Consider the following 71,910-nt stretch of genomic DNA (forward strand, 5'->3'; position numbering starts at 1 on the left):
TATTGTTTGATCGTTTCTTTTTATAGCAGTTTTGTATAAGGAAAAATGAATTTGTGATCAGTTCGATTTATAATCATCAAGCTATTTTTATTGACCTTCAATTTTCATGTTATTATATTGGAGATTTATAAATTTATAAATTATATCTACAACTTTTCATTTTTCATTCTTACGTGTATTATGAAATGAAATATTGGATATTAATAATTCCAACAATTTGTCGTTGGCCCCGCCAACAATCTTAACTTCAAAATAACCACTCGCAGTCCCAATTATTAATATATTGGCCTCCAATGGACCCTGACTAACAGAACCTAACGTCGTTAGTCTCCGGTCGTCGAAAAACTCTTTTTTGGCTGGAAACTCAACCTTTTTGTCCCAAACATCTTTCTAACCTTTTTACGGAATTTAGGAACATTTTTCTAGTAAAAGCCCCAATTATTGAGGTCGTCGGAAAACTTATTTTTTGCCGGAAAACTCAACTTTTTGTTCGGAAAACTCAACATTTTCGTCCCATACCTCTTTGTAACTTTAGATCGGACCTTTAGGAACTTTTTTTCTGGCCAAAAACGTTTTTCCGGCGACCAGAAACTAACGGTGTTAGGGTTCTGTTAGTCAGGGTCTATTGGAGGCCAATATGTTAATAGTTGGGTCTACTAGTGGGTTCTTTTTGAAGTTGAGACTGTTGGCGGCCAACGACGAATAGTTGAGATTATTAAAATCCAATATTTCTTATGAAATTCAATCATAAGAAGTACAACATTACATCCTTTTGACTTACATTGAACATGGACGACCATGATTTGACCCAAAGCGATTCCATCCTGACCTAAACCGTCAATTTGTATATCAGTTCCTACTTTTGTTACTAAAACAGGTTTGGACCCGAACCGAATTGGAAAACCCGTTTTAACCCGGCCCAAACCTATTTGTATAGGGCTCAAATATTTTCCTCCATAACCAGTTTATGACCCGAACCGATTTCGACTCAAACCGGTTTTGGCAAAAGTTGACAAAACCGATTCATTTAACAACCCGAACTGGTTTTATATAAAAAACTGCTCAAAATTCAATCGAAATTAGCTTGTATAGTTTCTTATCTGATCCAAGATGAATCGTATAAAACTATAAATTTCAAGTCGAGTTCAATCCAAAACACTCGTTCATTTAGAAGTGCACAAACCGGGTATTTTTAATAACCGGTTCTGGTTATGGAACCGGTTTCGGTTTTTCATTTTAAGGGTTGGAACCTGTTATTGCTATAACCGGTTCAGTTCCAGATTCGGTTATTTGACCAAAAAACCATACCCTATGTGTTCGGTTCTGGGTAGGGTTCGATTCTGGTTTTTAAAAAACCGTTTATTAAAATACCCTATTTTTTGGTTTCTCTATACCCTATTTACAAGTTTTTTAGTACCCTATTTTCAGGTTTTTTAATACCCAATTGCATTTTTTACCGCATTTTCTCGTCTTTTATTTATTATTATTAAACATGCATTGTATAATGTAAAAATAAACTAACATAAAGGCACTAACATAAATTTAAATAGAAAGATATTAGAATCTTGTATTAGTTATAATGAGTTCCGGTTCCGGTTCTTGTCCGGTTTCGGGCATTAATCGAGTATGATCGATTCTGGTTCCGGATATTGAGATAAAAATGCATAACCTATCTATATCCTACAGATAGGGTCGGTTCCGGTTTCAGTATAGAATACTCGGGTATTAAAAAAACCGGTTCCAGATTTTTTACCAGGTCCGGTTGTGAGTACGGTTTTTTGTGCACCTCTCACTCGAATAATTTGAATTTATGGGCCTCCTATAAGTCATCCAACACCATATTCTAAGCCCATCAGTTTTCTTCATCTCTCTGCTCGTGGTTCATCTGCGCCGCCGTCTTCGCGGGTAAGAAATCCAGTTTTTTGCTTCTTAACGCCTCAGCCAGTTCTTTCTCCTTTCTCATTTTATGGAAATTATGTTGGGATTTAGGGTTTTAGAGCACGCACATAAACTGTTCGACGAAATGCTTCAAAGAAACAACTCCTGTTTTCAACTTTTTATACCCAAATTGGCTACTGGGTTGTCTTAATAACGTGTTTTCTTTAGTCCAATAGATTATGTTGTGCTCTTTGTTGTTCTTTTGTTGCCTAAATACTAATATATATTTTGTTATCTATAGTTCTTATACACAGGATATATTGTGTGATTATAGTTTGATAACTCAAATCTTTTTTTTTTTTGTTCGTTTTTGTTAGTGATAGTGTTGGTTAAGGATGGATGTTGTGACTTCTGCCGTTGAAACAAATGCCCCTGAAAAGAATGTATCTCAGTGGGAGTTCAGCTGGTCAGCCTTTCTCTATGAATCTATTAAATATATCAAATAACTAAAATGTGTATAAATAAAATACCAAATGTATAGATGACAAATATGTTATATGCCAATAATTGATAAATCATATTTATAAAAAAGAAAAGAAACTATATCAAGTATACAATCGGGTAAACGAGTACACTTTGTCAGGTAATCGGGTCTGGTAAACGGCATAGTTATTAAAGGCGTTAGGCACACCCAAGGCGCATAGGCCTCGCCTGGGGCCTAGGTGCAAGGCGCAAAAATAGCGTGGGCCTGAGAAAAAAAAGCGCACAACAAAAAAAAAATATATTTTTTGTATAATAGAAAATTAATACTATTCTTCAAATAAAATAAACTAAAGCTATTATATAACATTTAATATTGTCTATTTACTACCAAAAGTTATTAAATGCTAGTTTATTAGTGTAGAAAAGTAGTTTCATTAGATAAAAGTAGAAATCTAGCTGTAATCTTGCCGGAATTTAGAGAATTTGGCCGGAATATGCGCATGAACCATCACATGGAAAATTAAAGCGCAATTGCCTTGACTTAAGGCGCAATTGCCTCGCCTCGCTAGGAAATTGGGCCTAGGCGCTAGAGGCGATGGCTTTTAACAACTATGGTAAACGGGTATTTCACCAAATCCCAAACCCGCAAAAAAAAATATATAGGGGGTGTTTGGGTTAGCTTATTTTGAAGCAACTTATGACTTATTAACTTATAAAAGTTAATAAGTTGTTTTTTGAGTGTTTGGGTTAGCTTAATTTAAAGGATTTTGTGTGTGTGAGAAGTCATTTTTGAGAAGTCAGAATTTCTGACTTCTCACTTATGACTTATATAAGTTAATAAGTCATTTTGAGTAGGAATGCCAAACACCCACATAAACTAACCCCAAACCTGGTCCCATACCCGATTACCCGTCCCAAATTTGTCGAGTTTCGGGTTTACCCATCGGGTTCAATTGCCACAATGTATATAAGGCCCAAAAGTTTAGCCTTGGTTCAACCTTTTTTTTATAATGTCTTTAATGCTAGTGTATGGTGAAGAATGACTTAAGTGTTGTGGAGAGTGAGAATCTATTAACTGAAGAACCGGCAATTTCTTGTCCATTTTCTTATAAATTTGGTTATTTGGGTTGTGTTTTAACGTTTATCTCAGACGGGTCAAATCAAAAAGTTTAGGTAACCTTAAAATGGGTCGAAACAGGTTGAAAGTTACTTTAATGCACATAACCTTGTAAATAATTATATTCAAAGATTTAATTAATGGGATACACTACCAAATTACTTTCGAGTGTTTTACTCGTCACCGATTGAACTCTCTTGTATTTTTTGAAGATCATCAAATTTGGTGGTGTATGGCTAAAAGATGTGGTGTACAAATCACCTCGCTTAATTTATTATTGTTCTTGTATTGATAAGTTGTTAATGAACAACAACAACAACAACAACCATACCCAGTAAATCCCACAAATAGCAGAGCTACTTATAGGGTCTGGGGAGGATGGGATGTAGACAGGCCTTGCCTCTATCCCTAGGGATAGAGAGGCTGCTTCCAGAGAGACCCTCGGCTCGAAAACGAACAGCAAACCAACACAACAAGTCAAAGAATATAATAGCTCGTTTGTGTTTGTGTTTGTGTTTCAACTATCAACCATACTAATAAGTGGCCCGTTTCTTGCCACGTGTTGACATAAGACTACTTATAGATAATTTTTGAATTTGTCATCCTCCTAATTATTTGATTCAAGATAAGCATAGCCTATTATTTGGTTTTGGTGTGCAGTGATTTGGAAGTAGACTACAAATCTGAGGAAAATGCTTCCATCATATATTCCGCACTGGCTATTGACAAGGAGGTACTGCTTTATGATTATTTCCACTTTATAACGTCAGCATCGTTCACTTTGGGTTATGTTTTTTTATGTGAAAATTCAAATTCAAATCTAAATATTAATAGTTGAAAAGGCAGCAGGTTAAAGTGTAATTATAAGACATGAAACCAACCTCCTAAGTTGTTTAATTCAAAAAGTTGGATTAATGTAGTTTTTATAATTATATTAAAAAGGAATAATGGATGTTAACAATCCTCGCTATTAGCCATTGACCAGCAACGATCCCAACTTCAAAAATAACCAACCTTTTCATATATTGTAAACCAATGGACCTTTACTAAACCGAAAAGGATAAGGGGACAAAAAGAAATTAAATTTCTGTTAGTAAAGAAAGGTCCATTAGTTTACAATATGTGAAAAGGTAGGACCACCACTGGTTATTTTTGAAGTTGGGACCATTACCGGCCAACAACTAATAGTTTGGATTATTAAAATCCATTATTCCTAAATGACAAAAAGCATCCATGGTCAGAAGCAAGGGCGAACTTTTCACTCAATAGTACCCGTTTTCGTATAGAATTTTTTATAGGTATAATATGTTTTCGACCCCCCGATTTTATAATTTCTAAGGTATAATTTTAGGTCCGGTGACTTCCGACCCCCCGGTCGGAAATCTCAAGCTTCGCCACTGGTCAGAAGCATATAATGGTACCAGATTTTGACTTGTCAATTTCTTACTTGTTTCATCTTCCGAATTGCAGCTGCAACCAGATAAAGTTAGGCGATTGATGTCTGTCTCAAACGGGAAACTTTCAGTGTGAGTAGTTTATCTGTGTTTGTGATAGAGAACTAGAGGTGGCAGTTCTACTTGTCTATTTATTAATGGGTCGAAACAGGTTATGTTTTGTTTTTATAAGGGGTCAGAATGTCAGATCGCTTAAAGGTAAACGGGCCAGGTTATAAAACTTAGCTTAAAGGAAACATGTCACTCACAAATGGGTCTAAACTCTTAAAAAGTAAGTATACTTTTAGTTATTGTTGTACCTACTAGCGATTAATCGGATTGGGATTTTATATGTAATTTTAAGTATTATATGTATATAGACACATTTTTATAAGTAATTTTATTAAGTAGACATGTTTTAACACCTTTTTCGACCCATATTTTGAAGCAGGTAGGATTATTTGACGGAATTTACAGGTTTTGGCAGGAATCACTAGGCTGCCACCGATTTTTGGCTGATTAGGACCGGATTTGACCACTGTTGACCGCCTGACAATTAATTGGCTGATTAGATGAAAATTAATTGGAGGCTAGGCGCAACCATGCTTTTAATACATATAACCTGTATCATCTTAGTCAAATAATTAGATGATTATTGAATAACATAAGTCTTTTAATAATATATGAGTCATAATTATTTAGAAAAATAGTACATTAGGACCAAAAGTATCCCCATGTTGCCATCTCTAGACAGTATTGTGAGATTTTCTTCTGAATTTCAAGAAAAACATTTACAAGTGAGGTGTTTAAGGTTTTTAAGTTTCTCAAGAATGTTATTGCAGGCGGTTTGAAGCAACTGAAGCTAGATTTCTTCGCGCATCTTACAGCGCCTTTGTGGATGCTCTTACACTGGCTACTAAAACAATTGAGCAATTTGGTAAAGGCATGGAAGTATAACATGATCTTCAAACTCAAAACCATTTCATGTGTGTTCTTAGTGTTATGAACAACAATAGATATTATTTTTTGTATTCGGTAGATGCATATTTATTTCTATACACTATGAAACCTATAATGAGAAGGATCTTCGTATCAAATGTCTCAATACCAACTCATCTTAACAATTAAACAAACACTAATAATGTAAGTTATCTGAGCCATGATCATTTCCCTCTGTGTTTAAATTTCAAGTTTGGCTTGTTAGTAATTTTAAAGCTTGAGCTTAAGATCTTATGTTATATGTTAATCTTTTTAATGGGTAAATTTATTTTACAAAGGCTCCTAAAAATAACAAGTGTACAAAGACATAATTGATCGCAAAATATAACACAATGTCGAAAAATATAACACAATGTTAAAGAAAAAAGAAACAATAAGCCACAAAAAGATAATAATGCAAATACATAAAAGACACAATGATAAATAAAAAGACACAATGATGTAAACAAAAAAGTGTAAAATCTATAAGCTAAACATCTAAAAACAAAAACCTAAAATCTCACATCGTAGTGTTCGATGAGACAATTCCAATGCCGCTTGAATGAGGTCAATCGGAGTCCGTTTGATACCCTTTGTACGACTTGAAGATTTTGTATTTGATCCTAACCCTGTTTTTAATTATACACAATTATTTTTAGGCAAATTTTCCCTATATTAATTCACAAACTCATTATAGCTTTGGTACAATTAACTAAAGCACACTTCATTTTTTTTCTTTTTATCTATTGATCTGCTCCTATTGGTTTATTTGTTTGTAAGAGTTGCAACTTTTGAACACTTTATCACCTCTTTAGTTTTTTTCATTCACAACTCTCTTTTTATATTTCGTTATGTTTCGGTCTAGCATATTTTTCATTTATTACCCTAATATTTTTTCAATATTAACTTTGATTCTATATACTTTTCATCTTTTACAAATTTATCGTTTTACGTTTCAATCTAAATTTTACGAGTTAACACTTTGCAACGCATGTATGTGATTCGAAGTTTGAACGTTTGGTCCTAAGTTGACTTAATTATTCTTTTGTATGTTTTTCGTTTCAGTCTAATTTTTGTAAGTTAACACGCTGCAACGCGCGTGGGTGGTTTAATGTTTTTGCGCCCACTTTTGGTTCAGTTTAACGAACCCGCCGCAAAGCGCGGGTCTTAAATACTAGTTATATACTAATAATTTAAATCATGATTTGATTGATAATAACATATACCGACAATTTGGTCATGACTCATGACAATTTGGCCCATCATCCATGTGAGTGAAATCGAGTGTAAATCTATGATGATTATGCGAGTGAGATTGCTCTTGGTAACGAAAGTGAAAGTTAGGAGTGTCATTGTTTGGATAATTAATCCAACTTTCCTTGATTTTATATATATTTGCGATAAGAAATTCCTCGTTGCAGCCCCCAAGGATGGTAGGTTTCTCGTTAGAACCAAACAACGTAAAATCCTCATGTTCGTTTGTTTTTTTTTCGTTTCATCGTGGATTGTGCGTTGTTCCGCGTGCATATACCCTAACAAGCTTATTGTTCCATTTGTTGTAAAAAATATTTTCACAGTTACCTCATAATCTAGGTTAAACTTGAAAAAGAATAATCACAGTTACCTAAAATAGTCATTAGATTTGGTTGTTGTTTAGTGACTTTTTTTTCACATTTACCTCATAATTTAGGTTAAACTCTATTCACATAGCAACCAAGTTTCAACTCTATTCCATTTAGTCACTAAATTTTAACATGTATAAAAAATCACATCAATGAAACAATACCAAAAACTGAATGGTGTTATTGTTAAGAGAAAAAGTTTTAAGTAACTTTAGTAAAACATTATAGATGAAATAGTCCTAAATAGTATACACAATAATATTTATTTATATTAAATAAAAGTTATAGTTATATAAATAATAGAGTAAACGTCAAAATGGTCCCTGAGGTTTGGTTATTTTTGTCATTTTAGTCCAAAACTAAAACCTTTTGAATCTGGGTCCATATGGTTTCAATTTTGTTGTCATTTTCATCCAAACTCAAAATCTGGTCAGATTTTTCAGTTAACATCCATCTTTTTTTGTCTTTATCCTCCCTTTTTTAATGAAGGGCAAAATGGTCATATTTTTTAAATTTGTTATAACAAAACGTTAAAATACCATTTTGCCCTTTATTAAAATGGAGGAAAAAGACAAAAAAAATGGATGCTAACTGAAAAATCTGACCAGATTTTGAGTTTGGATGAAAATGACAACAAATTTGAAACCACGGGGACCCAGATTCAAAAGGTTTGAGCTTTGAACCAAAGTGTCAAAAGTGACCAAACCTTAGGGACCATTTTGGCAGTTTACTCTAAATAATAATCATGAGGATTGGAATCAAGTTTGTTAATTAAATGAGCTCTAAGTTGAGCTTAAACTCGATTCGAAACGAGCCAATCTTTGATTAAAACTGAACTCGGCTTGTTATAAATCATCAAATTATCAAGTTTAAAATAAACATTTTGAGATTTTCTTCAAGAAAGCAAAATCATGTGATGATAAAATGGTTGAAATTTTGATGATATAATTGAAGTCATGGAATACACCAGCCTTAATTAATCCAAACTAAATCTACAATTATTCCTTCTAAAATAATCACAAGGTGCAAAATGCGGGTGTTAATAATCATACATTTTTGACCTCAATATTCATCCAAATAAGTGTAAAGCGTTTCATCTTTCTTCGACTTTCGTCTACTAAGCAGCGCTTTGAGAAGGCGTTTCGTTTTGCTCGGGATCTGATCCGCTTCTCTATACGTGTCGGGATGATCATTTCTGTGCATCGATACTGATTTCCGAGGTGCTAGATGCTGCATGTAAATTATTATATCTAGAAATTAACAAAAACACTAAAAAGTGTAGTTTGAGGATTTTTGTAGTGGTAACAGATTTTATCTAATGACCATAAACAGATTTTATATATAGGGAAAGGATCGTGTGAGATGCAAAATGGCGCAGCTTTGAAGGGGCCCGGGTCGCTCAGTAGTGTTATATATGTAGTTATCGTATAGAAATTTTTTGGTATATAAATTTTTTGGTATAGGTCGAAAACATCAAGCTTCGCCACTGGTGAGATGCACTAGGCTAATTGAGAAACGCGAGAAACACTCTAGACCACACATTTTTCCTAAGCCAAAATGCAAAAAATGTAAAAAAATGCATTTTTTTTAAATCGGAGCTTTTTCTGTTAGGTTTTTTTTATATACACACGTGTATATTGTGAATCGTTTAACCTATACATATATGTATATACGTGTTTAAAATTGAAACATAAGTACTATACATCTATGTTTGAGGGGAAGGATGTAGCTTTAGCTTTAGGGTTTAGCACTAATATTTAGGGTTTAGCACTAGTATTTAGGGCTTAGTTTTAGTGTTTAGCATTAATATTTAGGGTTTCGCATTAGTATATATATATAAATGATGTAATTTACCACTTGTTGTGAGATTGAGGTTGGGGTTGTTGACCGGCTGCGATTTGGGGTGGTTGACCTTGAGTTTGCTCTCGAGTTTGGAGTGGTTGACCTCGAAAACGATCCACCATTCAATAGCGGGAATCGACGTGGTGAAACGGATCTCTTCTCTGAATTGTCAAAATAAGAAAATAATACAAATTAGAAATAAACAAAAAAGAAACAAATTTACGTACACAAAAAATTCGATCAAGGGGCCGTTATCCTATACGTTTATAATCGAATCAAGGGACCCTTTTACATGCAATTTGGTTGATTAACATATACTAACCAATATCTTTTCTCGTCACTGGGCCCGTAAAGGAAAACGAATCGGGTTGTCGTGAAGCGCGTAGAGGAGATGGCGATCGTGCTCTTCTGCATTTTCGAATGATTTATTACGATATGATTCTTGTAAAACGTGTGTGATCTTATGATTGAAATTTTACCTGACTAAAGTTGTCGGCTTTTCACTGATGGTAGGTTCATCAGTTCCTGAATATGCGCCAAACATCAAAAAAAAAAAAAAATACTTAAATAGTTTCAATCTGCTTGATATCATTTTTGTAATAATATTTCTTTAGCAATCATAGTTAAAAATTCTTAATTTGACGAAAAAGTAAATATGAAAAATAAAAATAATAATAAATGTGAATGCTTACCATTCTTATGTCCATGCCAATCGTGTTCATCATTCACAACACATTCTTGGTGCTTTAATTTAGTTCCAGTCCAGGATTGCATCGTCTCCTCAACTAAATATTAACCAGAATACATCAAACTCTATGAAATATTATATAAAAAAAAGTACACAGTTCTTTGATATTCATGGAAGTTCTTAAGTTAAAGTTACTTATTTGGATCCCCAAGATTCTTTGATATTCTCTTTCTCGAAGGATATTTTAGACATTTAACAAATACTCAAAAGCATATAAATACCTGGCAAGACGTATCGCTTATGGTACTTGGGAGTATTTATCCGCAAAGATTGTTGAGACACGCCTTCATGATCAAAATACCCGTGGCATATTCTTAATCGCTGCGATGTCAAAGATATAAAGTCAATATTCTACACAAAAATACTAATTATTTTGACCAGAAAGAACAGAACGATCTTCAAGTTCATAAGAAAGAAAGATCTATCAGTATCATCTATATTCCTTGTAAAAATGGCATGATGGTGTAATATCGACCCTAGAAAACGAGAAAATCGGAGACTACCTGTTCAATGCATGATACGCGGAGCTCTGTGCTGGAAACTTCTTCAACCTTTTCATCTATTAAACTGTCGACTTTGTAAGAAACTGCACCCAAATGGTCAACCGTGTTGACTAGAGCTTTGATGGCATAATCTTTTAACGTGTCAACCACCCTGTCAACCAATTCATAACAAAATTGTATAAATCAAATCATCAATGTTGAACCTGAAGTTTACATCTTTATACAAGTGCCGATTTCAGTTTATTTACTTAATTCAGGTTCTGCTTTATCTCTGATGGTAAAAAAATTTGAAAAATAAATTACCTCGACACGAAACAGACCAAATATCTTCCAAAATAAATGATTTTCTATTCAAACATATATATTACTATTAAATCAAACTTGACGCACTAACTCTTGAAAATAAAAGAGTTAATTACGCTTTTCGTCCCTGTGGTTTGTTGAAAATAACCATCACAATCCATTAGTTTAAAAATTGCCAAAACAGTACCAGTCCTTTCACTTTTGTAAGAATTACAGTCCACCTTTGTTTACCCCATCCAATTTACCGTTAAGTTTTTGGTGAAAAGACTAAAATACCCTATGTTAAAAAAGAGTTAATTACGTTTTTTGTCCCTGTGGTTTGCTGATGGAATGTAATAGTTATTTTCAGCAAACCACAGGGACGAAAAACGTAATTAACTCTTTTTTTAACATAGGGGTATTTTAGTCTTTTCACCAATAACTTAACGGTAAATTGGATGGGGTTAACGAAGGTGGACTGTAATTCTTACAAAAGTGAAAGGACTAGTACTGTTGATGGTTATTTTCGACAGGGACGAAAAACGTAATTAACTCAAAATAAAACTATAAAGTTTTTAGATATAAATTGTTTCGGGCCAATCCGGACACATTTTCAACCTCTACTTATCATATTCAAAATGATACGGATGTTACAAAGAGTTAATTAACTTTAAAAAATTACTCACAGTTGCTTTTGGTCATCGTTGGTGTATGATAATTCAAAGTATTCAGCAGCAGAGTACAATTGTTTTCTTAGATTCTTTAAATCCTGAAAATAAATGCACAAAATACGGTTAAATCGGGTTTATTAATTCACGAACAATAAGAAAAAAGGGTGAAAAAAAACATACCTTAAGACTGTCGGAAAATAGCAAACTTTGATGCATAGCAGTCTCATCATAGTTAGCTGGTTCTCTTGGAAAAGGCATTGAAGCAGATGAAGATAATGTCTCCATTAAAGGAGTTTCACAACGAAAAAACCTATAATAAATTAACCTTAGCCATGAAAAAAAGAAACCTTTTAAATCACATGATGATGTTTTATGTAGGCCTGTAAACGAGCCGAACGTTCATGAACTGTTCATTATCTTGTTCGGCGGGAAGTTCGCTTATGTTCGTTTATTTAATAAATGAACAAACACGAACAAAACAATTTGTTCGTTTAATTAAATGAACGAACATGAACACACCTTGTGTTCGTTCATTTATGTTCATGAACGTTCATTTAAATTTTAGTAAATACATAAATAGTTAGATTTATATAAATATTAGATTTTCTAACTACTTATATTAATATGACTAATTAGTATACTTATGAACTCTAATTTAGATGTGTTTTCGGATGAATTTTAATATATTAGACTTGTTTGTTCAATCATGTTAATTTATGTTTGTTTATGTTTATTCAAATATGTTCAATTTTTTTTGTTTATGTTCGTTTGTGTTCGTTAATGTTCGTGAACTGTTTGTTCAGGTTTTAAACGAACGAACACGAACATGCCCGATTTCGTAATGAACGAACACGAACAAAAAAATGTGTTCGGTTATATGTTCGTGTTCGTGTTCGTGTTCGGTTAAAGTTAAATGAACAAACACGAACATGCCTGTGTTCGTGTTCGTTCGGTTGGTTTACAGGCCTAGTTTTATGCCTCCTTATGCTAATTATTGTTATCAACCTTTACATTTGTGGGCTTGTCAAAACGGAGTACGATTATTATTTTCTGAATATTTTATAAAAATGGTTATTGGGCTTGTTAAATTTGGAGAAACAGACGAGTTGTAACAAATCTAACCCCTTTACTTATGAATAGATCGTTTAGTATAATCGCTCAAAAATGTATATTTCATATGTATGAAAATTGACATCTCCTAAATCATTTATTCAAAAAATAGATTATTAATGAACAACATAATCTATTTAATCATATTTGGTGTGATAACTATTTACAAAAACATAACTTTTTGGACAAAAAAACCGACCTATTTCAACCTCTACCTAAACATTACCATATTATTCAACCCGCTCATTTTGCCACCTCTATAGAAAACCGGTAACTGGATGGATATGTAAAATGACCAAAATAGCCCTAACTTTAAAACAACTTAATTATCCGTCGCACTATATATAAAAGATTCTTAAGTTGGAGATAGAGATTAGAATCAAGGAGACAACGAGAATCAAATCATGTCAATAGTTTACCAAATTAGCTCAAAGAGAAAATTAAAGAGCAGCCTAGAATAATTCTTTTTGATTACTTGAGCTACAAATTCAGATAAAGAGTTCAAAAAAGTTTCTAAAATGTCTCAAAAACTTGACAATGACACTCTCATAGTCTCATGCAGCCCTAATTGTAAAAGAAAAAAAAAGTAGATTCCTGCACTTTTTTCAGGTATTGGCATACAATCCTTAAACCATAAAAGGACCAAATCGTGTTAAAAAAAAAAAAAAACTCTAACTTGGCTATAGGAGAAAGTACCACTCAAAAGAACATAACTTAAAGAAAATCCTACAGTTGGATACAGTCAAATAAATCACTATACGCTCTTCAAATGCAAGCATTCGACCATGAACAACTTTTAAAATAGCTTAAAATTGCCTTTCAAATTCTCAAAAACAGAACCAAATGAATCAAAAATGCATATTAGTTTCTAACATCTGGCATCTGGGCTCTGCAATATGAACAAATCAACTACATGTCTGTCACATCAAATATGAAATATCCACAGTTCGTCAAGGGTTGTGCTAAATGCACCCCACGCTACCCCATTATATCTACTAAATGTACCCCTCTAGTATAGCTGTCAATAGCGAGCGTAGCGATTGCTATAGCGCACTATGTAGCTTATAGGTCTAGGCTCGCTATTAGGGTTGTAGCGATAATAGTGACAGTTTATTTTATTTTTTTTTTCAATATAAATAGCGATTACATATAGCTATAAAATAGCTGGATTTTAGGTTTTTGTTAAATATACATGTAATTTCAATATAAATAGCGATTAAATATAGCTATAAAATAGCTGGATTTCAGTTTTTTGTTAAATATACATGTAAAATAGCATATATACCAAGGTATTTTGATATAATATACATATAAATATTAAAAAAATTAGTCTACCGCTATTTATAAAATAGGCGCCCGCTATTTATTGCTATTCGCTAAGTAGCACAGGTACCTTATCGTTATTTGTCGCTATTTGCCACTAACAACTATGCCCTCTACCCTACTATATCAGTCATTTCATCTCTCTACTTTTGCTCAACATGAGTGTTCGTTTAGCATACTGGTGCATTTAGTCAACCCGTTTGTCAACGGGTTGCGCTAAAAGTACCCATCCTATGATTTTTACTAAATTACCCATCCTTTGCTAAATCATTCATTTCATCTCTCTACTTCTACTCAATTTCATCTCTCTACTTCTACTCAACCCGGGTGTGCGTTTGGCATACTGCACACCCGAGTACATTTACCCAACCCCTTTCTCAATTACCCAACGCAAAAAAAAAAAAAAAAAAAAAAAAAAAAAAAAAAAAAAAAACCACACACACACACACACAAAATGGCAACACATTCAGTACAAAAACATTCATGAAACGGTGTCGTACAACCATATGACGACACCCACTATCAATTCCCCAAATTTCTTACAGTATTCAACAAATTAACAAAAACCCACAAGCAAAAACCAGTAAACAAAGTAAAAAAATTTAAGCTTTAAGCTCACCTGATAGTAGTCAAGATTCAGAAAAATGAAACCCAAAAAGGCGCAACCTCTTCAACTTCACTTAACTTCAGTTACTCAAAGACAAATGAAGAGATTTAAAGATAATAATCATAATAATAATGTGGTCTGTTTTGATGGAGATTTTGGGAAACCCATTATAGAAAAAGAGCAGATATTGAGGGACAAAAATTGCATGAATATTGGGAAGAGAGAAAAAGGGGGAAGAAAAGAAGATGAAGCAGAAAAACGGGAGTGATGGAGGATATATGAATTGATGATATATCTATAGTTGCTATTTATTTTTAGTTAGTTTTTTATGTAAAAGGCAAATTTGGGGATTTTTATATAAGACAAACAAATACACGCAAACAAAAACCTTTATTTTTTTCTTTTGTTTAGATTATTATCAAGTTTATTAAGTTTTAATGTTAGTGTTTGATGCACTATAGGTTATTATCAAGTTTATTAAATTTTAGTGTTACGTGTTTGATGCACTATGTTGCTATATTGTGTAGGGTTGTTGGATTGAGCTGGTTTTCATTGTAACATTTCAAAAAATTAGGCAATAAAATTAAAAAAACGTCAATTTTTTTTTTTAAAAGCTACTGTCGGAGCGTCAAGGAGTATCGGGGGCTACCCCTTGTTATAAGGTATATACGCCCCTGCTTGGATGTTGTTTGACGATTGATGAATGCTGAAAAAGTACCTTTTTTATGATGATTAAGTTATGGCAAATTCTATCGTCATTGAGACTTGAACCCAATACCCTCCTCATCAAACTCACGTGTTTAAAGGTTTTGTCTTTATCAATAGATCATCACCTCATTGGTAAACAAATAACGTACCCTATGGTTTAATATATGTAATATGCTCTATTATTTAGATTATTATATGTTAGATAATGTAATTATATTTTTTCCAAATTATATTTTTACGAGCCAACTTACCAACACCACCACAGAGAACCCTCACAACCGCTACTGGATTCATACTCAAGAGCGGAGGATATAGAGAGCCAGGGGGTGCCCCGACCCCCACAGTTTTTTTTTTTTCAGAAAAGTAAATTATTGTATTTTTACGCGTGTTTCGTCCAAAAATTAGTGAAAGTATTGAGTCCGACACCCACCGAATTGAAAATTTATAGTCCCGTGACTTTGGGCCCCCACCATTAGAAATTTCAAGCTCCGCCATTGTTCATACTTCCGATAAGTGTTTTGGTTGCTTACACCGTCTAGTAATCTTTTAGTTGTAGAAAACAGGTAAAAGTTGACTCACAAGTAAATTAGTTTGACTAATTCATAATTATTTATTTTCTTAAACATAAATCATAAATCATAAGTCATGTATCATATGGATAAATGCATACAAAAAATTCATATAATACTAACAATGCGGTTTTTGATTTTGATCCATGTTGGGTGCTGTATTTATGCTAGTTTTAGGTGAATAACATCATCCTCTCAATTTGCAATCAATTATAACTAATGCATTAAAAAAACTATGACATAAAATAGATATTTATTTAAGTAAAACATCAACGGAGGAAGCAAATAACAAGTTCACGGCAAAGATTCTATCAAACTTGTAGCTGTGGTTTTAACAGACCTAAATCCGACCCGTGACTTTTGCTTAAATTGGAATGTACATTCCAAAATAGATAATTTACTACTTGTAAAAAAATACTTATATTTAAATATATAATTATATTTTAGGGTTATTTTCATAAAATACTTTTTATTAAATTTATATTTTGTTAATAAAAATAATAATAACTAGTATTTGAGACCCCCACGTTGCTTGGGGAAGTAAAACAGTGAAAAGAATAACGTCAAACGTTTCAGCGAATTCATATGATGAAAAGATTGTTGATAACATACGTAACTTTATTCGAAGCTTCATATAAAAAATGAAATCGCCACAAATCCGTACGTTGTGCAAGACCGTTGATAATATTTGAAACCTTATAAAAAAACAAAACCTTTAGAAAATTCATATATTAATAAAAATAAACATTTTGAAATGAAAAAAAAAGATGGATAGAATTATACATATCAAAACAAAGTGGGCATGAACAGTAAAAGAATTTTTTTTAAGATTTTTTTTTAATATTACACATATTTTATTCAGTGTTCATTATATTTTTTTATTAATAATATTTATATATTAAAATAAAGGGATTATGAAAAATAAGTAACTTTTTTAAAGTATTTGTTTTAGGTATTTGATATTTTTTTAAATAATTTGTGTACATTAATTATTTAAAAATTTTCTAAACGCGCATCTATGTATTTTTTCCAACATTCTGATATAAATCTTATTGAAGGTTGATATCGTGTTGCCACCATACCGAAAAGAAAACCGACTAAACAACATAAGTGTTGGTATTCATATTTATGGGTTTCAGTAAATCTTATTGAAAATAGACACTGTGTCGCTACTGTACCGAACGTAAAACTGAACGAACAACATCGATATTTGATACCGGTATTTATATTTTTTCCTTTAGTTTCAATAAATTGATAGTATCACTATTAACTGTGACCCAACAACATCGGTATTGGCATCGTGTTTGTTTTATGTTTTATGGTTTTTGGTCGATGTAGATCAGATGTTGATTGCTATACCGAATGCATGTATTGTGTCAGTGCGAAATAAACCGAATCGATACCCGATCAAGATCCCGCCGCGAAGCGCGGGGGAAATCAACCAGTTAGTTTATTAAATGAAGTTTGTGTATATTCATGAGTAAAGTTTGTAAATATTCATGAGTTCTACGACTTTGGGGTGTGTGGCTTGGGTTGGGGCGTGGGTTGGGAGAAAACGCCCAAGTCACCACCCCTTGGGGCTTGGGTTTGAAGCCGGGCGTGGGGCGGGCTTGGGTTTGATGTGGCGGCCTCCTATTCGCCTTGGGTTTTAAATTATATATATATATATAGGGGAAAGATAAATCGAAAACCCATGTGAGTTGAGAAAACCCAAATAAACCCTATGTAACATTTTTATTTTTTTCTAAAAAAAAAATAGGAAATGTAATATAAATGTACACGGACCTATTTATGAAAAAAATGAAAAAAACGCTTACTATTTTTTTTAAAAAAAATGTTGAAAATTTATATGTTATATTTTTTTTGGACATACATATTATGTAACCTGAAATTTTGTAACATTTTTTAAAAAAAAAACTACTTGGTGTTTTTTTGTGTTTCTTTTTTTAAAATGTTCAAATATATGTATATTACATTTCCTATTTTTTTTAGAAATGTATCTTGAGTTTACATGGTTTTTTTACAAAGGTTTTCTGAGTTTTCTCAACTCAAGTGGGTTTTCGATTTATCCTTCCCATATATATATATATATATATATATATATATATATATATAGGTAGAGGATCCTGTAAAAAGTGGGACTTTTGTGAGAAGTGTGAGAAATAATTTGAGAATGACAAGTGTCCTTTATCCTAATTAATTCAAAAGGGTATATTAGTAATTTGACATTTTTATCATTTAATTGATTTTCAAGAATAACTGCCAAAAAAAAAAACTGCCGATGAGTTTTTTAAGGTTTGAATCGAATTTTGAATTAGGAGAAATTTTAGGAAACATTATACATCTGATTGTTTTATATTCTTCATCATCTTTTAATCGCAACATCTTTTAATCATACATTGTTCATGGCGTGGTGTTTTAAAAAACTGGAGACATTGACTATGATTCAAGTCATGGTGTTTTATCTGGAGACATTGTTCATGGCGTGGTGTTTTATCTATGAATTGAATCATACATTGTTCATGGCGTGGTGTTTTAAAAAACTGGAGACATTGACTATGATTCAAGTCATGGTGTTTTATCTGGAGACATTGTTCATGGCGTGGTGTTTTATCTATGAATTGAATCATACATTGTTCATGGCGTGGTGTTTTAAAAAACTGGAGACATTGACTATGATTCAAGTCATGGTGTTTTATCTGGAGACATTGTTCATGGCGTGGTGTTTTATCTATGACTTGAATCATAGATGTTTAAAACACCACGCCATCAACAATGTCTCCAGATAAAACACCATGACTTGAATCATAGTCATGGTGTTTTAAAATCTGGGAATCTTTTGTTTTGATAAAACACCACGCCATGAACAATGTCTCCAGATAAAACACCATGACTTGAATCATAGTCAATTTTATTCAGTTGTTTTAAAACACCACGCCATGAATCTGATTACAGTTCTCTTTATGATAATGTATAACGAATATGTAACCAAAGACCTCCTACAATTAAGGTGAATCATTAATTCCTATATTTAAGGAAAAAGGAGTGAATGTAGGAGGTTTTGGTCGTGTATGATATGGTTACCATATTTCTAACATTGAAAAAGACACTCTTGCCCTTCAATTTTACACAAGGTCCCTCTAACTAAAACACAATTTACATTTTTATACCCTATTGATCTCAACCATTAGATCAAATATCCAATGGTCTAAAACACTTCTTACCCTTCTTACATTTTAGACACTTTTTACCATATCTCTACCCTATATATATATATATTTTAATAACCTGCCAACCCACGCGGTGCACCCACGCCCCGCCATACCCCACGGACACGTCACTAGGCGGTGGGAGGGTCGAACTCCACGTGCCAACTCATGCCTCCAACCCAAGCCCCACCATACCCCACGGTCTAAACTAGAGTATCCTAAGAAAACGTGTAAAGAAAGATAAGAGAAAGAATGAGAGAAATAGAGGCAAAAAAGTAGAGAATGTAAAAGGTATACCAATAAAATGAAAGAAAACTGAATAGTGTTTTAGTGAAAGAGAGAAAATGTGTAAATTCATATAGAGGAAATACTTGTGTAATATCATAATTATGATTTTGTTTTACTATCTTTCGTTAAATTGATGTTTTGGTAAAAACACATTGCATTTGTATGAGTTTTGTATACGTTTTTGTCGTTTTAATGCGTCGTTTTGTATCGATATGTTGTACTTATTGTGCGTCGGGTTTTATAGATTTGATGGGTGCTAAATGATGGAAAAGGAGCGTAAACACAGAAAATTGGGTTGCACGAGTCAAGCGAGTGGTTGACAATCAACTTCTGGAAAACTAGCTCCCCCGCGCCACGCGGGGTAGGAAACTAGGAGGTTCAACATCCCATGACGCGCGGGGATGAAAGAACTGGTGGGCCCGCGACTTGTTATTTGTCGCGCCACGCGGAAGGGAAAGAAGACTCCCCGTGACGTGCGGGGGAGTGTGAAGCGAGATTGTATGCTTTTAACTTAATTTGCGTTTTAGGAAGTCTCATTCAATTTTCAAGTCTGCCCCGCTTGCGGTGTGCACATATAATGTATATATGTGTGGGCGCTCGGGGCAAAAGTGAAATGGTACTAACTTTAACGTTATTTTACTAATCTCGTGAAAATAACGTTAAAAGCGGCGGATGGTTAATCATGCATCATGTGGTGACATTGATAGCTGAAAGACACTGGGGTACATGCACCAATCAGTCTCTGTCCCGATTGTTTGAGTGTTATGTGTCTTAGGTCCAAGGCTTGATACAAAACTACAATCGAGTCGGGGGTCTCACTGAAAGCAGCCTCTCTATTCCTACGGGTAGAGGTAAGGCCGTCTACATCTACCCTCCTCAGACCCTACCTTAGCTTTGCTATTGGTGAGATTTACTGAGTATGATGATGATGATGATTCAATTTTCAAGCCGTGGTTACGAATCTAAAGCAAAGGAGAAGCGATTTCTGACATCTTTTCAGCCAAATGTTCCCGTTTCTTTATGATTAATCATTCTGAATCAAGATCTGAAGTTATGATGATGGACATGCGCGGCTAAAACCATTGTGATTTCTACTAGATGAACGATTTCTAGGTTTTGCACAATTATTTTGATTTTCTTATTCTTGTAACTGATACTTCTTGATCACTTGTGTTGCTTTTGGTAAACGTTAATTATATTTGAATTATTTATTATGAAGCGTATTGGTAATTTTCTTGCATCGTTAGCGGGTTAGTAATTCAGTGGGTAGTGGTTTGGGTGGTTATTGTCATTTGGGAGGAAATGAGATCACAGTGGTGGTTGGTAAGTGGTGGCGATGTGGCAGTTGGTGGTGGTGATGGTGATGGTGATGGTGTGCCAGTGTTGGATGGTAAAGAGAAGTTCCTGAGAGGGAGTAGAGAGAGAAGCTAGAGATAGAGAGGTGTAAATAATGAATATATATTTATACATTTTATTAATTATAATTAATTAAATACTTATCTATAAAGTTACCAAAATACCCTTCTAATTAACAGTGGAAATGGATGGCGTTTGGTACGGGGAGTGAAATAGAGATAGGTTATATATACATATGAGAGTAAAATACTATTTTTAAAGGATTAGGACAAAACCATTAAAACGACCAAACCAGAAGAAACAAAACAGAAGTATGTAATTTTCAAAAATCGGGGCAAAACCATTAACTCTAGCTTGTAATTTTCAAACTTGAAAGTATGTTGGCAGACTTCTCATATATGATTGTTTTCAAAAGTTTTGTTTTGGCTCATTCTATACACACCCCCCCTCCTTCCTGATTACACCCCCCCTTGTGAGAGGAAAACTGTCGGTCCCACGCAGGCCCCACCTGTAAGTTTGTGAGAGAAGAGGAGTGAAAAAAGTAAATAGGGGGTGTAGAAAGTAGCACCCTTTGTTTTATACTTCTACTTTATAAAAGATGGCACACATATCAACATTTTAATACGAAGACTTGTGAAAAGTAGCCAGTTGGTCAAATCTTGCATATGTGTTGTGTTTTCAAGACTTGAAAATAAGACTCATTATAGAGGACTTAACATTTTGTTTTATACTTTTCCTATATAAAAGATGTCATCTTTTATTAACTCTAGGTCATCTTTTATTAAAATATTAACTCTAGTAAGTTTAAAAAAAAATCCCCAATCTATTTAATTCTTTTTGATAACAAACATTATAGACTATTTTGATCTTTTTGAAACTTGCATTGAAGATTATGTTTGACTTTGGGGTTTAAAGCCAGTTGTTTACTTTATAAATATACTTAGCATATGAAAAGCTTAGGACGAAAAGCTTGTATGTCATGTAGGATGTGAAATTATCGAATGTGCAACTTAGGACGAAGTTGTGTAGGTACAAGAGAGAAAAATGACAAATCACAAGTGTTGTTGCGATGAAGCAGAGTCGTCTTAGTATCCTTCACACAAAGACGAACTGTTGCAAAATTTAGAAAAACAAAAAGAATAAATTTTAACCATTTGATTTGAGACAAGATCGTTTATAATTGCTAAAAAATGTTCAACAACGATAGATTTTGATTCAAGACAACACGTTAGAGAGAAGCAATTACATGCAACCACATATGTTATTGTTGGCATTAGTGTATAAGTAGTAATTTAGGTATTATCATTGGGGGCTAATGCAAGAGAAACACATGCCCAATAAAGAGGTGGCGGCTGGCGAAGAGGTGGACAGTGGGAGGGAGGAGAGGACTTCGGTGGAAGGGTGGCTCCGGTGGGAGGGTGCCGTCCGTGGGATGGTGGCGGCGGTTGAGGAGATGGGCTGGAGGAGAAGGGGTGGAGAGGTGCTAGAGTTTGTGTGTGTTTCACTGTTGAGATTTTAGGGCAAGAAAAGAGTGACCCAAAAAGAGACATCCCACATCTGCACCAAAAAGAGGACGCACATAGATTTTTTAATGAAAGGTCTTCGAGAAAACAAATAGTCTGCAGACCCAAATGTCTATGCGTAGTCTGCTCGACACAGACATAAAAGGACAAGAACTTTTGGAAAGAAACACACACACTGTGGGATAGGCTGCATAGGTGGTCCTAGCTCTAAGAGTTTGTGGTGGGATACGACGCATAGGCAACAAAGGTACTAGATGTAGCACAAGTGGTTGTTGGTGGTGCCCATTTAGACCCAATTTAAGTTAGCAAGCTTTATTATGGTGGCCCAAATAGAGCCATTAGATAATTAGAGTACACCCAAACTTGTCAGTTATATAAGTAACCAAAATTGACACATTACCCGTCACGTATAATTTTAGCAGACATAAAATTAATTTAAAAAAATTCATCCCTTCATATTTCCTTTTGTTTTTAACCTTCTAACTTTTTAATCTTCCATGTTTAACCCCTTTTCTTTTCTTTAACTTTTCAACCTTCTATCGTTAACCCTTATACTTCTTTTTTTTTTTTTACTTTTTAACCATTATACTTTTAAACCTTCCATGCTTAACCCTTATACTTTTCATCCATTTTTTCTTTACTTTTTATCCCTTATACTTTTAAACCTTTACATGTTTGTTACAAATGGTTTATGGTCATAATTTTTTTTTATTGTTTAGTTATATATTTTCTTTTTACCCAAATCAACCCACATTTTAATAAATAGGTCATGCTTGACCTTAAGATAGGTTGGATAAGTATATCCATAACGAGTCCATGTCAATATGTCATTTAAATAGGGTAATCATCAGCCCACGGGGTAATCAAAAAATTTAGAATATGGTAATGTTCAACTAGGGCTGCAGACGAACCGAAAGAAGAGAAACAAGGTCTTCTTCGTGTTCGTTCGTTGAGGAAATAATGTGTTCATAAACGGTTCATGAACACATACCGAACAAAATTTTATGAACGTGTTCGTTCATTAAGGAAATGAACGTGTTAACGAACATAAACGGACACAAATAATATCGAAGAAGGCGACATAGGCTAGATGTGGATGGCAGAGGGAGTAGTGCTGGAACGTGAAGCCCTAATCATGGAACGAAGATCGATATTATTCATCATTGTATATAATTAAAAGGAGATGGAATGGTGGATAAACATGGTAGGAACAAAGTTTCCTATTTATATGTTAGGGTAATATAAATAAAAATTAAAGAATATAAAAGGTATAAATAAAATAAATAAATATACAAAATCTTTAATCAACAACATAAACAAACGAACACTCACGAACACATTACCGAACGTTCACGAACACAATTATTAAACAAATTTTTTTGCTCATGTCCGTTCATTTATTAAATGAACTTCCCGCCAAATGTTTCACGAACTGTCCGTTGAACGTTCGGCTCATTTATAACCCTACGTTCAACTATATATTTGACCCTTCCAAGTTTCATCTATGTTATTTTACCTTTCTAAATTTCTATCATCAGGTAATAATAAATGTCTAAAATATCATTTAATATTTTACATATCCCATTTCCCCCCATCCTTATGACCTTACCTCAACATCTTATCATACTCTTTTTAAGTCGTTTAACAACAGACAGACCGGTATAATAGAGATAAAATGGTGGAGAATAGTAATTGGGTCGGGTCAGGCAAGGCGTGTTAGGCAAGGGTGCATTTTTTGTACTAGATAAAAATGGCCGTCACGCAAATGTTTATTTGTACATTACTACATTTCACGAGTTTTATAAATATAAATATTAGAGTAAACTGCCAAAATGGTCCATGAGGTTTGGTCACTTCTGCCACTTTAGTCCAAAACTAAAACCTGTTGAATCTGGGTCCCTGTGATTTCAATTTTGTTGCCATTTTCATCCAAAATCAAAATTTGATCAGGTTTTTCAGTTAACATCTAGCTTTTCTGTCTTTTTCCTCCTTTTCAATGAAGGGCAAACTGGCCTTTTAACGTTTTATTATAACAAATTAAAAAATCTGACAATTTTGCTCTTCTTTAAAAGGGAGGAAAATGACAAAAAAAAAAAACTGGATGTTAACTGAAAAATCTGAACAGATTTTGCTTTTGGATGAAAATGACAACAAAATTGAAACCACAGGGACCCAGGTTCAAAAGGTTTGAGTTTTGAACTAAAGCGGCAAAAGTGACCAAACCTCAGGGACCATTTTAGCAGTTTACTCTAAATATTAACATGTTAATTGTTAAATATGAATAATCATCACAATTGTAATATGAACTGATGCAGGTTTTATACATTCTGAACATACTTTTGAGTGACTTTTGGCATTTTTAACCAGTTTCCATTTTAGCTAATTTTATTAATATGACCCTTTTTTAACAGCCAACTAAATCACCGAATAAGCATCCTGGGATGCCCTCAATCGAGCAAATACATCCCCTCCTCCTTAACGGTCAGAGTTGGATGCAAACCCGAGCCACCAAGCCACCAGTTCCGGGGAAAACCCGACAGCCCAAAGGCCCACTGCAGTAAAACCCGGTTCGGCTCGGTTCTAAACTTCATCGCCACCACCAATGTCCTTCAAAGTGATGCTAGTGGGAGTTAAACTTAGGACCTCAACGAGAGAAACCAAGTGACTAACCACTAGAACTTGTCAGGACATTAATATGACCCTTTTGACTCATTAACCTGTAACGGGTCAAAACTGACACCTCCAGGTATGAGAGAATGCCTGTTTTGTCTGGATGAGACACCCAGATAATTTGTCATAAAAGATTAAAATAATTAGGGAAATAAATTACAGCTTTCTTCAATATGTGATAAAAATTCTGTATATTCCTCTCAACAGTTAATAAAAAAAAACTTAACTTTAATATAGCACACACTCAAGATACCTACTTACCTGAGCAGCTTGCATTCCAATAGCCTGTGGGTCCCACCCAACGAGCTCCAAATGGCAGTACTGATCCTTGTACTTGACCAATTGCCATTGTTTCTTCAACCCATTTGTTGAATCGATTGAATTAGGTGACATAAGGCGGATCAATGGAAGCCCATTCGAAAACTTGTTCATACTGGACCGCAGCATTATCCCACGAGTAGTCCCGTTCCATTCCTCTCTTCATCAAACCTAACCAAGAACTCTTGTGCTTCCTGTAAGTCTCGATTGCAACTCGTAGCGCCTGCATCATCCACCATACTATATGAGCTCCATGTATTATGATAGTTAGTTTGTTAGTTAACGCGTCAAACGATGTTTGGGTTATAACAAGTCTTATTTCGTAAGAGAGTAAAGTATACATATGGTCCCTGTGGTTTACCAATATTTTGGATTTGGTCCCTAGCTTTCCAAAAATACACAGATGGTCCCCTGTTTTTTGCACTTTGTAACGCATTTAGTCCTCAGTTTTTTTTCTTTCTAAAAGTACATGGATGGTCTCTGTGATTTGGACTTTGTAACGCATTTAGTCCTCATTTTTTTCTAAAAGTAGATGGATGGTCCCTATGGTTTGCACTTTGTAACGCATTTAGTCCCTAAATTGGACATGCTAAAACCTTTAGATATGTTGGCTGAGAACTAAATGTGTTACAAAGTGCAAACCACAGGGACCATCCGTGTGCTTTTGGAAAGCTAGAGACCAAATCCAAAATTTTGGTAAACCACAGGGACCATCTACGTACTTCACTATTAGTCTTAGTAAGACTTAAAAGACATCTATCTAACACATTGTTTGGAGTTGAATATAACTTACATCCAACATGCTTTCTCTTGTCAAAGGTTTGAACGCCCACCTGTGAAACAAAATGCAAATTAATGTAAGATTGAGACCACAGGTATATTTATTTTACAGTTTCATTAACATGTTTTGACCGAATACATACCCGGTACCTTCACCTTTTCCTTCATCTGCGAATGGATTGAAAGTCTTCACTGTGTCCTGAATACGGTAAAGTCCATACTTAGTCGGGCACCTTTCACAATACTTACTAAACGATATGAAATAATCTTGAGTAAAATGCCATATTCGTCCCTCTGAGGTTTAGCCGGTTCTGCATCTGGATCCAAAAGGTTTGAAATCTTGGCATTTTCATCCGGATCGTTAACTCCATCCATTTTTCTCCGTTAAATCAGGGGTATTTCCGTCTTTTTTGTTGACTTAAAAGGGCAATTCGGTATTTTTCACTTTATGTACAAGCATTTAGCATAAGGTACAAGTATTCAAAATACCCTTAACGAAGAAAAAAGACGAAAATACCCCTGACCAAACAGAGAAAAATGAATGGAGTTAACGAGCCGGATGAAAATGGCAAGATTTTAAACCTTTTGGATTCAGATGCGGAAAAACAAACATTTGGACGAAAGTCGCAAAACTGGCCAAACCTCAGGGACGAAAATGGCATTTTACTCGATAATCTATGATTTTAACTCACTCCAAGTCCTCCGGTACCATGTACCACTGGTACGGTTCCGTATCTCATTGCATACAGCTGATTTAAACCACATGGCTCGAATCTCGAGGGCATTAGTAAAATATCACATCTGCACATTGAGTAAAAGTTAACTTTATCTTCATCTTCATGAACGCTTTTTCATTTTATTTGAGAACATAAACTAGTGTAATTCTTCACCCTGCTGTTATCCGGTGAGATATGGGGACGTTGAATCCAACCCATCCACGGAATTTATCTTTAAACGTTGCTTCAGTGGCTCTCATCCAGTCTTCATATTGTTTTTCTCCGGATCCAAGCATTATCTATAACATGTAAACGTAAGCAAACAAGATGTTGTTTTTTAAGTAAGTTATGTTGGACCAATACGGACAAACTAGATGTTGCTTTTGAGCAAGTAACTTACAAACTGAACATCATCTTGCAACAATTCTGGAGTTCCCGATAGAATTATGTCAATACCTTTCTGGTAGTCCAATCTCCCAATAAACCCTATCTGTTAAGAATGCATATATATTTCAGTGAATTATGCTGTCCCGAATTCACAATGGGTGTACGTACATCTTACCAATGGACAATCTGGCCGAACTGGAAGACCTAATTCCCTTTGAAGAGCAATCTTGCATTCAATCTGCATATCGCATCATAAACAGATCCTTGAAATCACCATAACCATATACTTATGAATAGCTAGAATCGGGTTAACTTATTTCTCAAACAAGTAAAATATACAAAATTGGCTTGAAAGCTATGCAGTTAATGCGGTAAAGAATCGGATATCGGTCTAGGACCGATATTGTAAGATATCGGTTATCGGGTGGGATATTGGTAATTTTAATATCATGCTGAATTTATATATATAGCAGCAATTCAGTATGCTCTCCTACCATTAACAAATTAACCTTTTGCAAGTTGCAAAACACTAACAATTGTAGCAAGTAGGAACTGATTTAAGACTTAAAACACTAACCATGAACAATTAAGACTTAAAACACTAATAGCAGCAATAACAAGAAAGACGAATGGTAGAACTAAGAAGAAAGGTACTAATATCGGGAAAATCGGTTATATATCGGTCAATATCGCTACCGATATTTTACATGGGGACCGATAACCGATATATCGGTGATATCACCGATATTAACTGCATAGCTTGAAAGGAAATGGGTCAAAAGTCAATCAAAGTGTTTGTAATGTATAAAACTTCCTAAATCATTTTATTAAAAAAATCAGATTTTACTGAAATAATTGTATCACACTTATTATTCTTACAACCTTCCCTGAAAGGTCATCAAGAGAGTAATGAGAAGGGATATGCGCATCTAGAGATGGATTCCAGTCATTTATGTCAATGCCATTTGTGATCCCTGCATAGCATATAACCAGATTACTTACACAAATGATCATACTAGAAAGCATAAATAGGTATAATTGAAAACAAGCAATTTAAAACAAAATGATCAACAAGAAGCCTATATGCATTTCTGAAACCATACATTAAAAATGATGTTGAAAGTTAAAACAATAAATTATAAACAATTGCTATAGACAAGTTTACCATATATGGGACAGTGGACTGCAAACTACATACCATTTAAAACAGTCTTTCGACTACCAAGAAGCTCGTCTAGACCATTTCCACCTTCTGGTGTTGTAATTTCCCAAGAATAGCCCTGATCATAATAACCAAACAAAAAAAAATCCTATTACTTTTATTTTTAATAGGTGGAAATAATGTGTGTTGGGTACCATGTTGACATCTACTGTAATACTGTATTCTAGTCAGGTCAGATCATTACTAGTCAATTTGACAGCAATTTTTGTGCATTTTTTCAATTTTTTTAAAAGATTTATTCATTAATCATGGTTGCAAAACCTCGTTACAATAACAATATAAATATTCAAATAAAACAACTTAGGAATTTAGGTGGTTCAATTTGACATTTTGACGTGTTCCTCATTTAGCTACTTTATTAACTTGAGTAAAGTGCACGGATGGTCCCTGTGGTTTACCAAAATTTTGGATTCGGTCCTAGCTTTTCAAAAGTACACGGATGGTCCTTGTGGTTTGCACTTTGTATCGCATTTAGTCCCCAACCAACAAATCTAATGGTTTCAGCAGGTCTATGTTAGGGACTAAATGTGTTACAAAGTGCAAACCACTGGGACCATCCATGTGACTTTTGGAAAGTTGGGGACTAAATGCGTTACAAAATGTAAACCATCAGGACCATCTGCGTACTTTTGAAAAGCTAGAGACCAAATCCAAAAATTTTGGTGAACCACAGGGACCATCCGTGTACTCTTTTTTATTTAACTCATTTGTCACATTTGAGATTAAACACAACCCAAATTTATAAGTAGAAAACTTAAAAAATGTAACCTCCATTATGTTTGATTACTTGTGTGACAATCACATAGTTTCATGGAAGTGAGAAGTTTCGTCTTTTTGATTACCTGGCTAACTGTCAGTATCCGGTCAGCAGTGACAATTGCACCTTTTAGAACATTAACAGCCTCGCCGGTGTCAAGAGCATGTGTTCTTGCCCAAGTAGGAAATACCCACCCCAAAGCTCCGTACCATTCTGGGGGCAATCCAAAATTGCCGTAAGTTGATGCAGGCTCAACTCCCTACAATATTTACAAAAGCTACATATAAAACACACACTTATCTAGCCATAAAATTAATGCATCTCAGCACTATACACTACAACAAATTAGCTAAATACACAACACTTAAAAATGTGGAATTTGGTGAATTTCATGTTCATGTAAATGTTTGTTTTATATCCTTTTGACTTATATTTTTTTGGTTTTTACACAACTTATGTTTTCTTTTTTCTTTTTTTTATTTTAACTTTCAAACTCTTCATTAAATAATACTAATTTTTTTTCCCTGTATGGAATTGTTAAATTTTCATTCAATCAACAGGGTAAGTTGCTGTGGACCACACGCGAAAGCTTGTGAGGATAATCAACATGCCTTTGTCCCCCTAGCGTTTGACACGTTCGGCTCCTTGGCGCCGGAGGCGGTTCGATTCTTGACCAGAGTTCATCGTGTGGTCCACAACAACTTTTCGACCCCTCGGGGGCGAGGCTTTTTTTTTCTAGCTTATTAAAATAGAATATTATGTGTTACATAAGTTGCAATAATATTCTTACAGAATTTGATTGTTAAACATGTTAATTTGGCGTTTTGATACTCTTTTACTCTCAAGTTAATGTTTTCCTCACTTTTGCACCTAAACAATTAACACAATGTAGAGGTACCAGTATAATATGTCATATATTAAGTATTAACTAAGTTATATGTGATTCAAAATCAAGATATGTCTTATAATTTTATCGTAGATAGTAATACTATATTTGTTGGAATACAATAAATAGTTAATATATATATCTTATATTAAAGGGGTGCTGTGGTGTTCCAATAGTGATTACACAAAACTTATGTTATTGAAATTTTTATGTCTTTCTAATTGCGTGCTCTGCTTTTTATGTCTGCTCGACAGAAAACTATATATAGCATTGACTACTACAAAACTCTAATTCTCAGCAAGATTAACAATGAACTCAAAATCCATTGGTGATGAGTTGAATTTTACTCTAAACCGGATTCCAACAATCTTAATGGAGGGGTCTATAAACCATTAATATTGACAGAACCGCCTAAACCTAAGCAAATCGACCGGTTTGAGATTTATACAATTCGGTTCACAGTTTGAAACTTAGAACCGTTTAGGCCGGTCTCGTTTCCCCATTTTCTGAAACACTAGTTAGTGGTTCGGCCGATATTTACTGTGACTGTGAGCAACTCTAAACCTTAACCTCAACAAATCGAACGCAAACCTAAAATGATGAAATTATAATTTTCGGTATTCAAGTAGTAGGTAAGAGCATAAATAAAAGACGTGTGATATTGTAACATCATTTTGGTTTGCTATAAGTTATAACTCTTGTACTTAAACAAACATAAAATAAAACCTGCAGCTAGCACGAATTTCACTAACCTCCTTTCTCCACATTCATAAGTCTGCAGACTATTATTTCTACACTAATATGTATAAAATTCTTATGTTATTACATTTTTTCACATTACGAGTGTTAAGAAGCTAGCAAAAATTTACACATTGCATTGAGTAGGAAAACAAAACAATGTATAAATTAAATATTGTGTAGTGCCAATAGGGTTCACCCTTTCATGTTTGCTACTTAAAACTTATACAGTTACTACAAGCCTATTATCTAGTTATCTACTACCCAATTTTGAAAAGGATCATACCTGGTGTGCTAGATTATGTATCACAACGATACTTCTAGCATCCTTATAAACTCCATGGGGACGATACTTTGCTGCCAATAGCCTAAAAACATAAATCAGAGGTCAGACTGCAGGTATTACAAAATGGGCAGTAAAAACTGTCAATTTATTTTATATTTAATTTTGCACGATAGGAAAAAAAAATGGTTAAGTTAGTGGCATACACTGGAACAAGACCGGTGTGCCAGTCATTGACAAGGAACAAACATTTTTCACCATATGTGAACCCTCCCAAAGGAAGCACTAAAGGAGCCTCACATGCTGCATGAGAAAGTAAGGTGAACCGAAACTGCTCCAAAAAAAAAAAAAGAATGTTAACTTTTGTTAAAAAAGAAGAGTAAAATGCCATTTTCGTCCTTGAGGTTTGGCCAGTTTTGCGACTTTCGTCCAAAGGTTTGTTTTTCCGCATCTGGATCCAAAAGGTTTAAAATCTTGCAATTTTCATCATGCTCGTTAACTCCATCCATCTTTCTCCGCTAAGTCAGGGGTATTTCCGTCTTTTTGTTAACTTAAAGTGCAATTCGGTTTTTTTTCACTTTATGTACAGACATTTAGCATAATGTTCAGATATTCAAAAGACCGAGTTGCCCTATAAGTTAACAAAAAAGACGAAAATACCCTTGACTAAACGGAGAAAAATGGATGGAATTAAAGAGCCTGATGAAAATAGCAAGATTTCAAACCTTCTGGATCCAGATGCGGAAAAACAAACCTTTGGACGGAAATCGCAAAACTAGCCAAACCTCAGGGACAAAAATGGCATTTTACGCAAAAAATAACTTGAAGTAAATGAGCTATTATTTCCTTAATTACTACCTGGTTATCACCAAATGCACCATAAGTGTCACCATATGGATTTCCAGGTCGGTGGAAAGAAGGGTGATCCACAAACACCTGAAAATACCGTAAGAAATATTTATAATAACCAATATATTACATTATTACATGTGATTTTTAAATTTATATCTATTGGTAACATCAAGATTATTGAACTGATTATAATTATAATAACCAATATATTACATTATTACATGTGATTTTTAAATTTATATCTATTGGTAACATCAAGATTATTGAACTGATTATAATGAAGTTGTGTGGGTCCAGAGTATTAATGCTTACAACCTCTCATGAATTATTTAATTCCCTATTAATTTATTATAGTTTTGATAGTACAACGTTGTAACCATATTATATACTTCAGTTATTAATAAAAATGAAGTGTTAGCATGTCAACCAACCCAACCCATATAGACCACACGCATTCGAACGGTTTAAATATGTTATTTTTCCCAAACAGACACAAGATTAACAGGAAAAAAAAAACATTGACCAAGTTTGACCATTTGGTCCCCAAAGATTGCCTCTTACCCAATCAACACCCGCTCTATACTCGTGAAAAAACGCAACCTCGTGTACCCCTCCAGAACAAGTAACCTTAATCCGACAATCAAGATCAACAGCACCAGTAAACTTCTTATCTGCGGGTCCACCGCACAAATATCTAGGTGTAACAACCATTACACGATGCCCTCGTGCTGCAAGTGCAATGGGCAAAGAGCCACAAACATCTCCTAAACCTCCAGTTTTGGAGTATGGTGCTGCCTCGGAAGTAGCAAAAACAATGTTATAGGTCACTTTTGCGGGTCTTGTGTCTGCCAACTCATCATCCACAATCAGTTCTTCATCATTTGATATGTTATCTTGAGAGGTGCTAACTTTGGTGTCACCTGGAATTTCAAGCATTAACTTCAAATCATGATATATACATAAATAACTTTGCAAATAAAGTTCTTGTTTGGTTCATAATTGGCAATCATGCAGTCTGCATTATTAGACTAGTTATATGATTACCATATCTAGAAGGTATCCAAGTGTAATAGTATTCTTTATGAGGTTTTTCTAAATGTATCATACTCTAATATTTAATTACACTCTATAGTATTAATTACAATTAAATGTAAGACTAATGGGTGTGGGCTAGCGCCCCCTTCCACCTCAGACCTTTAACGCCACCAACACTGCCCTCTGGTAATTAAAGGGAGGTGCCAAGCATAAGTTCGCCATGTCATTAACGGGAGTTATCCATTCCAAGTGTGGGGGCCACCTTTTTTGAAACGGAACTTCATTAACGGCGCCAACCCGAAATTCGGGCGGCAACAAGGCTACAACTACATAAATACAAATTTACACCATTCTTCCCAAGTTAAAATTTGTGCTTGGACCTATTTTTGAACCATAAAAAGCTAGCAGCCTTGACGTCACTGAATATTTCTTCGACCTTAGCAGTTTTGCCCGAAAATATCAACTCATTCCTAGCTCTCCATAACCTCCAGCAGGCGATAATCACTATACCTTGGTACACTTCTTTCTCCTTCCCCTTCAAACCGCAGTGGTTATGATTCTCCAAGATGTCTCGAAACGAGAAAGCGTAAAGAAAAGAAGTTCTACACCACATGCTAATCTTCTGCCAAAGTACCATAGCCAAACAGCATGCTGTAAAAATGTGTGTTATGTCTCCGTCTCCGTGCCGCAGAGAGGGCACAGATCATCCACGACAGGAATGACTCTCTTCCGTAGCCACCTTTGATTCAACCAATCACACTTCTTTTTTTTTTGGTTTTGTTTTTTATTTTTTTACTTCAGCAACACCAACTTAGTTAGACTATGGGGTATGGGGCGGGGGTTGGGTACAAACGCCCAAGTCACCACCCCGGGTGGGCTTGGGTTTCGGCGTGGCCCCTTGGGCGGGGGTTTCAGCCCAGGCGTTGGGCGGGCCTAGCGGTCTTCCTTGGCCGGCTCTCATTGGCTGGGTTGGCTAGGCTATAGGTGTCTAGGATTTAAATTTAAAAAACAACTGTTTGGCCAAGCCAAACCCATACCCCAACTACTATAACACGTGGCCAACCCACGCGGGCTAGCCACGCCCCGCCATACCGACCCAACATGCAACTGACCAGCGGTGCCCTTCGAAGTCCACGTGTCAACCCATGCCCCAAACCCCCGCCCACCATACCCACGGTCTTAAATGATGGGCTAGTTAAAGCCACACTCATACGTGGCAACGACCTACCTGGCGCTTTAACTAGTCCATGCTAGTAGTTGAACCCCACCATGCAGCCTAAGGTCCAATAAAATATAACAATCATTTCTAAAATCATCCATTAGTTACTTCATTCTCTCTCCTTATTAAAAGCAGTGTAATTATCTATCTTAAATTCCCCCAAAGTATGTGATATTTTGGCTCATATCAATTTCGACAAATTTCATACATGAAAATTAAGAAGTGATAAAAATGCTATTAATCAACTAAAATAATACACGTCGTACCCTTCTAAATCACTTTAAGAGAAACGTGCAATACAATGAAAGGTATAATAGGTTTTTTAAATACAATTTTATATTAGTTATTTTAAATTACTCCAGTTGTACACACAATTAATTAAATAGTTCTTTTAACTGCTAAACTTGCACACCTTCAATCTAACCTAATTACGAAATTTCACTTAAACTGCCACAAATTCAACATCAAATGATCAATCTCCAAACACATTTCCATATGAATAACAAAACCGATACGAATCATAATCTCAAAACATATCATTCAATGAACAGAACTGCATTATTCAAACACGAACAAAAATTATAAAATCAAACTACTAAAACTCGTTACCTGATTGCGGAATCAAATGAAAACCTACAATCGATCCAGATTCATCCTTCTCAGCGCCTAACAACACGCTATCCTTCCGTACATCTTCAACAGAAGATCCGTCGTGTGAGCTTTTGCTAACCGCTCGCAATTTCACACTACACGTCCTCTGTTTCCTAACTGCAACCGATCGAGTGAGAAAATGCTTATCAACGGCGGATTTCACCGGCGATTTGGCGGTGAAAACAGGGCGTGATTGGAGCAGAGTCTCCATTGGAGACGATAGAGGTGATTGAGGACGTAAAGGATCGTGAATTGGAAGGTGAAATGGAAGATTGTGGAAGTGTGTGAGAGAGAAAGTGTGGTAGTGTGTGTGAGGGTTTTTGTTGGTTGAGGATCTACTATGATAGAAATCCGAAAATAGATATTGCGGTTATAAGTTTGAATATTATTTTGGGGACCTCATTGAAGATGTCAATATCATGTGACAAGTGAGAAGTTACTATTTACAACAAAGTTGTTTTTCTAATTTCACCAAGCGATTCAATATTGTCCCAACTGCCGTAAAACCGTGTTAAATAGAATCAATGTTACACAATTGTTAGTGACCATCAATATTGAAGTTGCGGCGTGTTAATGTAAAGAAATTAAACCAAAACATAAAACACGGAAAAATAATAACTAAGTCGATTTAGGACTCGTGTGTTGTGATAGACCTTTCAAACAGGAAAAATAGGTGACGTAAAAATGTTAACCCACACACGCACGTTGCACCGTGTTAACTCGTAAAAATTAGAACGAAAAGAAAAAACGTTGAACCACACAAGCACGTGTTAACTTGCAAAATCTAGAATGAATCGTAAAACAAACAATTTGCGAAATATGAAAAGTACAGATGAACAAACTTTAAAGTAAAAATGTTGTGTGGTTAAATTGCAAAAGATGAAAAAAATGGGTTAAAAGTAAAAAAAATCAAATAAATGTAGGTTAAAAGCGTAATATAAAAAAAATTAAAACATTCCTACTCATTTGGTACAACTCCTCTGTGCACAAATATATTGCAAATTTGTAGTTTGTAATTAAGTCATTTAACTTTTTATATTTTCGAATTAAGCCTACAAATCAATGAGAGGTGAAGAAGCTTTTGGTTCACAAATTTTTAATATGGGAAGGAATCGGTGTTCATAGTAATTGAATTTCTTTTAAATGGAAATTAGTTTGTTTGAGAAATCTGGAGTATTGTTTCATAAACTACAGTATGAATCTGTTTATTTCAAAACCTTGGAGATGCCTTTGTTTACAAATTCACAACCTTGGGAACCGATTCATACGACGACCAGACGACAGTTTCAGCTTGATTTAGAACTATGGTTTTGCCGTTGTGATGACTGTTAAGTCCTTTGTTGTTTTGACATCTCATCGTTTACCTTATTTTACTGTTTCAAGTTGTTAGCAATATCGCCCATTTGTAGTAATCATCGACAATCTGCATTGATCTCGATCATTTTGTGACATTTTGTTGGTTTATATATCTAACTAGGTGATTTCTCGTGTGTTGCAAGGGGGGCATTCAGTTGGTATCGGCTTGGTTTGTAACAGTATCCGTATGATACCGTCACTCGGTATAGCAAACGAAAGATATGACCAAGAGGATATTGACACATGTTTTGTAATGTTTGAAAATCATATGAAAGAATACCGGTATTAGTTCAGATAATACCGATACTGGTATCGATGTCATTCAGTCAGATTTGGTTTTGTTCGTCACAACCTCGAACGGTAATGGCTCGATTCGTCCAGGTAAAAAAAAATTAACATGTATTAAAACATAGTATTTGAATTTTAATAAAGCATTACATTAAATTACTAAAATAATAAAAAAAGGTTAATAAAATGTATGTTTGTGCTTCGATCACTTGTACATTACTATTCAGAACTCGAATAAATATTAATTAAAAAAATTAAGGAAAATTGGTATTTAATAAACCAACCTTTAACCAGTTGGTAAATAATAATCCAACCTTCAAAATTGGTAAATAATAATCCCACCTATCAACATGTTGGTACTCAATGAACTTTCGTTAATTTTTTTTAACTGGAGTTAGTTTTTATGTTTTATTTATTACACAAACAGTCCCTGTAGTTGTAATTTACTAGTTTTAACTATTTTATGAAACAAAAAAACCACTCGAAAATCCTCCTTTTCCTCGATTTGAGGTTTATAAAATAGTTAAAACTAGTAAATTACAACTACAGGGACTGTTTGTGTAATAAATAAAACTTAAAAACTAACTTCAGTTAAAAAAAGTTAACGGAAGTTCATTGAGTACCAACATGTTGATAGGTAGGATTATTATATACCAATTCTGTAGTTTGGATTATTATTTACCAACTGGTTAAAGGTTGTTTTATTAAATACCAATTTTCCAAAAATTAATTACATGTTAATAAAAGTGAACTAATTTAAAAGTGAACTAATTTAAAAATATTTAAACTAATACTAAAAATACATTAAAAAAAACATCCTATTAATTAAAAAAATCAATATACATCAAAACATAAAAAATACAACTACTCATCTAGATTAGGAATGCAGGTGTTTGGAATATTCTTCATCAGATCCACCGAAGAGGGTGGTCAGTTTTTTGACGACGCAATTCTGTAAAAATACTATGGATCGATTTCATGTTCTGAACCGGCTTAGATGGTATTCCTTATATACTCAACCGCCATGTCATCTTTCACGTCATGTTTCTCATAATGTAGAGGAGCGTAAGGAAGGTGGACTGGGCTTATTAAACAAAAATGGGCCTATTTCTTTTCAAACGAGAAGTTCTCATTTAACATTGAGTCCAGACGTAAGTACTTATATATTACTAATTACTATTACTAATACTCTTAAAGTAGAAAGTCGGTGGTGATTTTTACATATTTAGTCCCTTATACTTTTTCTCTTTGGCTCCTTTAGCTTTCAACTTTTGTTGCTCCGGTCCTTCTTTGTAGTATACTTATTATTTTTCTATTTGTCCCGCCCCCGAGAGAAAGACATGCGAAAAAGAAAAGGGAAGTGCAACAACTTCTGTTCATTTTTGCTACCCCCTTTATTTTCGTAATTAGTAATTTTAGCCCCTACTCTATTTACATGTTATACAAACTAACTCCTCTAATTTTCAACATTCTAACTTTACCCATGTATCACATATAATATACGTTTTTAGCCTATTAAGACTTTTACTAACTTAATTTTCGTTCGATAACTTTCGTTCGCTAATTTTCTTTTAAAGGCTAATTTGTCGTTGTATTTAAAAACTTTGTAAAACTTTTTTTACTCCCTCAAGTCTCTAAAGTTTCCAGCTTACACCTACACGTTACATTGAGATCATCAAATACGTCTAAACACACTTTTTCATATTTTTAACACATTACGTAACGATTGGACTAATACATTCGATATTTGCGATGTACCCACGCCGCAACGCGCGCGGTTCATATTACTAGTTTAACAAAAAAAAAACTGAGTTGACTAGATTTTTGTTTTATTTCGCTTCTTTTTTTAGCAAATAAATAGGCCTATATTTAATTGGGTAAATTGGGCTCATTAGTAGACCCATGATGATATCTATAAGACTAGTTGCACCGGTGCACGACACAGGGACCAAACCCTCCGGACCTAAATCTTTTCATGTTCATATAGCTTTTACGCTCTATAAGATAGAATTTATATGCACTGAATCAGTAGATAGCACAAACAAGCCCTTGTATTGGTGTTTGCTGCGTTGCTTAAACAACAAGGAGATGCGGGTTCTAGTCTCAGTGTCTCCAAATTCTCTATTTTAGCTTCATGTTTTGGTTTCTAACATTAGCTGTATATGACATTTAATACCTAAATTTGTCAACTACATCTTTCCCTTTACATATTTGTGAATGGGAACGAAATTTTTCACCTCGCCTAGGGCCAATTTTTTTTTTTTATTTTTTTATTTTTTGTGATTTTTGGAGACGGACCTGCACCGATGCTACACAAAAAAAGGTTAGACTACTCAGCCAAGTTGACCACGAGCTATCTCGTCTTACTAGCTAGGTCCGCACAATGGCTTCGATGGCTATTGCGGTCACAATATAGGTGGGTAGTTGCAGTGGGTTGTGGTAGTTAAGAAAAAAGAATTGTTTTTTAATATTCAAATGAATCATGAGTAAACCACATACTGATATGCTTAAATGGGTCAATCTATTAGATCCACTTTTGATCCGTTGGGTAATGTAAATGGACCGGTTCGGATTCAAGACCCCCCACGCCACCAGGGACTCAACCAAGTTTCTTAAAGCAATGACTGAGTTCAATATCTATTATGTATACACATATCATGAATAAGTTTCAACTAATGGCGAAAAAAGCGTGTGATTATATATATTCTCTTAAACAAAAAAGATAGGTGCAGATTTTTACTGCATTATGCTCTTTTATACAGCGCGCTCAAAGCTCAACGCTCAACTCTATCATGCAATATATGATTTCGCGATGTTTAGCTAGGGAATATACATATGTGCTTTTTTTTCCGGTACAAAAACCATACCAAAATTCACTACTCTACCAGCATTGCCCCAAGTCTGGTATTTCTTGCAGCGTGTTTTAATTTCTCTAGCGCAACAAGTCCAATCTGCCTCACGCCTTCCCTCGACAACCCTATTCTGTAAAACCACTAAAGGTCAGATGCTTTTCGACTTTTCGTGCAGGCAGAAATGAGCAGGTCCGGTTGACCCTAAAATCTTTTTGTCCAAATTCTATTAGTTTGCCATTTTCGTCCCTGAGATTTGGCCAGTTTTGCAACTTTCGTCCAAAGGTTTGTTTTTCCGCATCTGGATTCGTAAGGTTTGAAATCTTGCCATTTTCATTCGGCTTGTCAACTCCATCCATATTTCTGTTGGAAATATTAAAGATAATATTAAGAGGAACATACAAGTTGGTATGTTTCCTCCATCCCACATTGGTGGAGTGATTGAAGTTTGAGTGGTTTATAAGGGATTACCCCTTATGGGCCTCCAAAGTGTTAAATGGGTTGAGTAGTGGATGAAGCCCACACGCGCGCCGAGCCGAGCCGCGAGCTCGCGAATGGTCGCGTTTGAGGCGCGAATGGGCGCACGTACGCATCGTCGCTAGGAGCTTTTATTTTTAGCTAAGGTTCGGTTTCAGGTGGGTCAGATCTGTAAACCGAAGGAGATAGGGATGGATTCGAAAACTGTGGGGGTTATCCCATAGACAATCGAATTCGTTTAAGGATAATTATCTAGTAACCGAATTCGTATGAGATAGGTAATTCGAATTGGTTATGGATTGTTATCTCTCTCCCTATTTTTCTCACTCTCTGGTATAACCCACAACTATAAATAAAGGCTTCCTGTTACCCATTCAAACACTGAAAATTTCGCAGCCTACTCTCCTCCATCTGGGTGTTCGTGTTTTCGTTCCAGCTTCTGCGTTTTCTGGTTTCCATTGCTGTTGGAATACCAGATCAGTTCTGCATTAAATCCTGGGAGTTTACGCTGCAGCTCACAGCAATACGAGCGCGTAAAATCCTTTAAGGACAGGAGTTTTTCCGTGCAGTTCAAGGCTTTCGTTCAAGGATCTTCGTTCTCACTCGCCAGGTTGGTTTTAATTTACTTGTTCTTTAAATTCGTCCGACAACGGGACAGTCTCCTTCTACCTTTCTTTAATCAGTTTGCTCAAGTTGGAACAAACTGGTTTGGCTGATAACTCGGTAATTAATAAATTAATTGTTTGATTAAATTATTTTCAACAATTTCTCCATTAAGTCAAGGTATTTCCTTCTTTTTTGTTAACTTAAAGGGCAATTCGGTCTTTTTCACTTAATGTAAAAAGACCAAATACCCCTGAAAAAGACCGAATGGCCCTTTAAATTAACAAAAAGAACGGAAATACCCCTGACTTAACAGAGAAAAATTGATGGAGTTAACGAGCCGAATGAAAATGGAAAGATTTCAAACCTTTTGGATCCAAATGCGAAAAACTGACCTTTGGACGAAAGTCACAAAACTGGCCAAACCTCAGGGACGGTAATGGCATTTTACCCCTTTTATTATTTCAATAGTAATGTAACTTCGTTACATAAAATCTTTTAGGAGGTCTAAGCATTAAAATACACTTTGCTCTTTGACCTGTTTCTTGTTCATAACTTTTTTTGTTTGACCCGTTAGAAATTAAACATAGCTTGAATTGACTAATTCATAAGTGAATGGATTGAAACTTCCGGAAATAATTAAAGCATATTTATTTTATCTTGTAAACATGTTAATACAAAGCAGTATTAAGTGTTGTACCTTTTGCCGATATCCTCCCAAGTAAGGCATTCATTGTCAAGACCATAGTAAAGGCGGATGATATGCCTCTCTCGTTCCCCTAGAGTCACGGTAATGAGCTTGTTTACTTCATCCTAAAATATCAAGAGCAAGTCATTGTTTAAGTCTATATGCAGTTCACTATATTCGGCCCATAGATGGATGACCGGTTCTAGTCAAAACAAGTCAACCCTGCCCGCAAACGCTTCATTACTTTTGGGGAAAAAAGTAAAGCAAGGATAAAAAGGACAAACATGTGAAATACCTTAAGAGCTTTTTCACTTACTCCATGCCATGGGTCGTTCTCCATGCAATTATCTGCAATGTCCTGTGACGGTTTATATAACATCGGTTAGATAAAGAAAGAGTAATATGTCATTTTCGTCCCTGAGGTTTGGCCAGTTTTGCGACTTTCGTCCAAAGGTTTGTTTTTTCTGCATCTGGATCCAAAAGGTTTGAAATCTTGCCATTTTCGTCCGACTCGTTAACTCCATCCATTTTTCTCTGTTCAGTCAGGGGTATTTTCGTTTTTTTGTTAACTTAAAAGGCAATTTTGTCTTTTTCACTTTATGTACATTATGGTTGTACATAAAGTGAAAAATACCGAATTGCCCTACAAAAAAAAAAACAGAAATGCCCTTGACTTAATGGAGAAAAATGGAATGATGGAGTTAAAGAGCCAGATGAAAATGGCAAGATTTTTAAAAACCTTTTGGATACAAATGCGAAAAACAAACCTTTGGACGAAAGTCGCAAAACTGGTCAAACCTTAGGGACGAAAATGGCATTTTACTCATAAAGAAAAAAGGTTTGGCTGTTTAAACTTTAAAGCATTTTACTACTCTGATAGATAATGAAAACGAGCTGATATTGAACTTACGTTATCAAGTGTTTGACCTGCACAACCACTTACAGAAGGGAATGCTCCCCTATCAAGTGAGAAAACTTTAGTGGTTGCCTACATAGAGTGTCAGTTCACAATTAGCATGATATATTTTTAGTACATAAATACGCGTTTGTAAAGCCCCTTAGTACCTTTGTCGCGTTCAGAACTTTCTTTCTAGATATATTCAGGCTTTCTGCAATTCTCTATGAGATGAAATGCAAAAGAAAGCAATCAAATATAAGAAAAGAAAAAAAAAAGCAGTTGTAGCATTGCTTCAAGTGATTGTTTCACAACGTTTTACAGACTTACATCAAGTGACGGGTTTATTCCTTGTTCTTCTAATTTCATCTTCGCATTGCGTATAGCACTCTGTCTTTCATGCAAATGCGTAGGCAATCTTAAAATTTTAGAATTCTCCATTAATGTTCTTGAAACACCCTAGCATTATAAAGTATGTATATGAAGTTATAATCAATATTATTATATTTCTAAGAGTAAAATGCCATTTTCGTCCATGAGGTTTGGCTCGTTTTGCGACTTTCATCCAAAGGTTTGTTTTTCTGCATTTGGATCCAAAAAGGTTAGAAACCTTGCCATTTTCATCCGGCTCGTTAACTCCATCCAATTTTCTCCGTTAAGTCGGAGGTATTTCCGTCTTTTTTGCTAACTTAAAGGGCAATTCGGTCTTTTTCACTTTATGTAAAAAGACCGAATACCCCTAAAAAAGACTGAATTGCCCTTTAAGTTAACAAAAAAGACGGAATTACCTTTGACTTAACGGAGAAAAATGGATGGAGTTAACGAGCCGGATGAAAATGGCAAGATTTCAAACCCTTTGAATCCAGATGCGGAAAAACAAACCTCAGGGACGAAAATGGCATTTTACTCGCGGCGAAAAGAATAAGAACCCTGAATATAACATTAAAGCTCTATGCATCCTATATCATTCACCTGTCGTATCCACCAATAAACGTAAGTAGATATCTTGAAACCCCTAGATGAATCATACTTTTCTATACCACGAAGTAGCCCGATTAGACCTCCCTACATGAAATAAATGTGAGCGTACGAATGAAAACTGCATGGTATATTATATAAAAAAAAATAGTGCATACTAAAAACAGCATCGAAAAAGAGTTTAACCACCTGAATAAGGTCAGCCATTTGAGCTCCCATGTTATCATATTTTTGTGCAATCGACATTACTAAACGAACATTGCTCAACGTGAGTTTCTGTCTCGCTAAGTTGCATTCAATCTGTCTGGTTCTTAAGTCGGTTCGGGTAATCTTCATGGAAGTTGCAAGTTGCTCTTCTGAAGGTTCATATCCCAGTTTTTTCTTCAGTCTGCAAATTGCATATTCAGTAAGTTCCAGATACATATTTCACACGCATATAATCATTCAAAGTTACCTTGATTTCTGCTCTTCTAAGAGTAAACCGATTTTAAGTTTCTTCGATAAAACGGTCACCTCTGAGTGAGTCAACAACACCTCATTTTTCACACCTTTAACATGACCTTTAAATTGATTTTGAAGGAGTTCTGTACCAATCGTAGAATTCAAATGCTCATCCGAAACATCTTTCGTAGCACACCGACTATTTTTACTTTTTTCCCTAGCATCTATTCTCCGTTTTCGTGCTGATGTCTGTGAACCAGTGACATGCATCTTTTTGCTATTTTTTTCTGTGGTTGTATTCTTTTCAGTTGAAATATTCCACTGTTTCTCCAGCAATGATTTTTGTAACGATAGTAAAGCGTCAACCGAAAGTTCGTTCTTGGAGCCTTCACATTCCAAAATTTGAACCCATTGATCTGTGCAGCTTGAAGGACTAGAAGCAGTAGCTGCATGATCCTTTAAAGCTTTTAAGGCTTTGGTATGCCGGTTGTATTTGGATGATTTTTTCGCCGTGATCACATTTTTAGTAAAGACAACTGTGAACCCGGTATCGCTCCTGCAGGACAGCTTTTCGGTTGTATCCGAGTAAAAGTATGAAGAACCCAAGAGCCCGTTTCCGGTCCTTAGTCCGATTGTAGTTGTACACATCATGTGTCTTGCTATAATCCAATTGCAAGAAATGGCGTCACATACGCTGAGAATATTGTTTTACAGACCCCATGACACACTTCCACTTAACAATAGGTATGCTGAAAGAGTCTTTAATTGCTTATAATGTCTGACAAAAACAGAATAGAAGATCATTAAGAACAAAGGGTATATGTATGGTTATGATCAAAGTTACCCTTGAAAATACTCAAGAAAAGGGTTTGTGATGCTTCAGTTCTATCAGTCTAAAAGGATGGAACAAAATATATCAGGGCACTCAAATCTAGGGAGAGAAATTTCAGATAAGAGTACAGTATTGATAACTTGGTTTAAAAAAGCGTGCCTGAGGCGTGCCAAGGTGCTAGACGCACTGTGGCGCAAACCTTAGCGCCTTATGTAAACCTAAGGCGTAGGCTGTACAGAAAGCGCAGCTGAGGCGCGCTTTTTGGGTGAAAAATCCACTGCGCGCGCCTTATGTACAGACCATGTATTTGTGCAGCAGATTGTGGTACATCATGCTTTGCAGGTTGTACATGTATGTAAATTCAATATTAAAACATATATAAAGCTTATTTGTGTCTAAATATTGGGTAAATGATCCTAGAAACCTATAGATATAAAAAAATTATATAATCGCCTGGCACCTCGGGTACGAAAAGCCCGCCGCTTTTGCGCTTTGCGCCTCAGTTTTAGACCTCGTCGCTTTTGTGCGCTTCACGCTTTTAAAAACCAAGATTAATACCATACTGGTGGTGTACCATACCAGAACCGACTGAACATGAACTGTACCGTATTCGGTTTTGAATTTAGCTCAATTTCAATATCCATACTATGCGGTACAGTAAATGTTTATATTTTAGGGGCCCATTTTCTCTACTCATCCCCGCCCTCTGGATTTTCAGGGATTCTCGAGAGTGACGGTACCGTACCATACTGGTACCGACCAAACATATACGATAGGGTGTCTGGTTTTAGCTAAATATCGGTATCGTATCGGTACTACTAGGCAGTACAGTAGTAGCGGCTACGATCCTCTACCGGTTCCAATCCGCTACCGGTACCGATCCCACTCAAATCCCATGATTTTGAACACATAGTTTAATTCAAAACAGCATAATCCCCAAATTGTTGCTCCAACACAGAATGCCGTCTAAATGTTTGTTCAATGTTCATAATCCTCAATTCATTGCTCCAATAAATAACACATATCATAACAATTTATCTCAAATAAGTGCATAATAAACAAATTAATTATCGAAACTTAATTCTAATTACGAATTTCAGCTAACCGAATTCAAATTCTATGCCATAATATCAACTACACACAGTTGCAGCACAAATTGTAACAATGTTTCCTGTTTTAATATCAGCATATCACCATTAACATACAAGTCATAAAACTGAATCAACAATATAACATAAACGTATTCATGTACAGAATCATCGTTTTGTGTTAGATTTCATTCAATTTACGAAACAAAAGCCTCATAAAAATGATCAAGCATCAGATCAGTGAATTGTGAGTTGAAATCGCAACACGATAGATCAAATGTAGATTAATTAATCAACATTCTGTGATTTATTACAAAACTACACCAATCATAACATGTATGATTGCTGAAAAACTACCAAACGTACGGAAGTTATTTTGTGTTAGATTTCATTCAGTTTACGGAACAAAAGCCTCATAAAAACGATGAAACATTTGTGAACTTGACGGACGTTAATTGATTAGTGAAACATTGAAAATTAAGTAATCTTGTTATTGTCACCTAATCAATTGGATTCCGCACATATTGACTATGTTACATAGATATTACCTGAGCATAATGTCGCCATAAACGGTGATTCTGAGTTGAAATCGTAACACAATAGATCAAATGTGGACTAATTAATTAACATTTTGTGATTTCTTACACCAAACATAACATGTATGATTGCTGAAAAACTAAAAAACGGAAGTTATTATCGACATTACCTCCAGTAACGAGCTCTTGATGCGTGTTGTAGTGTGTGTGAATGTGTGTGTGAGAGAGAGAAAGAGGACGGTGATGATAACCAAGGTTTGAGTGAGTGAACCTGATCGCAGTGATGTATCAACTTCTGGCCTCGTTTTCTTCTCAATAAACAAATTTTATTTATTAATTTCTTTTTGAATTTTTTTTTATTTTCCGGCCAAATTCAAATATTTTGTTTGTAATAAAAGAATGTGAGTAATGGATAAGATTTAGAATTATTTTTTTATATTTGTTTGTAATAAAAATTTGTGAGTAATGGATAAGATTTAAAGTTATTTTTTACATTCTATTAAGGCTATAGGGTGTGGTCATGACCCTCATGACCACCATGACCCTCCACATAGGCACCACATCATCTATCTTTAATCCATTATTCAAAACCACTACCCTAAGGGTGTGGTCATGACCCAAACCACTATCCCCTTTATTTTTGTTAATTTGTTTTTGTCTTAAAATTATCAAATGGGAGGGTCGTGGTAATCGTGGTTTAATCCATGGGAACCACCATCAATCAAGGTGAGGGATGGTATACCATTTAATTAATGATCCTATGTGGAAATAATGTTTCAATTCATGACCCCCACACCCCATAGCCTAAGTAGAAATTATTGACGGTAACTAAAAATCATTGACCACGGTAAAAATTGTTAAATGTTTCTTCATTTAATTAATATTTTTTTTAAAGTTAAAAGATTTTTTCACCGTTTAATAAGCGAGCAGGAGATACTCTTTTTTCCTATAATAAAACACATTAATCTTGTATTGTTACTTTTTTACCTTCAACTACCTTGATACTACAAATATAACTTTTTTGTGTTTTAGATAAAAAAAAATAAATTAAACAATTAAACAAAAAAAGAAAAAAAGAAAAAAAATTAAATAAAAACATAATTCAAATAAAAAACATCAAAATATGATATATATATATATATATATATACACACACACGACTAAAGTTAAAACTAAACATTTAAACACACAATTACATAATAATTTAAACACACACCTACATACATTAACAACCAAAGAAGGAATCGGGTGACAGAGAGTCATGATTACTATCGTGTCACACCCCAACCAATGGCGAAAACATCGGAGTGGGACTAGTTCGAGATTGTAAGAGACTTCATAACGCTATTTGTGACAATATTTAATTCAACCGATTTTCATTCCATAAATAAATTGTCAAAAACATTACAAAAAATTCAAATAACAACATTGTTCAACATAACATAACCAAAATTGATACAACACTTTAAACCTAAACGTCTAAGTGAGTATCTAGGCATCTTTGCTAATCCATTTCTTAGCATCATCAATCATCAACTTGTAACATGTTTAAAATACAATTCAATGCAAAAGCAAAGGCGAGTATACAAGTTTAAGAATAAGTATAAAAGTTTAAAAACGAATCTACATGGCAACTTAGTTTATACAAGATCAACCTAACATGGCATGCAATATTCCTAGTCAACCCTCTGTTTACGCAAAATGATATAATTCAACATGACCACTAGTTTACGGGCGGTGCGTTACTCCTATAGCGCTATACATGTCAAATGGAGGCTCATGAAAGCTAATGACTAAAACATATCACATAAGTATAGTCCACGTATAAGCATCAAGTATCATAACATAGTATTCATGTATAAGGTTTGTTTTCGTGCATTGCATAAAGAATAAGTTTAAGTGTGTTTTAATAAGGTAACATGTTACACCCCAAAAGTGGTAAACATAAAAAGGGGGTTGCGAGTATACTCACGGTTTTGCAAGTCTTCTACTTGGTAATCCCGTGAGTGAGTTGGTTGCTTAGGAGATTGGAACACCAAGTCCTTCTACATAAAGGAAACACAGGTGTGTGAGTTTGGGAATTCGGAAGATTTAGGGATTTAGGAAGTTAAAACACAAGAATATATGTATTCGAAAGTAATCATCTTTTAACACCAAGTACTTGTTCTTGACACTATGAAACCTCAAGGGTTAATGTTTTCATGAGTAATATACTCATTAGAATCGTAACAAGTCTTATGCCTTAGATGATGTTATTCTAATATCTTGACGAATGAACACGAGTCCACTATCAAGAGTTCGAATAGTATGTATATGTATAAGTATTATATGTATTATTTAGTCCACTAGTCAAGCATGAGGTAGAAGATTATTCTTCATTTAGGCACCTCTAGTATCATGGAAGTCATGTAGGATGTAGGAAGAACAAGCTTCCATTTAGGTACCTCTTATGGTTCACCACTGTCGCAACCCCCGATCCCTAGTCCCCGGGAACGGGCGGCCGCGAGCCAGTTTCGGTGGTATCTCGTAATTATCAAATTTGGCAGCGGAAATTTTCACCAGGACCGTAGTTAGGAAATATTTATCAGAGTAAACCACCACATTTTGTAAAAATAAACACATGGGTAAAACCCAAGTTTTCAGTACACATAATTTCATAGGGATACACCCTATTTTATTTAAGAAAAACATCTATTTCTTTTTAGGTAACTTTATTGCCACTTTTCCATGCCTTCAGTGTTGTCCAACTGGCTTCTATTTGGCTTTCACATTTTGTTACCTGAAATGCGTTTTAAAAACATTTTGTCAGTGGGAAATACTGGTGAGTGAATCCCAGTTTAATCAACTTTAAATAAAAAGTCGCATTGAACAGTATTGAGGGCGCATCCGCAATTACATTTGTTTCCAAGTTATATCAATTACTACCACACGGTAATGTCGTTCCGACTTATGGTCATGTTACTCCTTTACCAGGTGGTAACAAATTTTGTATACAAAATCCCAAATTTACCGACTGTAATTGTATTCTTACAAATACTCAATAACTGCTATTCGCATGGAAAAGTATTTAAGGTTTTGTAAAAACAGTTAACAAAAAGGTTTACAAAAAGTGGATCAACTCACATTGCTGTCTTAGGGTTTTCAGTAAGGATTTCCTGGGAATAATCTATCAATTACACAAATGCACGTGTATTAGTATAATAACCCATTTTAACATTAGTAATACCCTCCCCGAGACGACATTCCAACGACTACGTCGGGCAGGACCACGACAGCCGTTACGGAACCCTAGATCAATCGAGCAGAGTATCTAATACGTTTCCAGGGGTTATAATACTTACATCGTAGCAGAACCTCGCTATTTAGGGGGGGTATTAGACTCGGGTATAATGCCTACTATTCAGAAATTAAAGATTGAGAAAAGAAAATGAACGAAACAGACTGAAGGCCGATGCAATCTATTTATAGGGTTGTTTTCCGGGTTTCTCGCGACCCGCGTAAAAGACAACATGGGCTTACGCGGCCCGCGTGGCTTAGGGGTCTAGGCGTAGCTGATCCGGGTCATCACTAGGTTCAACACGCGTTACGACACGTGTCAACACCGGGCTGCACCACATTCTAAGTCTCTCGCGGCCCGCGTAAGTGTAAGCTTAAGCTTACGCGGCCCACCTGAACTAAAGAAAACAAACGGGATCAGGTTCTGATCCTAATACCGCCCGCGTAAATGTTGGGGTGGGTCTACGCGGCCCGCCTCAACTTCATATTTCTTGTTTTTAATTTATTTTTAATGTTATGTTATATTTCGGGCTCGGTTTTCACATACAGGGTGTATTTACAGACATTTTAGGATATTTTAAAATATTTTAGGATGTCGGAAAAATAATCGAGGGTGTCGGTTTTCTTGAGGATTGTTACATCCTCCCCACCTTGTTTTAGAGCTCGTCCTCGAGATCTATTGGAACAAGTGCGGATATTTCTTTTGCATTTCTGATTCAAGCTCCCATGTGTGCTCCGGTCCTCTTTTGGAGTCCCACTTCACTTTGACCAGAACTAATCTTTTATGCTTAAGATTCTTGATTTTCCTATCTTCAATTTGTAGAGGCCTCTCTACAAACTTTAGTTGTTCATTTACCTTTATATCCTTAAGAGGTACTACAAGTTATTCATCAGCTAGGCACTTTTTGAGATTGGATACATGAAATACATCATGTATTCCTGCCATTTCCTCTGGCAGTTGTAGCTGATAGGCTACATGTCCTATTCTTCTAATAATCTCGAAAGGTCCAATATACCTGGGACTTAGCTTTCCCCGTTTGATGAATCTTACCACTCCTTTCCAAGAAGAGACTTTTAACAATACCTTATCACCTACCTGGAATTCTAACGGTTTACGTCTGTTATCAGCGTAGCTCTTCTGTCGATCACGTGCCGCTTTCAGTCGTTCCTTAACTTGAATGATCTTATCGGTTGTTTCTTTCACTATCTCAGGTCCAGATAGTTGTTTTTCCCCAATTTATGCCCAACAGACTCGGGTTCTGCACTTTCGTCCATAAAGTGCTTCGAATGGTGCAGCATTGATACTTGTGTGGTAACTATTATTATAAGAAAATTCTATTAAAGGTAAGTGATCGTCCCAATTACCTCCGAAATCAATTACACAAGCTCTAAGCATGTCTTCCATTGTCTGAATTGTCCTTTCACTTTGCCCGTCCGTTTGAGGATGATAAGTTGTGCTTAGATTTAGCTTGGTTCCCATTGCTTTTTGGAAACTTGCCCAAAAATGAGAAGTAAAACGGCTATCCCTATCAGAAACAATTGATAAAGGTATTCCATGTAATGAAACGATTTCATTTACATATAATTTGGCTAATTGTTCCATGCTAAAAGTTTCCTTCATTGGTAGGAAATGAGCTGACTTGGTTAGCCTATCTACAATCACCCAGATTGTATCATTACCTTTTCTTGTTTTGGGTAATTTGGTAACAAAATCCATTGTTATCAATTCCCATTTCCACGCTGGCATTTCTAACTGTTGCAACAATCCTGAGGGTTTCTGGTGTTCAGCTTTAACTTGTGAACAAGTTAAGCACTTAGAAACATAAGCTGCTATATCCTCTTTCATTCCTATCCACCAGAAATTTTTCCTTAAATCCTGGTACATTTTATCACTTCCTGGATGCATCGTATATTTAGACTTATGGGCTTCTTCTAATATATGGTGGCGTAAATTTCCTAATCTAGGTATCCACATTCACTTTTTATGGAATCTCCAAATTCCATCTGTTCCTTGTTCTAATTCCTTAATCATTCCTTTTAATTTTTCAGTATCTTCCTTGATTACTGATTCTTGTGCTTTTCTAATCTGTTCATTTAAATCTACTTGTAGATTTAATTTAAGAGAACGTACCCTTTTTGGCTTTTCGTGATATTTTCGACTTAAAGCATCTGCCACTACATTAGCTTTTCCCGCATGATACTGAATATCACAATCATAACCACTAAGCAATTCCATCCAGCGTCTTTGTCTCATATTCAACTCCTTTTGCCCGAAAACATACCTTAAACTTTTATGATCTGTAAAAACGGTAAACTTACTACCACTGAGATAATGTCTCCAAATCTTAAGGGCAAAAATTATGGCTCCTAATTCCAAAGCATGGGTTGAATAATTTTCTTCATGATTCTTAAGCTGTCTAGATGCGTAAGCTAACCTTTTGACGTTGCATCAACACACATCCATAACCTAACTTAGAAGCGTCACAAAAGACTACAAAGTCTTCAGTTCCTTCTGGTAATGCTAGTATGGGTGCATGGGTTAATCTTTGCTTAAGGATTCTAAAGGCTTCTTCTTGTTTTGGTCCCCATTCAAACTTAACAGATTTACAGGTTAACTTGGTTAAGGGAATGGCTATTCTAGAAAAATCTCAGATAAATCTTCTATAATAATAACCGGCCAATCCTAAGAAACTTCTAACCTCAGTTGGCGATTCAGGGGTTTTCCATTTGGTAATTGCCTCGATCTTTGTTAGATCTACTTGAATTCCTTCATGATCGACTAAGTGTCCAAGAAATTGTACCTGTTCTAACCAAAACTCGCACTTGGAAAACTTAGCATACAACTTTTCTTTTCTTAATAGACTTAAAAGTAAGTGTAAGTGCTTTGCATGCTCCTCTTTTCTTTTAGAGTAGATTAGAGTATCATCTATGAAGACAATTATGAATTTATCCAAATATGACTTACATATTCGGTTCATCATGTCCATAAATGCGGCTGGGGCATTGGTTAAACCAAATGGCATGACAGTAAATTCATAATGGCCATACCTTGTTCTGAACGCAGTCTTAGGAATGTCCTCTTCCTGTACCTTTAATTGATGATATCCTGATCTTAAATCGATTTTAGAGAAAAATCGAGCTCCTTGAAGTTGATCGAACAGATCATCGATTCTTGGTAATGGATACCAATTCTTAATCGTGACTTTGTTCAATCACGGTAGTCAATGCACATACGCATTGATCCGTCTTTCTTTTTGACAAACAATATTGGTGCTCCCTATGGTGATGAGCTTGGCTGTATGAATCTTTTCTCCAACAATTCGTCTAATTGTTTCTTCAGTTCCTGCATTTCAGCGGGTGCCAAACGGTAAGGTGCTTTGGCAATTGGTGTTGTCCCTGGTAGCAGGTGGATTCTGGATTCAACTTCCCTGTCTGGCGGTAGCCCTGGCAATTCTTCTGGAAAGACATTTGAAAACTGGGACACTACTGGAATATCTTTTAATTCTTTTCCTTTAGTGCTAGTAATTATAGAAATCAAATATGCTATAGATCCTTTTCTTATATAACTTGCAGTTTTCATCACGAAAATGAATTTAGTGGATCTAGATGACTTATCTCCTTTAATTGTGATCTTTTCACCCCTTGGTGAATTTACTTGAATTGACTTTTGATCACACAAAATACTGGCTTTATTGGCTATTAACCAATCCATTCCTAATACAACATCAAATCCTGCCAGATTCATTGGGTAAAGGTTTGCAATAAATTTTTGATTAAAAATTTTTATTCTTGCTCCCTGCAAGATTTCAGAAATCCTAACGGTTTCTCCATTTGCGGTCTCTACTAGACATTCTTGTGGTAGTTTAGTTAATGATTGATTTAGAAGTATGCAAAACGAAGTATTAATAAAACTTTGGTTCACACCAGAGTCAAATAATACTTTAGCAAAAATATCATTAACTAAAAATGTACCAGCTATGATGTCCGGAATCATCTTGGCTTCATCTGCAGTTAGAACAAATGCTCTAGCATTTTTAGTGTTGTTGTTGTTTGCAGTTGGAGCTAACTTCGGACAGTTTGGCTTGATATGACCTTTTTCTCCACAGTTGAAGCACAATTCATTACTAGTTTTCCTCCTGCAATCTTCTTCCTTGTGTCCTGATGCCTTGCAGTAATTGCAGTGAGTAGAGCATTTCCCAGAATGCTTCTTCTTGCAGATCCTGCAGTATGGTGCAGAGGTAGAACCTACATTCCTTCGGTTGGAATTCCCAGAACGGAATTCTTGGGTAAGCCTTTGGGTTAGGTTTCTCCTCTGGTCTTCTTCTCTAGTACGGATTAACTCATCTGTCAAGGTATTGGCTAGTTCTACAGCTTCTTCTATGGTTTGGGGTCTAGCTGCCTTGACTACATGTCTAATCTCTCCGATTAATCCCCAGATATAACGGGAGATTAACACTGGCTCAGGTGATGCAAGGGTCGGTACTATTCTAGCATATTCAAAGAATGTAGTAGTATACCCCTTACTATCTACTCCGGTCATTCTAAGGTTCAGAAACTTATTCGCTATATGTTCCTTTTCATTGGGAGGGCAGAATTTCCTTTCTACCATATTCTTAAACTCCTCCCATTCCATGCTATAAACTCTATCACTTCCTCTTGACTGGAGGATAGTGTTCCACCATTCTAGGGCTGAATTCTTAAACAGATTCGAAGCAAACATTATCTTATCCTCTTCAGCACACTTGCTTATTTTCAGAACAGCCTCAGTTTTCTCTATCCAGCGTAAGGCTGCGATAGGTCCTTCATTGCCCAAGAATTCTATTGGTTTGCAGGACCAGAATTCTTTGTAAGAACAACCATATGGCATGGTTCTTCTTCTTTTGGGAATGGGCACCCGAAGTACGGGTCCATTGTTCACGCTGTGTTCTGGTTCACTTGGTCGCTTACTGCTATGCTTACTTTTATTATTCACTTCTTGAACCGTTTGAATAATAAATGGCATTGCATCTATAATTCCTTGTGCCACCATATGCTGAATGGCACTATTATCCATTTGGTTTCCATTGTTGTTTGGATTCTCATTATTCAGATTATCATTATTTGAGTGGTTGTCGTTCTGAATAGTATCATTCTGGTTTTCCTGATTCACTTCGTTGTCCATCTGAATTTTAAACATTTACCACATATTAATATCACCAATAATATTTGAATATAGCCAATCACATGACACACACTTTTGGTCAAAAGCGTCGAGCATTGCGACTTTTACTCTTTCTTATAGTATGCATCTATTACACACCAGTACTGAAATTAAAATTACAATACCGACTGAAATGTAAAGCTACAATGCTAGTAATATGCATCCGTAGTTTTTTTTTTAACACGTACACACATATATTATATTATATTATATTATATTATATTATATTATATTATATTATATTATATTATATTATATTATATTATATTATATTATATTATATTATATTATATTATTATTACTACCGTTTCTACTATCACATTCATGGATATGGATTAATCCAAAAATCCATATCGCGTTCGTCGTATTTCCATACGAGACGCTCTCCCACCTGTCGCATTCTCTCACTGCTTTCTAAAATTTCCTCACCGAAAGTCCTAAGTTCTTGTACGTTTTCTGCACTCATTGGGGGTGCAGGTTCTAGGACTGGGTTTGGAATCTAAGGTGCGGGTTCCTGATATGGAGGTATAGGGGCCTGGTATGGGTAAGGATTTTCTAAGATCTCCCTAATGTATGCATCATTATTAGAATAGGGATCTAGAGTATCTAACCCTGGGTAGGCTCCTAGGTTGGATGTTGGCACATCTTCGTGAATCGGGTAGCGTTGCACATAGTCCGGAACATCATCCCACCAGGGGTCGTAATTTGGGTCTAGGGGATTTGGTGCAGGTACCCTAGGTATCTCCTCCGGGTTGAAATCATGCATTTCTACTTGATTTCCAAGGTTTTCTATTTCCATGGGTTGATCAGGAAGTGCTAGCATTTGCTCCAGGTTTGGGTCAGCTGCAGTGGTTGCTAAGATATGGATATTAGCTATACCCCTATTGAGCATATCCTGGGCATAGGCATCGGTTTCTCTTTTGGCTGCGGCTAACACTCGTTGTTCCTGTAACTTTTTCGTACGTTTCCTACGCTCGTGTGCTCCCCTATTGAACCATCCCCTCTTTTTTTTGAGGAAATGGCTCTTCAGATTGAGCCTTAAACACAAAGATTCCTTCTTCCGTATCAGTAGAGTACCTTGAGAGGGCATGCTGAGAAGAGGAGGTGCCTTCGCTTCTAGGCGAACCAGACAATTGAAGATACGCATCAGATAGTCCTTGTTCGCTCATACTGTAAACTAACAGATAGTCAGATAACACATAACAAGAAAATACAATTATGCACGTATTTCCGTTATTTATTTCCTAACACTTTGAATTTTGGTGTCAGCAAAACACTTCTGTGGCTGAATCAGTGGCATAGCTCTGATACCACCTTCTGTCGCAACCCCCGATCCCTAGTCCCCGGGAACGGGCGGCCTCGAGCCAGTTTCGGTGGTATCTCGTTATTATCAACTTTGGCAGCGGAAATTTTCATCAGAACCGTAGTTAGGAAATATTTATCAGAGTAAACCACCACATTTTGTAATAATAAACACATGGGTAAAACCCAAGTTTTCAATACACATATTTTCATAGGGATACACCCTATTTTATTTAAGAAAAACATCTATTTCTTTTTAGGTAACTTTATTGCCACTTTTCCAAGCCTTCAGTGCTGTCCAGCTAGCTTCTATTTGGCTTTCAGATTTTGTTACCTGAAACGCGTTTTAAAAACATTTTGTCAGTGGGAAATACTGGTGAGTGAATCCCAGTTTAATCAAGTTTAAATAAAAAGTCGCATTGAACAGTATTGAGGGCGCATCCGCAATTACTTTTGTTTCCAAGTTATATCAATTACCACCACACGGTAATGTCGTTCCGACTTATGGTCATGTTCACATTGTTGTCTTAGGGTTTTCAGTAAGGATTTCCTGGGAATAATCTATAAATTACACAAATGCACGTGTGTTAGTATAATAACCCATTTTAACATTAGTAATACCCTCCCCGAGACGGCATTCCAATGACTACGTCGGGCAGGACCACGACAGTCGTTACGGAACCCTAGATCAATCGGGCAGAGTATCTAATACGTCTCCAGGGGTTATAATACTTACATCGTAGTAGAACCTCGCTATTTAGGGGGGGTATTAGACTCGGGTATAATGCCCACTATTCAGAAATTAAAGATTGAGAAAAGAAAATGAACGAAACAGACTGAAGGCCGATGCAATCTATTTATAGGGCTGTTTTCCGGGTTTCTCGCGGCCCGCGTAAAAGGCAACATGGGCTTACGCGGCCCGCGTGGCTTAGGGGTCTAGGCGTAGCTGATCCGGGTCATCACTAGGTTCAACACGCGTTACGACACGTGTCAACACCGGGCTGCGCCACATTCTAAATCTCTCGCGGCCCGCGTAAGTGTAAGCTTAAGCTTACACGGCCCGCCTGAACTAAAGAAAACAAACGGGATCAGGGTTTGATCCTAATACCGCCCGCGTAAATGTTGGGGTGGGTCTACGCGGCCAGCCTCAACTTCATATTTCTTGTTTTTAATTTATTTTTAATGTTATGTTACATTTCGGGCTCGGTTTTCACATACGGGGTGTATTTATAGACATTTTAGGATATTTTAAAATATTTTAGGATGTCGGAAAAATAATCGAGGGTGTCGGTTTTCTTGAGGATTGTTACAACCACTACACTTGATGTAAAAACATACAAGGAGGGTCATGAACTAATATTAATATAAGAATAAGAAACAAATACACTATGAGAAATCATCAAGTGATGTGGGGATTCTATGTTGGACAACCCAAGTTAGCCCATAATCACAACTTCATCAAGCTTAAAGCTTGAACATCACTTGTGGGTTAAAAAACCTAAACAAAACAGAAAGTATATGAGGATTAACCTCTGATTTTGTATGTCTCAGGCCCGTTTTTAAGCTTAACTAACCATAGAAGTGATTATAAGCATAAGGACGTGGGTTTGAGTGAGTTAAACTCAAGTTTGAACAAGGATTAGTAAAGGTAAATGAAAACAGTGAACTTTGGAGCCTATTTGCCGGAGTTCCAGGGACTTATTCACTGAGAAACACCCATGGAATCGAAGCTAAGGTCAAGCCAAGTGTTCTGGAAAAAGAATGAGCTAAAACGGGTGAGAAATGAAGAAGTTATGCTCACTTTAGTGGAGCTTGATGCTTCTGTCCGAACTTGCGCTTGCAGCTACAAATTTGAGAGTTTGAGAGTGTTGTGAGAGTGTTTCTAAAGTGCAAATGGCTTGGAGTAGTGTGGGTTTATATAGGGAATGAATTAGGGTTGGTTTAGATGTGTAATTAATGCCAAAAACCCGGTTTAAACTTCAAAAGCAACCAAATCCCGCTCAAATTCGCGAAGTAGAAAGGGATGTCTGATCTGGGAGGTTTCACGCGCCCCGCGTAGCCATAAGGCTTAGCTTACGCGGCCTGTATGGAGGTGTGGGCTGAAGTTTCCTTTTATTACACTTAGGCCCCTAAAGTTTGTTATTTTGTGCATTTAGGGTGTTTTACGGACTAGTTTTGCCATAAAAGCATAGTTTAAGGGCAATTCAAGTATGAGTAACATAATCAAAGTATAATTAGGCATATGAAGGTTGTATTTAAGTATCATTTACGATCAAAACACGTTTTATGCATAAGTTTCACATATTTGCAAGTTTAGCACATAGTTTCCAAGAATTACGAATAAGCATCAATTGTTTCACGAAATTGAATGTATGAGCATGTATAAGTATGTACAACATGAATTTAAAAAAATACGAGTTTTATTTATGATCCAAGTCTCGGATTTTACAACGGTTACAAAGAAAGAACGATTACAAGAACACAAGACTTCCAAAAATAGAAATACGAACAAGACTTGCTATAAAAGGAAAGTACAAATAAGCAGGGTGTTACAGTCTCCCATCCTTTAGGGAATTTCATCCCGAAATTTAGGTAGATGCAACGTCGAACAAATATGGATACTTGGTCTTCATATCACTCTTGAGTTCCCAAGTAAATTCAGCGCCATGTTTTCCTTCCCATCGAACCTTGACGATAGGAATTCGACTGCGCCTCAGTTGCTTGTCTCCTCGGTCCATGATTTCGACTGGTTTTTCCACAAAGTGAAGCATTTCGTTGACTTGCAAGTCTTCTAGAGGAACTTGTAGCCCTTCGTCAGCTAGACACTTCTTCAAGTTGGATACTTGGAAGACAGGGTGTACATTGTTGAGTTCTTCAGGCAGGTCCGGTCTATACGCAACCTTGCCAATCCTTTCGAGAATCTTGAAAGGACCAACGTAGCGAGGTGCGAGTTTCCCTTTCTTGCCAAATCGAACCACGCCCTTCCATGAGGATACCTTGAGAAGTACGAAGTCACCTGTCTCGAATTCCAACGGCTTGCGACGCTTGTCAGCGTAACTCTTTTGTCGGCTCCTGCCTTTCAATAAGTTGTCTCGAACCTGTAATATCTTGTCCGTCATCTCTTGTATGAGCTCGGGACCAGTGATTTGAACTTCACCAATCTTGTGCCAACAAATAGGCGAACGACACTTGCGACCATACAATGCTTCGAAGGGTGCCATTTGAATACTCGCGTGATAACTGTTGTTGTACGAGAATTCGATCAACGACAAGTGTGAATCCCAGTTTCCACCAAAATTGATTACGCATGAACGAAGCATATCCTTTAAGGTTTAGATAGTACGCTCGGTTTGACTATATGACTGAGGATGAAAGGCAGTGCTAAGGTTAAGTACAGTACCCATAGCAGATTGAAAAGTTTGCCAAAGGCGAGACGTAAAACGAGCATCACGATCGGAAATGATGTCAATTGGGATACCATGACGACAGATGATCTCATTAGTGTAGATTTTAGCCAATTTCTCGACTTTGAAATCTTCACGAATGGGAAGAAAGTGAGCTGATTTGGTCAATCGATCAACGATCACCCAAATACTGTCATGACCAGAAGAAGTACGAGGGAGCTTAGTGATAAAATCCATGGCAATGCTCTCCCATTTCTAGATAGGAATTTCTGGTTGTTCGAGTAAGCCAGAGGGACGTTGATGTTCAGCTTTCACCTTTGAACAAGTGAGACATGTCGAGAGGAAAGTGGCTATATCCTTCTTCATTCCAGGCCATCAATAGGATGCACGCATATCATGGTACATCTTGTCGGCACCAGGGTGAATAAAATATTTCGTGTGATGTGCCTCTTTCATCAAGAACTCTCGAAGGTTATCACGATTGGGAATCCAGATTCGATCGAGATAGTATTGAATACCATTGGGTTTGGTTTCGAGGCTTTCTTCAGCACCACATCACATCTCGTCGTAGAGGTTACCCTCATTAAAAGATGAATATTGAGCCTTGTGTATGCGATGGACGAGTTGGAAGCAACGGATACTCTTGACATGAGTTTTACGACTAAGAGCGTCGGCTACTACATTCGCTTTACCTGGATGGTATTTGATTTCGCAGTCGTAGTTGTTTAACAGTTCCACCCAATGACGTTGACGCATGTTCAGTTCCTTTTGGTCGAAGATATGTTGAAGGCTCTTATGGTCGGTGAAGACCACACACTTAGTACCATAAAGGTAGTGTCGCCAAATCTTCAACGCAAAAACAATTGCGCCAAGTTCAAGGTCATGAGTAGTATAGTTTTTCTCATGTATTTTGAGTTGTCTCGACGCATAAGCGATGATCTTGTCTCGTTGCATAAACACACAACCAAGTCCAAGGTTTGAAGCATCGCAATATACGACAAAATCATCGTTACCATCAGGAAGCACGAGAAGGTTGAGGGCTTGCACGGCGGCTGGACGATCGTCGAAGGCAGGGTCGGCTCAATGTTTTTGGTGGCCTAAAGCAAAATAAAATTTTGAGGCCCTTTTCCATATCAAGTACTTAACTATTAAGGTATAAACTAGCGTTTAACAACATCAACAAAATCAAGTGTTTAACTATTAGCAAATTAGGGGCATAAATTATCACTCAAAATCAGTAGTTTTAACAACGATTACCTTCAAGCAAATCCAACTAATAGAATAAAACAAATGACTTTTTCATTAAAGTGTAGTGCCGTTTCATTGTTCAAAGGGAGTCATTTTTTTAATTTTCTTGAAAGACTAACTTTGACTTTTGGGCCTACAAGCAAATACAACTACTACCTTCTTTTGTTTGCTTTTCCTTTCATTTAGTTAACTCAAAACAATCAACACAAGCCCAAATATCTAAATATATATATGAAAAAAAAATCCAAGATGAGAGGCCCTAAAAGTTGGTGGCCCTAAGCTAATGCCTCATTTAGCTTGCACTAAAGCCGGCACTAGTCGAAGGTTTGAAGGTGGTTGTAACACCCTGAAAACGGGTTGGTAATCAAACCACGTTAATATGTATGAACGGGTAAAATACCGTTAGTGGTAAAATTAACCCGGTGAATATTAGGATTTAAGTGAATAAAGCTAATATTAAATAAAACGCGAACAAATGCTTTTGAGGAAATAAAGTTTATAAGAGGCCCGGGTTAACGAGACTTAAAATAAACTTAGTTGTAATTTCCCGAATCCACTAAAGTTAATTAGGGATGTTTAACCTAATTAATTAAAGGAAATAATATTGAAACAACAAGTTATAGCCTTTTATGATTAAAGTTACAAACCCGAGGGACTAAAAGTGGGGAAAACCTAAAGTTTAGGTTTATTATTATCAAAACTCAAAACACACACCTAAGTGTGTGTGTAGTAGCGACCAGGAGAAGAACAAGAAAAAAAACCCTAGTTCTTCCATAAATCATCAAATTGGAAGGGGAATTGAAGCTCAAATTCAGGTCTGAAAGTATATTAATGATCACCAAATCATGAGAATCATGAGGTATGTCAAAATTTACATTTTGGTGATATTTCAAAATTGTGAAAATCATGCATGAACAAAATTTTAGTGTGGATGTTGAATGTTATAGTGGAATTGACATTAGTACAAGTCTAGGAACGAACCCTAGATGTGAATTTGGTAATTTAGTGTCATGAACTAGTGATTGAAGGATTAACCTTGTAAGTGCTAAATGGGTTTTGTAAGAAGATGAGGAACACTAGAATTATGGTTATTAATTTAGTGTTATTAGATTTTTATGAAGCAAGTCTAGGTGTTGTTATGCATACTAGACATAGGAGCTTATGAGTGATGTTTTATAATGGTTAAATAATTAACCAAGAACTTGATTTTAGATGTATAAAAATTATGCCCACAAGGTGTTTGTTAAAATGCCTAAACGAATATTGATATGTTGAAATTTTGAAAGAAACACGTAATTGGCTAATTTGACTAATTACGTGTGATACAAAATTGTAAGGGCTCTAAACATCATGTTGATTTAGACTCAATTGTGTAAATCATGTAATCAAAAGTAGTTAACTTTTGATAACTTAAACTAACAAATGATGAAGTCGAATAGTAGTTCGACATAGAAAATACGTAAGGTGGAATAGTCGTGATTATTAATGACTAATCTAACCACCTTGTAAATGGTGACGATAGTTTGACGCTTAACGAGCTAGGTGGAGGATTGGGAAAGAAGCGGGTCAAACGGATCGGGTACGCGGAAAAGAGCATAACCGGATGCAAGGTAAGTAAAGCTTACACCCTCTTTCGTAAGTTATGTATTTATTCTTAGGTTATAAATACGACAAAAGCTATATCCGAAATATGGTTCCGGCACGAAATGAAACGGGTCGGAACATATAAAATAATGATAAACCATGTTTAATGGTAAAAGGGGCGAAATGGTAATTGGTCACGAGATGACATATATAAAATGATTTTTTTTAACGGCTACCTATTAAGGTAAGCCTAAACGAATAAAAGAGTAAAACGGTGATTTAGTCACATGTAGACGGATAAGAGTTGAAATTGAAAACGACACCATATGGGATAAGCCATGTTGGGTTAGACGTGTAAGAAACCGATTTAAAAGACATAACTATATGGTGAAATATTCGAGATGAGTTAGTTAACGAAATGGTAAATAAATACCACTCGAATATAAGTGCAAAATGTTTGGTCGTTTAGACCAAACGGGTCAAATGGTAATGTTAATACCATTTGACACATAACGACTAACAAGTGCTTGTCGAGTCTAATGCTCACGGGGTAAAATGGCTTATGGAAATTTGCGTTACTATAAATTAGCAAATTATTGAAGCAAGGTATTAAATGGGTCAATATGTTGACCCGAGACAGGTACGCATAAATAGGTTTATAATTAAGAGTGAGTTTTTGGTCAACTAAATTAGTGAGTCCTTTGTAGTAAATGAGGGACTAAAAGTTGACCAAAAGCCCTTGATGGGTGAACCGGGTAAACGACCCTTAGAGGTTGTTTAGGAACTTGTTTATTGATTATGAAATCCTTAGATACATATAAAAGTAATAGATAAAAACATTTGTGGGTCGAATGCCTAAAAATGGGTCATTTGCGTAAAATGACTAGTCGAATGGTAAACAATTGGATTTTTGGGTTCCTTGTGTTAAATCCACCACAAAAATAGTTGTGGTGGAAGATAAGTAGTTAATTAGTATGGAAACGCGAGGTGCGAAAGGAAAATAGAGAGTTTGATGCTTAAATGCTTAAAAGTAAAGTAAACGGGTCGAATAATAGAAAAAGGGATTTATAGACTGTGTGCCTATAGACTGGATTTTAATACGAACAATGATGGTAAACAGGTCCGTATTTTAATTACGGACACGTAGGAAAAAGAATCACATAAAACAGAGGTCTAGATCAAAAGTTATGCACATTTTTGTGCATATTATGTTAGAAAAATGGAGCTGGGCAAATGCAACTTCAAACAAAACAACCTTCTGTTGAAATAGATCCGTCGCGCCCCGCGACGGAGATAGCATAAGTGGTCGCACCCCGCCACAGGCTGTGGCGGCCCGCGAAAGATGAGATTAAGTCTGTCGCGGCCCGCGACAGACTACAGAACTGGCAAAAAAATTATATTTTGTTTGTTTGAACTCCGGACTCGTTTAAATTCGTTATTTAACTATCAAAACTAACTTTTATGTTGGTTTTGATCATTGGTGAACATCACGAATACCCGGATGAAGATCAAGCGGCGTACAAGAACCGAACAAACGAGATTAAAGCTTCCGCACGTTGTTTCGTCGTCATTTTAAACGCCGAATCCGTATATATTAAATTGTATTATTCTCAAGTTGTAAAAGTTTTAATTTACCCGTATATTAAGCGAGTATGTAACCATAATTACATATTTATTTTCGTAAACTTTACGAAAAATCTTAATTAATAGAAAGGGTGTTACAGTGGTGGGTTTGAAGATGGAGGGTTTGCATGGCGACAAGATGATCGTCAACGGTATAAAGGTTCCGCATGTTCAATTGGCCAACCATCCCCCATGAAAATCAAATGTGGTGTGGTGAAATTAATAGAAAATGGTTGTTAAAAAGTTACAGTGTAATAAGTAGAGACGGTGAGATGAAATGATTTTAAATATAGATGGTGAAATAGTGATGTGGTGATTTTTTATTGATTTAACTGTCAAATGACTATTGAAAACAGACCCAAACATTCAAATTTGTCAGGTAACCTAACCCGTGAAAACAACTCACCATGCCTACCCGAGAGGGTGACGACGGTGTACCCAAAACGGGTAAGAACCCGATTTCACTACCCGATTGGCGCCCCCTCCTCCCTAAAATAATTTACTATAACTATTTACACAAGTAGAAATGGTGAGATGAAATGATTTTAAATATAGATGGTGAAATGGTGATGTGGCGATTTTTTTTTATTTATTTAACTGTCAAATGACCATTGAAAACACACCCAAACATTTTTAAATTTGTCGGGAAACCCGACCCGTAAAAACAACCCACCATGTGTAACACCTCAAAAATTTACGTCCTTTAATGTATTGACACGTGTCATAAGCTTGAACGTGTTAATGAATACTATAGAGGGACTAAAGTTGACAGACATAGAAAGTATGTGAATTCAAGGGTTCAAAATGTCAACATGGGATAAATATACTTTACAGTAACCCTGCATGATGCTCATACCTTCAAACGAATGAATCATGGATCATACGGAACGAAATGTGGAAGAAAGTGAGAGATTACAAACTACAGGGGTTAAATGTGTCAACATGTTTAAGTTATACCTCTGAGTGACCCTTTAGCAAACCCGAGGCTTTGTAACGGTAAATTATGCTCGCTGGAATGCACGGTATAAATTTCATAAAGTTTCGTTATAAAATGAGAAAGTTATGATCAAATTCGTACATGAGGGGTTAAAAGCGTCAACATTGAAAGTTATGACTTTTCGGGTAGTAACAAAGTAACCGAGGACTTAACAAAGTGGGTAAAAGTCACGAGGCCCTTATACGTAAATAAGAAAGGCCCAAAATGCAAAGTTACCCCTTCGAAACGCCTAGAGCGAGCTGCAATAATGTAAAAGATTTGAAAAATCTTACAGCAGGTCTCAGGCGGGCCGCGTAAGAGTTACCATGAGTTTACGCGGGTCGCGTCTGATACTACAAGATTTGAATCTGTTAGGGTGATTCAGGCGGGCCGCGTAAAGGTTAGAAGGACTTTACGCGGGCCGCGTCAGCCTCTTAGATGCAGAAAATGCGAACAGCAGCACTGTTTGGTGTTTTAACCGACTTTAAACCATTATTGTGCAGTATGGGCGACCCCTAAATGACTCCTAGGCCTCAGGGGCACTTGTTGATGATCTGAGTACACTAGTAGACCTAGTTGTCATGATCTTATGCATCAAGAACCACTATATAAGGCCCTTGTGTTGCAACATTGTGAACACACCTCATTTCTGCATTTCTGATCATCCCTGGAGCTCAAGAGTCTTCTCTAAGCATCTCTAGTCGTTCATTAGACTTCAGTAATTATGCTTAACCTTTCTTAGTTAAGTTTAGCTTAAAAGTCAAACCGTCGTAATTAACGGTTGACTTAACGATTAATCACAAATGGTCCAGTGATTAGTCGAATCAACGGTAGTTATATGTTGGTAATTATGTGGGCATTAAACCCTAAAAAGGGCACCCTCTGATTCCCACTCTAACTAGTTCAAATGTCGGGTCAAAGTTGATTAGAAAAAGTCAACAGAATGCTAATTTTTGATTTAACGCATAATTAACAATGTAGATGGCATGTAACCTGTTTTATCACTCATATAACTTGATAACAAGTATAAGAACTGGTCTAAGCTTGTTTGATCCGACCATTTTTCTGTTTTGACCCGGTTCGGAACCGAAAGTCGCAAAACTTTGACTTTTGCTTTGACTTCAGTTCTGACCCGATTTAGTATGACTTAGAAATGCCTTAGGACTCCCTTAGGACCAGGTTACATGATGGTATAACCCTCTGTGGCTGGTTCGTTGTTTGTCCGAGTCATTTGCACCTTTCCGTTAAATGCTTAAATGTTGACCATAATGCCCTTTTGACCTTAAAACGAGAATTTTAGATATGTGAAAGAACAATAACCTTAGTTACTGATTTCTAAACATGTCCCTAAAATTTCATGTCGATTAGAGGTCTAGAATAGGAGTTATGCTAAATAGCGCAATTAAGAAAACTTTTGTTAATTAAACGGCGCACTTAGCATAAAGCCCATCTAAGCCCAAATTTCGACACCAAACCTTTTTCACACTGATGTAATATAATATTTTGAGATTTTTAAAGATTTTTAATTATTTTTAACCTGCTCATAACCTAAGGTTATGACCTTGATTCGGTAAATGCCGAATATACCCTTTTCGGACATAAAACGAGTTCTACATAGTATTTTGACGCCAATCCAATTGCTACTGATTTTAAATTATAAATAAAGTATTTTGAACTATATAACCTGATCAGAAAACTCTGATTTCCTGTATAACCCGGAAATCGCTTGAAAACGACTTTATACGCGTATTAAACGCATAGTTTGGGTTTAAAACCATTTTGTCACCTAAGGCTTATTACCTACTGGTATAACTTGTTAAAGTAAGTTATTTTACTGATTTATTCAGACCCGAATCACAGGAGTGAAATTAATCACTTTTTAAAATCTCTAAAATGACCAAAATACCCCTACGGGGCGTATATTGGGATTAAACTCGTTATGGGCATAATGGAATGGTATCCTACTGATATCACAACATATTTAGAGCATATTGACTTAGGAAACCTATATGAGACTCTTACGGTTACCCGTTACGCCATTTACGCGTTCGGTTCGGTTTATGTAACTAGTTTACATAAATTAGCCGAAACGGGTAAAACCTTGTCGTTTTTATCTCAAAATCCAGAATATGGTTGGATTACCCATATTATACAAGTCTTCAAACTTTTCGGGTCTAAATCACATTCTATTCCGGTCTTCGCTTATTCGTGCGTTCGAACCGTATCTTTCGTTAAAACTAACCGGTCTAAGTTTAAGCTTAATTAAAGACCCGTTAGGATTCTAATAGGTTATTATAAACCTTCGTTCCAGAATAGGAGACCCGGTAAAAGCTACTTGCAATTGCTGATTGTGAAATATACTTTGCAAAGGTAAATACTTTTAACTTATTTCCCTATACGGGCTTGGGGTACGGTATATAAAATACCGCTTGGTCCAGCATTGAATCTTTAATCGAATAGAGGTTAAATTATTGATATGCTCTGTTTTGAAATGTTTTGTTTGCTTAAAGCCTTTGGGGGGTTAATGACCATGTCCCGGATATCCTTGGCATCATCTTACAAGATGGCCACGACCTGAGCACGGGGTGTAGGCGTACACCCGTCAGTGCATAAATGAATAAATAATGTGGTGTGTCTATTGATCTTTAACCCGGTCTACGGATCGGGCTACTGAATGCAGAAGAAACATGTAATTCGTTTACAAGTATTATATTCAAATAATTATCCCATATTATAAAAGTTTGTGCCACGTGCATTCAAATCAATTTTATTAAACCTTTTTCAAAAGTGTCGGTTGAATGTATTTACCAGTGTAAACTGACGTATTTTTCCCATAAAAGTTAAGTGCAGGTACTATGCAAACTAGGCTGACTTTCTCCTAGCGTCCACAATAAGTCTCGCAAGCTTGGATGTCAACTGTTGAACAATATTTCCTATTTATTTTTTATCCCCCTGTGGATTGTTTTCAACTGTTTGTAATACATGATATTACAATAACATTCGGTTGAAATATATCTATCTTTTGCTTCCGCCGTGCATTTAAATATTGTGTTGTTTGACTGTAACGTTACCAACTACGTCACGATAATCCCCCACCGGTGAAACGTGTGAATATCGGGGTGTGACACCATGCCTACCCGAGAGGGTGACCATGGTGTACCCAAAACGGATAAGAAACCGAGTTTAATACCCAATTGGCGTCCCCTCCTCCCTAAAATATTTTAGTATGAATATTTACTAGGCGTGATCGGCATAGAACCAATTTTAAGTAAAAATTTATGAAAACCAGATAATACATTATGCATATTATTTGTCTGTAGTTTTTTGCAAATACAATGAACGTTAGAAAGAGAGTGATATATAAGTTAGCATATATCATGTAATATAATTATAATTTAAATTGCCTTTCAAAAAAGTATATACTTTAAACAAAAAGGTTAGGTGTTTATACAATTACTAGATTAGAACCCTGTGTATTACACAGGTTGAATAAATGTAATTTTGTATACTAAATTAAAACAATTATTCTTTAAAAATGTCGTTTATTACACGGGTTGAACAAATGTAATTTTAATATTAAATAGTAAAAAATTATATGTCTAAGAACCTCATGTATTGTACTAAATAAATGTAATTTTATATACCAAATAATAAAAACCCGTGTATTGTACGGGTTGAATAAAAGTAATTATATATACTAAATAATAAAAAAAGTTATATATTTAAAAACACTGTGTATTACACGGGTTAAATAAATGTAATTTTGTAACCTTGTATATTACACGGGTTGGATAAATGTAATTTTATAAACTAAATAATAAAAAAATATATCTTTATAAACCCCGTGTATTATACGGGTTGAATAAATCTAATTATATATACTAAATCATCATCATCATACTCAGTAAATCCCACAAATAGCAAAGCTAAGGTAGGGTCTGAGGAGAGTAAGATGTAGAGGCTGCTTTCAATAAGACCCCCGACTCGATAGTAGTTTTGCATCAAGCTTTGGACATAAGGCACATAACACTTAGCAATCGGGACAAAGACCGATTAGTGCATGTTCCCTTTTGTCTTTCTGCTATCAACGCCACCACATGATGATGATGCAAGATTAACCTTCCGCCGCTTTTAACGTTATGTTCACAAATTTAGTGAAATAACGTGAAAATTAGTGCAATTTCACTTTTGCCCTCCGAGCGTCCACACATATATACATTATTAAAAGTTAGGTTAGATTATATATGAAATTAAGTGTAAAACAAAAAGTCTTTATAAATTTCACGTAGAATTAAGTGGAATCTTTTATTAAAAGCAGATTAGATTATATATGGGCTTATACGTGTGAGTAACTGTGATTATTGAATGGTTGAATTTTGAGGGTTTTGAAATGTGAATTTGATTATGATAGATTATATTTTAGTTAGTTTTAAAACTTCTAGAATGATCGAATCAAATAAAAGGATTATGATTTCCTAGAAACAAAAATAACTGAGTTTTTTTTTTCTGATCATTTTGAACATGAGCAAATAGAACGATAGCATCTTAACAAAAAAAAAATAATTACAAATGTGAAACCCAATAATCTTACTTCTGTCTCATTTGAACGGAAAAGGTAAGTACAAACTAAATTTAAAAAAAAATGCAATATGAAAATAAGAGATAGAATAATTGATATTTTTTTTATAAAATATGAGATAAGGGTAAACTAAATAAAAAAGTGTCAATTTGGTAAATAATAATATTAAGTATGAAAATGTAGGAAATTACAAATGTATACATCTTCAATGAATAATACGTTTTCAAAATCAGGTTTCTTTTATTATATAATATAAATAGATTAAGAGTGAAAGAAGAAAAAGGATAATTAAAAAAAATCTTAATAGTTATTCAATAAAAAAAAGCATAAAGTTGTTAGGCTTAATTAACTCACAATGTCAAATGATTAATCAGTTTTCCATATACATGTACTAAACTAATTTCTTTGATCAGGTTATGTGAATACCAGTTTACTAAAGGGTCAATATTATTATTATTCCATATATTAATAAGCAACTTATACATGCATTATCACTTGTACCTTTGGCTTAGGGAGTGATTCAAAAAAAAAAAAAAAAACTTGATTTTTCCACTTCTAACCCAAACATTTCATACTTTACATTTTAACCCCTTTTCATTTTTTTTACTTTTAACCTAAGTTTTCCATCTTTTATAATTTAACACAACACTTTATTATCTACAACTTTCGTACCCCATACTATTTATCTTTTGCGTCGTTCTAAATTTTGCGAGTTAACATGTTGTAGCGTGCATGTGAGGTTCAACGTTTTTGCTCTTTTTTTTCATATTTGACTGACCCGTCGCAACGCGTCCATTTTCCCCTTTTGAAAAGTTCGCCGCAACGGGTGGGTCGTAGATCGACTAAGTTATTATTTTCTACGTTTTACGTTTCTGGTTAATTTCTTCGTATTGAGACACTATAACGGGTGTGTGTGGTTCAACGATTTTAGTCTGTTTTTCGTTCAGTGTAATTTTTACCATTTTATCTATTTTATTTTTACGATGTTGAGAGTCAATGTGGTTGTGGCATTGGTGCTACTTGGCACGATTTTACGAACGTTTTTAACCTATTAAATTTTTTACTAATTTTTTGCTTCGGTTTACCCCTGTACTTCCTTTACTTTAAAATTATATTTTACGTGCATATTTTATGTACGGGTATGTGTAAATATGATTTCTTCTACATTCCGACGTAAACTTTTTTATAGGCGAGTCAGGTCAAATATAATACGTTTTCGTTTAAAGAAACCATTTTTACGTGCATATTTCTAGGTACGTTTTCGTATAAAGTTATGATTGTTCGATATGAATTCCATTTACTTTACGTTTGACCCAATCACAATGCTTATACAGGTTACACCGAGTTTAACTGGACACGTCGAAATGTGTGTTTTCATATGATTAATGTATCATATAGCGTCTGGACTAATCAATTCAATGTTTACGATGTACCCGCGCCGCAACGCGGGCGGGTCTTAACCCTAGTTTAAACATAAATTACAAAAACGGAATCATCAAATGGATAAAGAAATATCTTTTATCTCTAGCTATTATATATTATAATTTTGCAACATGTTATGGCATATTGGTGTGGTACCGTTTGCATTATGGGTGTTATTTGCATATGTTTGTTGAACTTTAGGTTGTATAGTTTGTAAATTGGTTCTAGACTGCCGCGTGTAACATATACGTGTTCTTTTCTCTGCCATACCACTTTGTTCGTATACTGTACAACTATACAAGCAGCAATGTCTCTCCCCCTCTCTCTCTCTCTCCGTCTAGGCGGTGTTGGTGGTGCGCGGTGGTGAATGGCAAGATTTGTGGAGCTGCTGTCTGGAACTTCCTTCTTCGCTGACGTCTGTGCCTGGAACTTCCTTCTTCGCCGGCGTCTGTGTAACAGGAACCCTAAATCGACTGTTCCTCGTAAAACTTCTTCTTATGTGAGTGTCGCATCTATTATCGCCGCATACACGGCTTTCTCCTCCTACCATTATAATTCCTCCTTGCAAGTACATTAACTTTGCCCAATCGATTCTTATTAAGGGTTCTTATGCTCGATGCTTAGTTTGGTAAAGATGAATGTAGCTATTGATGTTGTTTTGTAGGAATTGAGAGGGAGAAAGTTTGGGGAAACTGTTGACAGGAGATATTTGTTTTTTGCTCCCTTGCTGCCACATTTGTTTTCACTTTACACTGAGAAAATATATAGTGAGAAACTGAGAGAAAGAAATAGAGAAGACTAGAGAGATGGGGCGTCAGCTGCTTTCCGTTGACAGGAGATATTTGCTTTTTCCTCCACGTCTGCAACATCTTCTTATCGTCATAGGTCTCACACGGTTAACAGCAAAGCAACGGAGCAACAAAGGTATTGGTGGTTCCCGGTGGTCAACAGTCGCACCTTTGGGTGACGGCTAGGGTTCCGGACAGGGGTTCGTTTATTCGGCAATCGTGGTCAGTTTAGAGACATACGACACATATGTTAGTTTAACTCACACATATTGGTGATTGGTGGTGGCGGCTCTTCTCTGGTTTTGCCCCGGTGCTCTGCCATCTTTTCTACCTGTAGTCTGGTATGTATTCTTAACTCTGCTATACTCATTTTTTATTTCGTGCATTCTTGCTTATCTGTTCTATTTAGGTTTACAGTGCTCTGATTTAGGACATCCTATTTAGGAGGCCATTATTGATTGATCATTCGATTTAATTTTATAAACTTTTAATTTTTTCAAGTTTTTGACTTTTAAGAAATTTCACGCTCAAAAGATCTTAATTTCAGCAAGATATTAATTCAAGAAAGAAGGGTGAACGAACTTGGTTGGCTGATCAAGCGAGTAATTATGTTTGCGTGTGTGTGTTTTTTTTTCTCGGTTTAGTGTTTTGGGGTTGTTAGAACCCACCCTTCTTGATTACTTAATGGTTCCTAACTACCCAGCCACACAAAC

At 35.6% G+C, this 71,910-nt stretch overlaps 5 protein-coding genes and 1 long non-coding RNA gene across 18 annotated transcripts in view; 3 read left to right on the forward strand and 3 right to left on the reverse strand.

Moving 5' to 3' along the window:
• The first annotated feature begins 1,783 nt into the window (after positions 1–1,783).
• Positions 1,784–6,016, forward strand: LOC110912117. The gene is made up of 5 exons (XM_022156791.2): positions 1,784–1,905; positions 2,256–2,344; positions 4,139–4,211; positions 4,949–5,004; positions 5,754–6,016. The coding sequence occupies exons 2-5, from the start codon at positions 2,274–2,276 to the stop codon at positions 5,866–5,868; spliced, it is 315 nt and encodes a 104-aa protein (XP_022012483.1). The 5' UTR covers positions 1,784–1,905; positions 2,256–2,273; the 3' UTR covers positions 5,869–6,016.
• Positions 6,017–8,425: 2,409 nt separating this feature from the next.
• On the reverse strand, positions 8,426–14,869 carry LOC110912118 (protein ABIL2). Of its 2 annotated transcripts, XM_022156792.2 has the most exons (10): positions 14,610–14,869; positions 11,738–11,867; positions 11,573–11,655; positions 10,605–10,755; positions 10,323–10,422; positions 10,046–10,138; positions 9,833–9,878; positions 9,676–9,761; positions 9,366–9,514; positions 8,426–8,741 (listed from the first exon to the last, which is right to left on the reverse strand). In XM_022156792.2, exons 2-10 carry the CDS (start codon positions 11,840–11,842, stop codon positions 8,574–8,576), a joined length of 981 nt encoding a protein of 326 aa, XP_022012484.1. In that variant the 5' UTR covers positions 11,843–11,867; positions 14,610–14,869; the 3' UTR covers positions 8,426–8,573. The 2 variants fall into 2 exon arrangements, with proteins under 2 accessions (XP_022012484.1, XP_035840650.1); XM_035984757.1 differs by lacking the exon at positions 14,610–14,869 and having other exon boundaries at positions 11,738–11,882.
• Positions 14,870–25,013: 10,144 nt separating this feature from the next.
• On the reverse strand, positions 25,014–35,111 carry LOC110912119 (soluble starch synthase 1, chloroplastic/amyloplastic). The gene is made up of 15 exons (XM_022156793.2): positions 34,723–35,111; positions 32,421–32,779; positions 31,866–31,943; positions 31,214–31,338; positions 31,011–31,092; positions 29,186–29,359; positions 28,320–28,401; positions 28,004–28,095; positions 27,297–27,359; positions 27,135–27,224; positions 26,909–27,033; positions 26,711–26,819; positions 26,162–26,217; positions 26,032–26,071; positions 25,014–25,461 (listed from the first exon to the last, which is right to left on the reverse strand). Exons 1-15 carry the CDS (start codon positions 34,973–34,975, stop codon positions 25,303–25,305), a joined length of 1,887 nt encoding a protein of 628 aa, XP_022012485.1. The 5' UTR covers positions 34,976–35,111; the 3' UTR covers positions 25,014–25,302.
• A 3,970-nt stretch (positions 35,112–39,081) lies between these two features.
• On the reverse strand, positions 39,082–46,112 carry LOC110912120 (RNA polymerase sigma factor sigA). 2 transcript variants are annotated; one of them, XM_035984758.1, is made up of 10 exons: positions 45,966–46,112; positions 43,353–44,117; positions 43,088–43,286; positions 42,893–42,985; positions 42,251–42,379; positions 42,091–42,144; positions 41,936–42,013; positions 41,321–41,383; positions 41,038–41,150; positions 39,082–39,390 (listed from the first exon to the last, which is right to left on the reverse strand). In XM_035984758.1, exons 2-10 carry the CDS (start codon positions 43,988–43,990, stop codon positions 39,285–39,287), a joined length of 1,473 nt encoding a protein of 490 aa, XP_035840651.1. In that variant the 5' UTR covers positions 43,991–44,117; positions 45,966–46,112; the 3' UTR covers positions 39,082–39,284. The 2 variants fall into 2 exon arrangements, with proteins under 2 accessions (XP_035840651.1, XP_035840652.1); XM_035984759.1 differs by lacking the exon at positions 45,966–46,112 and adding an exon at positions 45,808–45,950.
• Positions 46,113–60,950: 14,838 nt separating this feature from the next.
• Positions 60,951–63,546, forward strand: LOC110905836. The gene is made up of 3 exons (XR_002573456.1): positions 60,951–61,084; positions 61,748–61,835; positions 63,317–63,546. It is a non-coding gene; the product is annotated as an uncharacterized LOC110905836 (long non-coding RNA).
• Positions 63,547–70,669: 7,123 nt separating this feature from the next.
• LOC110909240 overlaps positions 70,670–71,910 on the forward strand; it is a 4,678-nt gene continuing 3,437 nt past the window's right edge. For 4 of the 11 annotated variants that reach the window (XR_004882455.1, XR_004882457.1, XR_004882456.1 and 1 more), the window contains exons 1-2: positions 70,676–70,908; positions 71,074–71,538. The gene's annotated coding sequence lies outside the window, so the exon portion shown is untranslated. Of the gene's footprint in view, positions 70,978–71,073; positions 71,539–71,910 lie in introns of all 11 variants that reach the window. The other 7 variants (XR_004882452.1, XR_002575285.2, XR_004882454.1 and 4 more) reach the window with 6 other exon arrangements.

The sequence above is a fragment of the Helianthus annuus genome, chromosome 15 (assembly GCF_002127325.2).
Source record: "Helianthus annuus cultivar XRQ/B chromosome 15, HanXRQr2.0-SUNRISE, whole genome shotgun sequence".
Classification (NCBI taxonomy): domain Eukaryota; kingdom Viridiplantae; phylum Streptophyta; class Magnoliopsida; order Asterales; family Asteraceae; genus Helianthus; species Helianthus annuus.

Excerpts from the sequence above, each read along its gene's own strand:
- LOC110912117 (XM_022156791.2), top strand. The coding sequence starts at position 2,274 with ATGGATGTTGTGACTTCTGCCGTTGAAACAAATGCCCCTGAAAAGAAT. Across the intron at positions 2,345-4,138 it reads TCTCAGTGGGAGTTCAGCTG|TGATTTGGAAGTAGACTACA; the intron begins GTCAGCCTTTCT and ends TTTGGTGTGCAG. Across the intron at positions 5,005-5,753 it reads TCAAACGGGAAACTTTCAGT|GCGGTTTGAAGCAACTGAAG; the intron begins GTGAGTAGTTTA and ends ATGTTATTGCAG.
- LOC110912119 (XM_022156793.2), bottom strand. The coding sequence starts at position 34,975 with ATGGAGACTCTGCTCCAATCACGCCCTGTTTTCACCGCCAAATCGCCG. Across the intron at positions 29,360-31,010 it reads TACATAATCTAGCACACCAG|GGAGTTGAGCCTGCATCAAC; the intron begins GTATGATCCTTT and ends TAAATATTGTAG. Across the intron at positions 27,225-27,296 it reads TTCGGCCAGATTGTCCATTG|ATAGGGTTTATTGGGAGATT; the intron begins GTAAGATGTACG and ends CATTCTTAACAG.
- LOC110912118 (XM_022156792.2), bottom strand. The coding sequence starts at position 11,842 with ATGGAGACATTATCTTCATCTGCTTCAATGCCTTTTCCAAGAGAACCA. Across the intron at positions 10,756-11,572 it reads AACGATGACCAAAAGCAACT|GGTGGTTGACACGTTAAAAG; the intron begins GTGAGTAATTTT and ends ATTGGTTGACAG. Across the intron at positions 8,742-9,365 it reads CCTCAATCTCACAACAAGTG|CATCTAGCACCTCGGAAATC; the intron begins GTAAATTACATC and ends ATTTACATGCAG.
- LOC110912120 (XM_035984758.1), bottom strand. The coding sequence starts at position 43,990 with ATGATGTGTACAACTACAATCGGACTAAGGACCGGAAACGGGCTCTTG. Across the intron at positions 42,014-42,090 it reads AAGTTCTGAACGCGACAAAG|GCAACCACTAAAGTTTTCTC; the intron begins GTACTAAGGGGC and ends CACTCTATGTAG. Across the intron at positions 41,384-41,935 it reads CAGGTCAAACACTTGATAAC|GACATTGCAGATAATTGCAT; the intron begins GTAAGTTCAATA and ends AAACCGTCACAG.